Source organism: Anabrus simplex, chromosome X (assembly GCF_040414725.1).
Source record: "Anabrus simplex isolate iqAnaSimp1 chromosome X, ASM4041472v1, whole genome shotgun sequence".
Classification (NCBI taxonomy): Eukaryota; Metazoa; Arthropoda; class Insecta; order Orthoptera; family Tettigoniidae; genus Anabrus; species Anabrus simplex.
Window position 1 is genome coordinate 130,651,594 of NC_090279.1, and position 72,089 is coordinate 130,723,682.

The 72,089-nt window shown below is 41.2% G+C and overlaps 1 protein-coding gene across 1 annotated transcript; it reads left to right on the plus strand.

The window, feature by feature from the left end:
• The first annotated feature begins 14,209 nt into the window (after positions 1–14,209).
• Positions 14,210–47,573, plus strand: LOC137503350 (hemolymph lipopolysaccharide-binding protein-like). Its single transcript, XM_068230907.1, has 6 exons — positions 14,210–14,362; positions 18,493–18,618; positions 30,942–31,077; positions 34,243–34,353; positions 37,975–38,199; positions 47,428–47,573. The coding sequence occupies exons 1-6, from the start codon at positions 14,210–14,212 to the stop codon at positions 47,571–47,573; spliced, it is 897 nt and encodes a 298-aa protein (XP_068087008.1).
• The last annotated feature ends 24,516 nt before the right edge of the window (positions 47,574–72,089 follow it).

Genomic DNA, 72,089 nt, shown 5'->3' on the forward strand with positions numbered 1-72,089 from the left:
ATAGACCAGGAAGAGGGAAGGAAGCGGCCGTGGCCTTCAGTGAGGTGGGAATCGAACCCACCTCTACTTAGTTGACCTACCGAGGCTGAGTGGACCCCGTTCCACTTTTCAAATTTCGTGGCAGAGCCGGGAATCGAACCCTGCTCTCCGGGGGTGGCAGCTAATCACACTAACCACTACACCACAGAGGCGGACGGCCATATTCAGCCAAATAAAATTAAACAGATTATGTGATAACCACCTTACAAGAACTCCTTTGTTTACATTGCCTGCTTCCTCCAGCAAGTCAGTGCTTGTTCTGCATCAGGCATTTACTTCTTTACTTGAAGTCCTAAGTCAACTTACAGACATCATATTATGTGCAAGCAGCTCCTTTCGCACGACACAGATAGGTCTTATGGCGAAGACGGGATAGGAAAGGCCTTGGAGTTGGAAGGAAGCGGCCGTGGCCTTAACAGCCCCAGCATTTGCCTGGTGTGACTATGGGAAACCACGGAAAACCATCTTCACAACTGCCGACAGTGGGATTCGCACCCAATATCTCCCGGATGCAACCTCATAGCCGCGCGCTCCTAACCGCACGACCAACTCTCCCGGTGTGTGAGTTGTTCACATACACTTTTCCCTTCAGCATCCCCCACAGGTAATAATCATAGGGATTTAAATCATGAGATCTAGGGGGATAATTAACCACACGATCTTCAAAAACTTCCCGCATTACCTCCATAGACCGATTAGCAGCGTGTGCCGTCGCATTATCTTGCATAAAGTAACCATTACTCCTTTCATCTTGCGTCAGCTCTTGAAAGAGTGGTCTGAGAATGATGACAAGTTATCGCACCAGCAAGGAGGTATTCGCAAAGAAAAGGCATTTGAAAGGATCTCGTATCACGATCCGGGAGGACCTTACATCAGCCAGACTGACGGTGCTAAAGGCGGCTATCTTCAAGTTCGGCGTCAAAAATGTCTGGACCAGTGATGGAGTTATCCTGTTTAAGACCCCTGACGGCAGCATGCACCGCACTACGCAGATGAGTGATATTCCATAAGCTTACTCATATCTATCCTGTGTTTACTTAGAAACCCATAAGTTAGTAACCCTTTGTATTGAGTTTTGTGTCCTCTTCTAGGACACATCTCCCTCCCGCTATCTCTCTCTCTCTCTCTCACTCTCACTCTTCCCTCCACTGCTATTTCATTCCACTCTGTTCGGCTGAACGGCTGTCGCGTACCTGCGTGACCTTCACTAACTCGTTAATTACGGTACCCTACTGGACACTGACTTTGTCCCAACCCTCTGTACAAACTCCGTAGTTACAGTAACTTCCTTCATAGTAATAACTAACAGCTGACTATCACCTTTTCCTGTAAATATTCAGAATAGGTTTAGAAGATGATTATGTACCATACCAACCTCTTTCAGAGACGAGAAGGGGCATTAAAGATTGCACGAGTAGATTGCAGAAGCATGCGGAAGGGAAAAGTATATTAGAAATTTTTCATACTAATATTAGAAGCATAAGGAAAAATTAGAACATTTTAGACGTTGTTTTGAAAGCTTATGATCATAGGTTCGATGTCATAATTTTAACAGAAAGTTGGTCACTGAGTAATGTAAATATAAGTAACCATACTTTGTATAAATCTTATTACAATGAGGGGTCAGTTAACAAATGTGATGGTGTTATATTAACGATAAAAAATTGTTTGGAGCACGAAATGGAAATTATTGAGTATGATGACTTTAAATTTCTCAGAGTAGTAATTAACTATGACAACAAGAAAGTAGCTGTTACAGGAGTATATCGGTCACATGAATATCACAAACAGCGGTTTCTCAGTGCGTTAGATCATTATATCCAATATAGATGCCATGTTGAAACCGAACTGATAATAGGGGACACAAATATAGACCTTTTAAATGAACACGACTGTGACGAATATCTCAACGTGTTACAAGAAAGTATCTGGTACAAGTAAATCCTGTATTGGTTATGCTTTGATTAAAAGTAGGTTGAGAAATGACGACATTCTGTCTATCATCTCTCATAGTAAAATTTCAGATCATTATCCTATAATAGTAAGTCTCAACATTCAAAATGCCTCGATCCCTAATAATATACCAAATTTTCGACGTAACTGTTTTAAAATAGATCATTTTGAGCTTAAAAATCATTTATGTAAAATTAATTGGGGGGACATCTTAAACAGTAGTGATTTAGATATCAAACTTGATAAATTCGTGAATACGATTAAAAGATGCATGAGCCTGTCCACTGTTGAATTGAAATCAAATGAAGTTAAAAGAACAGAATGGATTTCTTACGGTTTCGTGAAATCTATTCACACAAGAGACCGACTTTATCAACAATATTTTAAAAATAAGGATAACTTGGAAATTAAAGAACAGTACAGGAAATATAGGAACAAACTAAATGATCAAATTTTGAAAACGAAAACTGAGTACTATAGGAATCTGATCAATCGCAATTCAAATAACCGGGGTAAGGTCTGGGGCATAGTCAATGAAATAACACAAAGGTCAGTTAGAAAAGAAGAGATTAAGGAAATCGGATATAAAGGAGAAATCTGTAAAGATGACATAAATATTTCTAATAAATTTAAGAATTATTTCATTAACGAAACCACTGAGAAAGAAAATCATCACAGACAGATTTCCGACTCCACGTTAAATATCGCTCGCAACCCTCATACTTGCTTCCTTGCACCGGTAACATAATAGATTCTGAAGAGATGTTTGAGTGAAGTACATGAAAACAAAGTTGTAGGAATAGACAATATTTCGGCTCGAATTATTAAAGAAAACATAGAGTCATTAAAGGAACCGTTGCGGAATATTATCAATGATTCCTTCACCTTAGGTTACTTTCCAAAGCTGCTTAAAACAACAATAGTAAAACCTCTTCACAAGTCTGGAAATATTTATGACATTATAAATGACAGAACTATTTCGATAACTACAACAATATAAAAAATATTCGAGAAATGCTTAAAGAACAATATTTACCAAATTTTAGAAAAAACACCAAATACTTTCACCCAGACAGTTTGGATTCATTAAAAATCTCGGAACGACTGATGCTATATCCACCTTAACAAAAAAATATATGAAAATCTTAATTCTTCTCTGCTCTCCACAGGGATATTTCTCGACCTTGAAAAGGCATTCGATAGTGTGTCACACCGCTTGCTCCTCCAGAAATTGGAAAAAACACGGCTTTAATGGTAATGTGCTGGATTTGCTTGACATTTACTTGACATATCGAGTACAGTATGTCAAAATTAATCAACATCTAAGCGCGCCGATGAAGGTAATAAAGGGGGTCTCACAAGGCACAGTATTAGGTCCACTATTGTTTATTCTATTTAATAATGATCTAGAGCAAACAACAGAAAATGCCGAACATACGCACATCGTAACATATGCAGATGATACAGTCATTTATGTAGAGGGTGATAGCTGGAATCTCGTTAGACAGAGAGCAACTCGAGCACTGCTTAAAGTTAAAGTGGTTGGATAATAATGAATTATTTTTAAACATTAAAAAGAAAAAATATGAATTTTTCAGTAATAGATACACGGAACGATTTTAATGAATTAACTGTACACAACATCAACTGTAAATTTATTTGTAACTGCTACAAAATTTTTAAAGTAAGTAATGTTAAGTATTTGGGATTATTAATTTATTCGAACATGAAATGGAAAAGCCACATCACCGATTTAAGAAAGAAAATCAGAATAACTGTTTATATATTTCACAATTTAAAATACATATCCAGTATGAAATTGTTTAGAGAGGTTTATTACGCATTAGTTCAGTCTATTCTTAGCTACGGAATATTAGCATGGGGAGGAGCCTACAAAAATGTAATCAATAAAATACAGGTTGTTCAAAACCTCATATTATGAATAATGTACCAGAAAGGAAGATTATACCCAAGTAGTCAATTATATGCTGAAGCAAATATATTTAATGTAAAACAGCTCTATGCCCTTGAAATATATAAATATTATTAACAAAAACAAAAATATAATTGAGATCATTAAACATGAATATACAACACACAGTAAGATGTACCACCATTGTATCTTATACAAACCCAAACTTAGCATAACAAAGCGCAATTTCTTGTACTTCATTCCAAAATTCTTTAATGTCCTGTCTGGTTCTTTACAAACTACTTCATTAAGTCAGAAAATAAGTCTGAAGTGTCTTAAATCCTTTGTCAGGGATAATAAAACTGTTATGGAAAAAATAACTAAATGAGAATATCACGTCACCATATCCAATTTCTATTCGATGCTCCACCATGAGCTGTTGATCATATCCATCATTTACTCATACACATACTCGTACTTCAGGCATCATTTAAAAATATATTTCTCTCTATGTAATTAATATTCTAAATTACCACACACAAGGTTTCACCTTACGTGGTATTTTATTGATATCTACTCGACCCTGTTGAGGTTGGTGTGATTTTGTTATAATAATAATAATAATAATAATAATAATAATAATAATAATAATAATAATAATAATAAAAATAATAATAATAATAATAATAATAATAATAACAATTTATTTAATGTGTGGAACAGATAGTTAGAAGTACAATTTATTTTAAGTATTAATATGTTAATAATAATCCTACTATTTCTGTAATATATGTGGTTTAGTTACAAGATTAATTTTTCTCAAGTAACAATGTTATTAGAAGAGTTATGTATATAAGAAACAGAGTTCTGTAAATATGTAAACAACATAATGAGTGAATAAATACTACTACTACTACTACTACACAGTTCTGTCGCCGAGATCTTACTGTTTCAGTGCCCCCTCAGCCGTTCGCCGCCGTACTGCAACTGAAGTGGGGTACGGGCCCTCTCCACTCCCGTGAAGGCTCCTTGTGAACGGCGTTCCAGAGTTCATCTCGCGGCAAAGGCTGAAGTGCGATGACACTACCGCCAACTCATCTGGGGACTGCACATATACTTTTAATCTGCGGCGAACATCACCACGACTACCCCTCTCATAGTAGCGGGAGAGGTGTATCTGAGGGTGCTTGAGGGGTCCGGGCGACCTCAACTGGGTATCGGCAGCGGCGGCAGGTCTAGCCTCAAAACTGTCAACATGTTGTTAATATTCTACAACAACAAGGACACTCTAAAACTGAAGTTAAACAAGTTTCCAACTACCTACTTCAAAAACAAAAAGACTTAGAAATTTTCTGCAACTGGAAATAATTTTTTCAAAATTATTCTGGGTCACCCCAAGGAAGGACACTTGCGGGGGGGTGTAGAGGTCTGTACCGGGAGGTACACCTCAACGGCGAGTATTCAAAACTAGCGCCTAAATGAACTCCTCTATTGGAAACCAGTGAAACTGAAACTACACCAACTTAGAACTTTACTCAGAAGATAAGAATTTTGTTATTGTGCAGTTTCCTTACCTATGTGAATTTCTACTTGTTTGGTTTGCCATTCATCAAGAAGTTCGGACATTCTCCCATAGATGACAGTACTCAAAAAACTAAGAACTTTTATTCATAAGATTTTTTTATGATTGATGGTCATTTAGTTTTGGGTTGGCAATATTTACCTTTTCTTTCCGCCAGTTTTTAGTGATTGGTTAACCACTAATTTCTGTATTTAATTTTCTATCAATCACAGTCTTCTTCTTCTTCTTCTTCTTCGATTTTGAGTGTAACTTTTAAATTGACCAATAAATTGAGAGGGTGTGGCAGGGTTCATTCGTGAAAGATCTCGAACCTTCCCTGAGGGTTTATAAACTGCGGCTTTGTACGTCTCTTGGCCAATTGATTGTCATCCTAGGAGCGTGTGTCAAAGCAGGAGGCCTCCTTCGTCAGGCAGCAGTACATCTACCAGCTAATGGCCACATAACATCTTTCTTTCTTGCTAGCTCCGCAGTGGAACCCGAGGGAAAGTTCCGAATCATTAACTATGTAAACTATGTAAACTTCTTTTCTAAAATGTAACTTTCTGCTGGCTAATGTAAAAAATTCATATAATCTTCGACTGTAAATCGGGGATAGAGAGTGATGTACCCTCTGGAGCTCCCCTTCATCTTGGTTTGAGGTGACTACGTTTTGTAACTGTTTTTCTTCCTTTACGTAAGACATTAATTTATACTCATACGAGTCACCTTAGTAGTTTGGGAGTAGCCCTTGTTTCATCGGCCTAGTGCCCTTTAGGTTTTAAGAGTTCCTATCTAGGAGTGCAAGTACACGCCTCCGTTCAATTTGTGTTTCGGGCCATTAACTTAACCTGTTCTTTTCCGCAAAGGCCCAATAGGCTGGGTACAAGATAACCCTGTTTCAAATTTGTAAGTTGTACCTTGACGGCGAGTGATTGTAATTTTCGGATATTGCCTTGAATAGGCTAGAAGAAACTGAGAGCCTGTTAGCTCTTGTTCAATTTTGTGATTATAACGAGTGCCTCTGGAAGGCTAGACATTGTATTTTGGGAGCAAGTGCTCCATGAATTTGGGGGATTTCTGCCCTTGAGTAAATCTGTGCTCTTTGTAAATTTGAGCTCGTAGCTCAAGAAATGTAAAGCTCCTCTTCCTGCCCCGAGCCACACGACGGTTGTCTTGTGATTTACACAATGACTGGGTGGTTGAAGAAAGAATTGAATTCCTGATGGCATGAAGGGTCTCAGCTGTCTTGTAGTGTCCCATGTTGAACTCTGAGACTGCCCTGAGTACACCTAGTTCAAGTTTTGACTTGGAAATGAATACTTCCTACGGACACTTAGACCAAACCATACTGTGAAGTGACTCGTTGGCATTCTGGGTCTTACCAGCACAACAACGTCGCAACATTTCATCTGAAGCCAGTCGCTGATATACTGGTGCAATCTTGGTTACAACAGATGGCCTAAGTTTGCAAGTCATTCGACTGTGACTGTCAACTGGTTTCCCCTCTGCCTGCTGTCTATTAAAGAAGCACCAAGAATCGACACCTTTGGGGCAAGTTATATGCTGAGGGTTGAGATCTGTTGACATGCAATGTCTAAGGGTAGAATAAATTACCCTCTTCATTTTAGCCACATCTGGGATGTTGTTGACTATGGCATGTCTGAAATAATGCCCAAGCTTGGTCATGGTGGTTTCCGTCAAGCTGCCCTCTTTCCGCCCACCTAGTGTTTCACCCTTTGCCTTCCAATCTCTAACAGTATTGCGAAGAGCAGTGCCAAGGCGTTTCGATACATTATTAATGCACTCTTCCTTTACTATAGTGATACCTGGTCCATATACTCGAATCTGATTTAAATGAGCATGAGTCTTAGCATCCCCATCTGACAACATGGTAGTGTAGCGGAACCCCTTGCCAAGTGATCTCCTCCACAGAATCTCTCCAATATCTCTTTCCATAGCGTTGGAGGACACACAATAATTTTTTCACACTCACTAGAATTGTTATGACCTTCATACCATATATCAAATTCTGAACTATGTTTCCCCAAGTCCCTTTCAGCTACCACACACTTCTGACAGTACTTTGACAGCACATGGTAATCTAGCACAATACCAGTCTGCATGTCAATAGCAAACCCTACTCCATAGTTGGATTTGTGACCACATTTATGCCAACTGGCATCATATGATACGCAAATATCTAATATTTCATTGTCATTAGCTCCATGAGCACTGCGTACAACTTGTGCAGCCATATCAAGTACTTCTTTCCTCATTAATTTGCCCTCATCATTCAAAAGTTTCAGAAGGGCTGAAAAAGGCCTAGGTCCTAAAGTGTTCATGCCACCAACAGAGAATTTTTCCAACCCTCGTTGACCCTTACCTAGAGTGCTAAATGTCTCAACCATAGCATTGTTCACATGGAAAGCAGGCCTCTGTGAATTATAATTTTCACTCTTGGAGAACTATATACGTTTGCAGAAACATAATCATAAGTTCTGCATTTAACAATAATTTTAGAGGAAAAACCATGGCTCTCTCTAAACTGAATTGAAATTGATTTGGTTCGACACTCACCACATAGCAGTTCTTTCAGAAGTTCACTCCACACATCACTATGTACTACGGTGTAATTTACAGGTGCAAAATTAGAACATTTAGAGGTAGGGTAAGAATCAGAAAATTAGTCGATTTTTCTTTCTGAAACAGTAATAACTGGAGGTGGTAAGGTACTAGAATCAGGAACCTCCTCACTAGGCCTAAATGGAGCTGTACCTGGCTTTACCTCCTGATATTTCCTTGCAGAATATCTCAATTTTGCAGGCAGACTTCTACTGGAAAGGCGTTTCTTTCCTGACCTATAAGAAGTTCTGGGCCCTTTATTCATCATAACACAGGATGTTTGCCTAACCAAACAATGTATAAAATTACAAATATACCGGAAACAAAGCACTATCCCGTTAAATACACTGAATTAAAAATATTCACACTATATATACACAGTAAAATGAACTTAGGGTACTGCTTTTCATGGGATAAATAATTTTATCACTCAGGAATAAGATTTTTCGTGCAAACTGTATACAAATTAAAACAGGAACATGCTTCCACAACGCGACTAGTATAAATACTAAGTAAAAAATGTAAACAAAGATAGAAGAGAAAATATGCAACCTTGAAAATGCACTTGTGTGGCTAAAATAAATCTACTCTTGTTTTGCAACACATTTTTAGTTCCTTTTGTTGGACTAGTAAATTATTTCTTATTTTAGTAATTATTTTGACTATGAAGTAAACAAATGAAAGGAGACTGCGTAGCTGAGTGTCTGTCGTCCTCGGAGGGAAATGTTTCGCACAATATTCAAAACTCCGAACAAACAACTCAACAACAACGAAGATTGTGGCGTCTCAGTAGAAAGAGGGCATGGACCGGACATTAAATCCCACGCGCTCTCCCTTTAAATAGCCACTGAGAGGTTTAAAAATGGCGCTGGAAGGAAATTTATAACATTTTCTGAAGGAGGGAAGATGGAGTTATTTTTTAAGCACAAAACTCAAAAAGTGATTTTTCGACACAAATTCCACAAATTTCAGTCATAATCCCCCTTAAAGCCTAAGGTTTCAAGGTTCTGAATCTTGAATTTTTTCACAATCTTGTTTTGTGTTTGCTAGTTGTACCTGTAAAAATTGTTAAATTTTGAGTTCTGAAAATATAATCTTCAGTTTAAGTTCTAAATTCAATTCTTGACATTGTAGTTAGACCCATTCACCCCAGCACCTTCTTTAACCTCTTTCTGCTCCACGGGTATCCCCGTATCAATAATAATAATAATAATAATAATAATAATAATAATAATAATAATAATAATAAATCGAACCCTCCTCTGTTGCTGTGGTTGTTGTCATTTAAACGCGGCAGTCGCACCTCAAAAACCTCGCCGAGAATCTCGAAAATGACATCGTCGGGTGCATGGGTGACTTTTTGTGCGAACAAAATTAATTTAAACCGCAAGACGAATACAACGATCTAACTGAAATATATGAAAATGCTGTCAAGATTTACACACGTACAGGACGCTTAAGAAAGTATTCACGTCTGTCGTAGCAACTGATATCAAGATTACAACCCTAGGTCTTCCCGTTTGATGCGACTGACCATCGTAATCACAGGCCCTTCCGTTTTACTTGTAATATTAGCTACTAAACTCCTCTTGTACCTCTTCCAGTTGATGTTCCATAAACAGGAAATCAAGTCTCCAACTTCTCGTGGAACATCGACTTGGTCGCCCTCGTACCTGAACAAAGACGCTGCTGGTTTAGGGTACCAATATTGTTGTGAGTCGCACTCTAGAAGTCATTAACAAGGCCACAAAATTGTAAATTTGGGAAAGAATGTCGATATTGTATAATTTTCTATCTCCTTTTCAGCTCACTGGAGGCCCAGACAGTCATGGAACCAAACATAAAGTTAAACTAATTGTTACCTTATTATTGAATAAATGTAAGATTTGTGGTCACAAAATGCAAGAGATTTGTTAAAATCTGGTATTTATTCATAGTTTTTTGTTACAGGCTCGCACAGATAGTTTTTTGCGTGATAAATCTCCGCTCGGTTATCGGAATATAACGTCGAAGGTTGGAGAGGTCATCCAGTCGGCCAACGAGCTGGCTGTATTCAGCATGCGGGACTTTCTTAACACTCAAGTCAATGAAATAAATAGCAAGCCAGAGCTAAATATACCACTGTCAGAACTCGTAAGGATGTCGCTTCTCTTGGTGAGTGTTTGTTTATTTCTCTCTAGCTGATAACAAGGGGTCAAGGGTGAGTTGTTGTCAGGCTTGGAGTGGACATTTTATAATAATAATAATAATAATAATAATAATAATAATAATAATAATAATAATAATAATAATAATAAGAGGACGCATCGGGGCCATGATCGTTAAGGCGTTGAAATCTAAATGGCCCTGACAACGTGGTTACCCGGTTCGAGTCCCGTTGGTCGAAAGAACGTTCACCATCAGAATGTTGGCCGGCAGGGTAGGGGAATTGCTGGTATCCTACTTGTATCACTAGACAAGCCTTGATTAAATTCTAAACGTCTCTGCAGTGCTCATACGGAGTGAGAGCATATGACGCTGCTGCTGGTGATTCGACCGCCGGATGGAGACGTTAAGCCACGAGCAGTCCCCTTGCTGCTATTCGACAAGAAGAAGCGTAGGCTATGTGCCGGCACTGGTTCTCACCCTCTCCTCTCTAACTATCATATTTAATCCCATTAACTTTTCTGATAAGAAAGGGCATTCGGTCATAACAAAACCGCCTCGACAGATTCATCTCACCTCATACACGACCCCGTAGAGAAAACGGTACAGGGGTTGGACAAATAATAATAATAATAATAATAATAATAATAATAATAATAATAATAATAATAATAATAATAATAATAATAATAATAATAATAATAATAGCGAATGTCCTCCGAGCAGGCCTGGGGTAGGTCTTATAGGTGACCTGCATGTCTCTGTGGATGCGGCTCCTACTTAAGAAGACATCACAAACACACGGCCCCCGATTAACCAATTAACGTTAAAATCCCGACACGGCAGCTAATCGAACCCAGTACCTATTGTACCAAACCATTTCACCACTTAAGGAAGAAATATCTCAATAGAGTAGTGGAATTTTCACAGAATTTGAGTGGAATATTTGTGATTGATGAATGTTTAAACAAGGGAACGTGATGTAACACAAAGGTGTGCTGTCAGTGGTGGAGACAAGTCGACGGAGAGAAAAGAGAGACTTTCAGGAGCTCATTTGCAGCAGGCACCAAGCTATACAGTTAAGTGCGGTCAGTAGGCACCAAGCTATACAGTTAAGTGCGGTCAGTAGGCACCAAGCTATACAGTTAAGTGCGGTCTCTCCACACGAGCTATAGAGAGGCTTTCAGGAGCTCACTTGCAGCAGGCACCAAGCTATACAGTTAAGTGCGGTCTCTCCACACGAGCTATAGAGAGACTTTCAGGAGCTCATTTGCAGCAGGCACCAAGCTATACAGTTAAGTGCGGTCTCTCCACACGAGCTATAGAGAGACTTTCAGGAGCTCATTTGCAGCAGGCACCAAGCTATACAGTTAAGTGCGGTCTCTCCACACGAGCTATAGAGAGGCTTTCAGGAGCTCACTTGCAGCAGGCACCAAGCTATACAGTTAAGTGCGGTCTCTCCACACGAGCTATAGAGAGGCTTTCAGGAGCTCACTTGCAGCAGGCACCAAGCTATACAGTTAAGTGCGGTCTCTCCACACGAGCTATAGAGAGGCTTTCAGGAGCTCATTTGCAGCAGGCACCAGTTAAGTGCGGTCAGTAGGCACCAAGCTATACAGTTAAGTGCGGACAGTAGGCACCAAGCTATACAGTTAAGTGCGGTCTCTCCACGCGAGCTATAGAGGAACAATCCGTTATTAATAGTACATTATTCTATGCAAGTAGTTCCACTTTTATCCTCTCGTCACTTTGGCCGCACTGTGTGCCGAAATATTTAAATCACACTGGATAGAAGTGCCGTACCCGTCATTGGACTCTGGATCTTAGTTTTGATGTTGGCTGAACTACAGTCGAAGGTTCCCCTTAGCCAACACGTGCGGGGTCTCGCAGATCCCCTCTTTTCTCGATCTTCCCTTGTATAAACATTTGGAGGCGGGAGCCTAATGATATGACCGGAGTAGGAGAGCTGCACATTTCTATTCATCCTGGTTAATAGGCCTAGAGTAGACCCGCATTTCAAACGCTCCTAATCTTCTGACGATGGCTTTCCTCACACCAAGATATACTGCACTTCGGCAGTCTATTTGTATAGCATTCTTTCCTCAAAGAATATGCGTGTAAAGTGTACTAAGAGGCCACAGAATCAGAACTGTGATGGTGCTTAGGTCATGCGGGCATGAAACTTGAAAGTATATCCCTGATAATGTCCATGTATAGAGTATTGTGTGTGTAGTATGAGTGTCCGTGAGGTGACGCATTACAGCTCAGCTGTTTGTCTCCTTACTCCCAAGTCTTCCCAGACCGAAGTTTCCAATATTTTCATTACACTATTCCTTGACAGAAGCCACCCAGAGCAAATCACGCTGCTCTCCTGTGGATCTTTTCATGTCGTTCTTGAGTCAAGTAATCTTGGTGAGACCGAGCTCGATAGATGTTGTCGCTTAAGTGCGGCCTGTATCCAGTAATCGGGAAATAGTGGGTTCGAACCCCACTGTCGGCAGCCCTGAAGATGGTTTTCCGTGGTTTCCCATTTTCACTCCAGGAAAATGCTGGGGCTGTACGTTAATTAAGGCCACGGCCGCTTCCTTCCCATTCCCAGGCCCTTCATCTCCCATCGTCGCCATAAGACATATCTGTGTCGGTGCGACGTAAAGCAAATAGCAAAAAAAAAAAAAAAAAAAAAAATCCTGGTGAGTCTCTCACACGCTGAAAGGGTCTTACCAATAACTTATACGGCTCTGGTTTACATCCTTACTGCGACCCCTAAATACACCCATAACCATATGAAGAGATCTGTAAAGCTCACCTGGGTACTTGCAGTTATCCACATGTACTACTTTCACAGCGTCGACAGAGTAATTAATATACAAGGACAGTCTTGCCTAAGCCACGGACGAAGGAGGTCGCAGTGAGCTGTGGGTCCCGGGAGGGGGAGTGGAGTTCGAGAGTGTGGAGTGCTGGAAGGTCGCTGAGAAGTGGGCCGATAATGATTGGCATAGAGCAGTACAGAGTGACGATAGGAAGATGGCAGAGGAGAATGAAGAAAGAAGAAAAGAAGCCAGGTGGGTGTAAAATGGATATGGAGAGGAAAGGAGAACTATTGTTATCGGCAGCAGTGATTATAATTTTATTATGTATTGGGGGGGTCGAGTTGAACCCAGGCCCGTCATCTGGTAGAAATGAGGATAGGGAAAATATGGATGCAATCAAAAGAGCTGTAAGAGAGGTGTTGACAGAAGTCCGCCCTTTTGGGCAAATAAAAGAGATGATTGAAGAACAAACCAGTAAGATTGAAAAAATGGAAGTATGGATGAGAGAAAAAAACGGACGACATAGTTGCACAGGCGAGAAATAACACCGAGGAAGTGGTAGCATTAAGGGAAAAAGTAGGAAGACTTGAAGAGGAGAATTGCAAGTTGAAAGCAGAAGTGGAAGCAAATACTTTATACAGAAGGAAGAAGTGCTTGTTTATTTATGGAATGCCTGAGGAGTCGAGAGAAGGCAAAGTACTTACTACTTATAAAGTAGTGGACCTTATACAGGGGAAAATGAAAATAAATTTTAGTGAAGTAGATATTGACGATGTGCAGAGAGTGGGGAGAACTAGAGGCAACAGGCCTATAAAGCTACAATTGTTTTCAACGTTGATGGCGGATGTTGTGTTAACAAATGCGGGAAACGTCCAGAGGGAGGAGATATGGATAAAGAGAGACGTTGGAAGTGACGCGATCAGAAATGAGAGGATACTCAGAAAACACAAGATACTGGCTGTAAAACAGGGGCTGAGGGCAACTATTAGAGGTCAAAATCTAGTGGTGTCAGACAGAAGCTGGAAGAGGATCTGGTCTGCGGATAGATTGATGGAGTTAGAGAAGTCAAGACAGGCCGAAGAAAAAGAGTGTAGTGCAGCGATTAGTGGAGATGATAGGCAAAATACCAGAAGTAACAGTGTACCGTGTGAAGAGAGGCAAGGAGAAATGCCAAGTGTTAACGGCAAGGAAAGAGCAGTGGACGGACAGTGCAGTCGAGAGGCTGAAGAACAAATGGGTGATGGGGGCAAGAAGAGTGAGCAGCAAGAAGCTGAGAGAGCCGAGTGTAGTGGTGTAGTAAGGCAAGATCAGGGTACAAAAGTAAGGTCAGTGTTAACCCGGGAGATTTTCGAGCAGAATCAGAGTTTTAGCGGAGGGAGGAATAGAAGCTTAAGGGACATGTGGAGAGTTGCGAAAAGTAATGAGGGTATTGTAACAAGAAGCAAAAAATAATAATATAGCGAGTAAGTAAATAATGTAGTGTTGAGGAATGAGTGTTTGGTATTTGTAGGTGAAGATGAAGTGATATTTTGAAGGTTGTGATGATGTATGAGTGTATGGTATTTGTAGATGGAGATTTATTTGATGGTAGACGAGTGTGTGCTAGGGCTGAAATGTGGTGTTGGAAGTAGAGGTGGTATATGTTGAAATGTGGTGTTGGAAAGGTATGGAGAAGTGTGGGTGTGCTCATGAGTAAGTTGTATCTAATGTGATGGTATATGAGTGGGTGGTATTTGTAGATGTTGAAATGTGGTGTTGGAAAAGTATGAAGATGTAGTGATGTAATTTGGCTATTTGTATGTGGAGTTGGTGTTGTATGAGGTGTTATGTGGTGTGGGAGAAGTGGTGATATAAGATGGTGGAAGGCAGAAGGTGAGTGTAATTGTCGGAGAAGTAGAAGTGGTATATATAGAAATGAGGTGTTGGAAATGTGGTTATGAGGTGATGTATGGCTTGGTATTGAGATGGTTTATTTACGGCTGAATTCGTAGGAGTTGGGAGGTGGTATTATTGTATTGGTGTCTGGTATGAGTATTGAATTTTTGGAGTTGGAGAGAGATGATTTTATTATCATTTTGTAAATTTTGGTTTGTTTGTGTGGAAGGGACGAAGAAATATGATGTTGGAGAGGTGTTGGTATATGATTGCCGAAATTTTTTGGAGATGGAGAGGTAATTTCATTATGGAGTGTTATGACGGAATGAAATGAAATGAAGCAATGTTACCGAGGATTTGTAAAAGTTGTGGTATGGTGGATTGGAATGTAATGACGGAATATTGTTGTTATTATGGCTGGTTTGGTATGCAATCGTGTAATGTTGCTGTGGTAGTTTATTTTGGAGTAGGTCTGGGAACAATAAAGGTGATGAAAATGCTGAAGGTAAACATAGGCATGGTTGGCCTGAGCACACCAAAGCAGAGTAGGTCAAACAGAAAAACAATGGCGGTGTGGGAATGTGCTGAGTAAGAAAGGACAGTTGGTGGAAGGTGTAGTCTTGCTCCGGGATCGCATATGTGATATTTTAAGTTTATTATTTACTGCAAGTAAGGCAAACGGTTCATAGAGGGAATCTACCGTTGGCCAGTTGATTATTAATATTATTATTACTTTATTATTATGATTATTATCATTATTTTATTATATTATTATTATTGTTATTATTATTATTATGATTGACATCACTATTATTATTTTATATGTGGGTAGGGGGTATTTTATATTTAGTTATTTATTTATTTATTCAAATAATTATTTATATGACGTGATAGTGTAGAGTGGCTTAGGAATTGAGTATTTTTTAGAAGGGAAGCATGGACGTGCCATGGGGAAAAAAGGATGGCTGCCGTGGTGACCTATATTTGAAGGCACGTTTCCGGAGCATCTGATGGACTCCATGACGCGCCCAAAGGAGTGCAGGATGGCATGTGGTTTTCTCTCCCTAGTCATGTATAAAGACGGAGTGGGGGTGGGCCCATTCCAAATGAAGAAGGGGGTGGGAGGGGCCCACGCAGATTAGAGTTAAGAAGATAAGATGGGAATAGAGGAATAGGAGAAGGGAGCGGCGCCAGTTAAGTGGATGGGCCGCATTGGATTGGTGAGAGGGAATCACATTGTCACCTGTGAGGATTATGGGGGTCCATAGTTAGACCCCAGGGAGAGGGCCGGCCATGTCATCGACGGGAGGGTGGCCTTTCTCTCACCAAGGGTGATGACATGGCCGGACAGTAGTAGTAGTAGTTAGTTAATATTATGCTCTATTGTGAACATGTATTGGGGCTAATCGCCTGTGTTGTTCATTAATAAACACGTTAATATACAAGGAAACACCGCCGTCCAGTAACACTGCCTTGCAGAATTCGCTCTTAATCATACTATGACGAGACAATGCTTCACCTGTTCCATTGCAATGGTCTTGCTTTCTTGAAATGTAGCCACCTATTCTAGTCCAATAGTCCTCTCTTACCTGTACCGCCCTGTTGATACGCCCTGCAATGGTAAATAGCGATGAAGTCCATTTGGCCTCCTGAATATAAAATATCTGCTCTATCTTGCTTGGGTCCTGCTAGTTGATCCTCACGGAAATGAATTTTCCTAAACAAAAATGTTCTTCTATCAGAACAGTTTGACATTTTGAAGATGTGTCCAATATAGCCATAAAGAATACTTTCCTCAGCTTCCGCTTATCACATTTCATGCCGGGGATACTATAGACTCTGAATTAATTTGGTATAGCTCCTTCATGCAAACTGCCAAGTAACTGGGGAGGTGCTCAGAGATAAATAGGTAGTTATGTCCAACTTTGTCACATTTAGAGAATATGTATGGTAGAATACTAGAGAAAAGTCGTAGGTATTTTATGTTCACTGTATCGTGGCCTCGTAAAGTTGTATATGCTGTCACCTGTGTGAAATACCTTGAAATGTCAGGTATTCTAGTAGTTTGTCTTTCTGGGACAAATGTCCCTATTGCTCCCTGTTGTTGAAAGGACATTATCAACCTGAAGGAAAATTGGTATTTGGAGCTTGGGTGAGCTATCGCCAGTCAGTTTTCATTCAATCATTCAGTAGTTCAACAATTTAATCAGCCTATCAATTTATATAACATCAAATAGATTGTCGAATCGAAATGTATAAAAATAAATCCTTCCAGAAAGAGCAGCTGTTTCTCTATTTAAAGAGTGAATTTTTGAGCCAAGTTTTCTTGTACTGATTGACTTTCGTGTGTTTCATCTGATGGCGGATTAAGGGAGAGGAAGCGACTCAGTACCCTGAACATGAGCTAATTAACAACGTATGGCAGAACTTTAACTATGTGAATCTCGGGAGAGATTTCGATGTTTTTAGTAAGCACGCGACAGTTAGGGTGTCCGCATTTCTGTGAAATGTATGTAGGGCTTTCTCTGGTGTTTGGTTTCCTTAATATAGAGAGGGTAACCAGGTAATACTAAACTCGTGGGTAAAATACCCCTTCTGCGTTAAGGGTCTGTGATGTCAGGCAATCGTAAATAATGTATTATACTGCCCCGAAAACAGGCGTATTCTAAAATCATTGTGAACTACAATCGAGGGTTCGAGCCCAGTCTGGTGTAAAACTAGAAACCACGGTTCCTTCCGATTCGGTTTACCTTTTGCAAAACCATTTACGAATTCGATATCAGAGTTCGAGCCCCGACCAATGTAATGTGTTCTGGAAGCTGCGGCTTCTCTACGTGAATTATGAGTTTTCCATCTGTAAAGACTAGCACGGGTCATCAGACTGTGACAGACGCGAGTCCTCTCCCCAGATATGTTGTTAAATATCAGAGCTTTCGAGATCTTAATTGTACATTTCTCGAGCGTTGAAATTCCATTTCTTGGTTCACGTTCAAAGAGTTAGAAAGGAAAGAAAAAACAATTCCGAATATATTGTATTGGTAAATATTACCTCTGCACCTTACGCTCTCTGCCCCGTGGAAGTCACTGCAATCAGTGTTCAGTGAGAAACTACCACAGGATGAGTTCCCCGCATAATAGTTACTTGGACTAGATGGGGCTGTAGTCTTACTCCAGTATATAAATGTAGGCCACGACAGGGAGAAAATGTAACAAGGGACGTGGAACTGTCAGATAATTGAACATACGTATATTCCTTTAACAAAGTTCATTAAGCTCTCATGATTATAATTAAAAAGTAGTTTGGATCAAGTTCATAAATCTTTCCAGAATACATAAAACTGCACGGGGAAACAAACGATTACATTACATAGGTGAATACTGCGCGCTGTTTTGTTAACTGACCATCAAAGTTGTCAAACTGGGCTGACAACTAAGGTAATGTGTTTGTTTGACTGACGTTGGATAGATGAAACCGAAATCAGTGTTCTGCATTGAAGTACCAACTTTTCTGTCACAACCTCCTTTCGAATGTCACTTCAGTCATAGTTAACTGTTGAACTCTGTACATTTTCCAGGTTCTCTTGCTCCTGACGCTAGCAGTTTCACAGGCGAGCGCAGATCACTGTGCATCGTCCGTGGGCTCTAAGTTGGACGTGTCTGTGCATGGCCACAAGAACGCCAGTGGACATTGGATGATAACGGTACCGTGTGTTCTCAATTGCAGAGTTGTGCTTCTGTGTTGGATGGATAATATTTTATGTTTATGTTATAAATAAACGTTTTTTATTGCTTTATATTCAAAATGTTTGCATGCGCCATTCGAATTTAACACAACTTTTAAAGTACAGTAATACAGTTTGTGGAATTAATCTGATAGGTACTTGGTATCGAACCGCTGCCTTCGTGATGTACAGGTTGTTCTGTTGCTCTTATGACGTCACGCAAAGTGGCGAACTCTTTACTCCGTCCGACCCGTGCAATGCAAGGACGTAATATTATGTCTCTACTTCTTAATCATGAAATATTCACAAATGTTGATTTAATATAACAGGCAAGATCATTACCAACTGTAATCGCATCACAATTCGTAAGTCAGGTCTATATAATTTTATCTAAGTGGGTTTTAAGTGTGATTTACACGTTCGAAGCTTGAGAGTTTTTCTCTTCAGTTTACCCAACAAAGAATTATTATACATTAATACAAATATGGAGACAATAAACGCACAAATGGTTCAGGGAGGACACGAAATGAGGAGTGAGGTAGTTTGATTATCTGATTATTTTTTATTCTACCATTAATCAGAGATATCAGGGTTCGAATCCATGTGTTGCATGTACTCGAGATATTTTATTCTAGAACTGAACAGAGAGAACAGGGAACGAATTCAAGACTACATTTTTTCTGTTAAGGTGACTGTTGTGTTTGCGTCATAAAGTTGATGTTATATTCGAGAAATAAGGAAAGAGAGGTAGATTCCCGTTCAGTTTTATTCCGTGCAATCACCGTCTGAATGCGTGTCAATTGCTATCTTTTTTACCAACAAGTTATCGCACTCCTAACATATATTTAAAACCAAGCCAAGTTTCCCTGTTCAGAACACGGGCGAATGTATGCTGACTATTCAAATCGCTACAAACATACATTTATATCTGGAATGTATGAGTAATATAAGGTAGCAACAGACTGTACATGTTGCTCTTGGTAGAGGGCACAGCACAATGCATTGCCGGTCCTCTGTAACGGGGGAGGTCACGCGTCGGATGGAGACGTTAAGACTTGCACAAGATGGCGACTGGAAGGGGGCGCATATCACAAGATATGTAAGGATAGACCCCTCCAGGGGTCACATCGGGAAGGGGATCTCAAATATGGATTTGGGAAGGGGCATCTCTCCAACCTGTGATGTTAGATCTCTGTAAGGTGATGTCAGGAAAGGGCATGTCAAGAAGGGCAGCTAGACTTAAAACTTGGGTCCTTTGAATTTAGGTCTCTCTAAAAAGGTGTCGGGAAAGGCGTATGTTAAGAAGGGCAGTTAGCTTTAAAACTAGGATCCTCTGAGGTTAGGCCCTTCTAAGGTGGTGTCGAGAAGAGTTACTTGGCTGTAAAACTAGTTTCTGTGTAGTTACGCCCCCAGTCGTTCTCTCTTCCTAAAATTCTGCGCCAGCACGTGGCTAAGTCCCGTCATGATAGCAGCTGTGAGGTTAGGGTCGTTCAATATTCCGCGCCCAACACGAGCACGTGGTTAGGACTTGTCAAGCTGACAGCAGTGAGGTAGCCATGCACACTTATTCAAACTCCGCGCCAAACCAGTGCACATGGTTATGACCTGTTACGATGACAGCAGTGAGGTTGGAATCGCCGACTTATTCAAAGTCCCCGCTATAACAAGTGCACGAGGTTAGGACCAGTTAAGATGTCAGTAGTGAGTTTAGCCATGAGCACTTATTCAAAAATCTGCGTAAGAAAACAAAAGTGAAGTTAGTGTCTGTCAAGATGCACGAGCACGTGGCCGTGACGTCATGGTCACATGACCGTGACATCATGGGTCCAATGACCTTGCCAGGGGTAAATGACCTCGTGGGACATTGCTGACGCAGCACCCATTGTTTTTGAATCCGCGTTGTCCTACTACTACCAATAATAATGGTCATACGTACAGTAGCTTTCTTGTTTCGTTTTTTCCTTGACACTTGTGGCACTACCCTTCAGTCCCTTTCTTCTACACAAATTTGTATCAGTTTTTGATTAGGAATAGCCATGTTTTCCCAAATATTAATACGCCGACTTGTAAGATCTGTTAGTTACTTCCCACATTCACGGAAATTGCCGAGGAATAACTTCTTAATTATTACTTAAGTGTTAACTATTAAGTTACATTGCTTCAAACATCTAAACATTATCTACCAGCAATGATTTAAAGATGTTAAAAAGTATGCATAAAATGTTGCTGGGCTGAGTGACTCAGGCGGTTGAGCGCTGGCCTTGCGACCCTCATATTAGTGTGTACTTACTTGTATAGTTGTGTGGCAACTGCGAAACTCCATACACTTTTTTAAAATTTGCAACACATTATACTTACGCCTAAAAGTGATGTAAGATAACAATTAAATAAGAAATTCCACGGGAAGTGTTACGTCCCTTGAGTTGATATTACTCAGCACGAGAAGATACCATACCTAACCTAAACTATGCGGTCTCAAGTAGAGGAGCAAGGACAGTTCAACACTCGGAAATGAGTCAGCACCCGAGGTCTAGTAGTGTAGCAATGCAGGTTCCAATGCAAGGTCATTGAACCCCAGTATAGTAGATAAGCAATGTCGATTTGCGCATTTTGCATAAGAGAGCGAATCTAACCTTACAGTCGCTATGTTGAGGGGCCTAACCATACTTTAACGCCTAGCTGCCCTTCCCGACACCCAAGAGAGAGAGCCTAAACTTACATCCACCAACTGGAAGTGACTACCCTTAGTTTCACGTCAAGAGCCCTTCCCGACGCCAACTGAACAAGATGGCGCCCATACACATCATCTAATGAGACGGCCTAGGGGCGCTTGCGCAAGGTGGCACATGTTCTTATGAGACGGCCTAGGGTTACGTGCGAAAGATGGCGGCTATACATAGCCTCTTATCAGACGGCTTAGGGGCACTTGCGCAAGATGGTGCCTACACATAGATGGCTTAAGCGCTCTTGCGCAAGATGACGGCTATACAGAAGCTCTTTTAGAGAAAGCTAGCTGACAGGCCTACTGTTCAAGATTGCGAATGTACAGAAGGTCTTATGAGACGGCCTAGCGGCGATTGCAAACGATGGCGGGTATACACCGGCTCTTAGGTCGAAAGATGATTGCCATGGGTGAATGCACAAGATGGGGGCTATACAGGGGCTATTATGGAGAAAGATTACGGCTATGGACCATTGCACAAGATGGCACACATGGACTGCTATAAGAACGCCTAGTGCCATAGGAAATATATTGGTTACATTTAAACCCCTAGCAGTCGATCAAATTATCGAATAAACAATGTAACTTGAAATTATGTTTGGGAATATACTAATTGAATCTGTTGGCATTGCTTATAAAAGCTTGTAGCTAATGCAGGAGCGATAAAGCCGAATAAATCGTGCTACACACATGATAGGGAATGGAACTCAGGGGCCACATCTTAATAGAAGGACGGTAAAATGACTCTTCCTCCTCCTCCTCCTCCCCTTTCCTAGAGATAAAGGCCTAAATGGCTAATGGTCTAAACGGCTAATGGGCTAAAGCGCTAATGATATCTTATTAGAAGTGCAAAAATGTAAAAGAACACCTTCTCCTCGTAGGCATAAAGGTCTCAATTTCTAAACGGCTAAGGGGCTAAAGGGCTAATGGCCTAAAGGGCTAATGGGATAAAGGGCAAACCGGCAAAAGTTCTAAAGGGCAAAATTGCTTACATTTTTATAGTATTTAGGGAGCCTCTCCTCTCTTTATTAGGGCTTGAGTCCAGCTTTACAGCTAGAGCGGAGTTAACACCCTGAGGAGGGGAGAATGATGGAAAAGAGTCTGTACCAATATAGGTAATCGTTCTACTATATGCTACAGAAGGATGACGTAGATGAGAGTGAAGGTGAGGGATGGGAATGTAGGAAGGTGTTTAGGCTGTTGTGCTGTCGGGAGAGAGCTTGCAGGAAAGTTCTTCACTTTGAAGAGCTATTAGTCAATAATACCTGCACAACGTAATTCTTGTTGTATTTCAAAAATATTTTTATACTCTGAGTAACCAGCATCTTGACTGGCTCTTAGAAGTTGCAAACGTTTTACAACTACGTTGGGGTCCTTACAGTATCTTACGTCAACGTGGGGTAAGATAGGATTGTTGTTAATTTTGAGCCTATATGCAGACATTTGATGTGTAGGGACTTGCTTTAATGTAATACGTGCTTCATCAGTAGCGCTTCCAGGTACAAAATTAACTTGTTTCCATAGCATGAAAAGTTGAAATTTTCTTCCACTCTATGTTGCATCTCCTGCACTGCGACAGAACCTGAAGTAGACTTAGAAAATGAAGTAAAATCATAAAGCTCTAATGGCAATGAAATACTGAGATCTTCTCTTTCTTCTTCTCCTTTTCTTTTATTATCACTATTATTACCCTTATTTTCATAACTATGACATTGCCTCTCTTTATCTCGAAATGTGTGCTTAGTAACAGAACTTGAAGCAGGCCAAGACAGCAACGGAGAATTAAAAATCTCACGCAGAGGTGTACTTTTTAAAAATTAATCAAAGTTTTCTGGACTACGGTTGAACTCTTTATATTTTCTTCTCGCTGAATCTACATTACACGCGGCTTCGTGACGTTGAACGTTCTATGCGTTCTTGAACTCTCTTCTACAATATTTACATTGGAAAATTGTCCTACGTGATATCTCCTGACGTTTCTTGTGTTAATCTCTGGAAATATTTTTCCACACACTTTGCAAATATAGCTAGAAATAGGTTTTTCAACGAAGGACTTTAATTTTTTGCCAACAGATTCTTCATTGAAAGATACAAGTTAAATCTACTAGACACTTGTTACTCTATAGTTCGATGATGCGAAGAGCTTAACGATTAGCAGTAACCTAACACAAAAGCGTATAAGCAAGGTAGTAACAGTGAGGTTTAGCCCCGTCAAGATGGCAGCAGTGGGGTTAGCGATGTTCTGTTGTTTAAAGTTCGGTGCCCACGTGGTTAAATATGGCAGCTGTTGTCTTGACAGGTGTCAAAAAAGCACGTGGATTTTATATTCCGCTCCACGACGTGCATAAGGTGGCAGCAATTAGGTTTAGCGCTATAAGGATGGCAGCAGTGAGGTTTGCGATGCTATATTGTCCTTAAGAGTGAGGTTTGGGTCCGTTAATATGACAGCTCTTACCCTGGCAGTTGTTACAAAAGCACGCGGCCAACACGTGAGTTTGTTTACACACAGGAGCACGTCGTCGCGACGTCACGGTCACGTGGTATGCTGCGCCTGCACCCGTAGTTCATAATCCGCGCGGATGTGGTTAGAACTTGTCAGAAAGCAGGTAGATTTTATATTTCGTACGCCTTCGACGTTAAGATGTCGGCTGTTATCTTAGCATGTCCGATCTATGAGCACTACAAGCGCTACAAGTTCTGTTACTAAGCACACATTTCGAGATAAAGAGAGGCAAGTTCATGATTATGATAATAAGGATAATGATGCTGATAATAATGGAAAAGGAGAAGAAGAACTCAGTGTTTCATTACCATCAGACCGTATGGTTTTACTTCATTTTATAAGTGTATTACACGTTCTGTCGCCGTGCAAACATCCCAAAAAGATGTCTGTGTGTTGGGTCACCAGCCCAGAGGCTGGTTGGATACTCAAATAGCACTACGAAAGGTTATGCATTTATAAAGAAACCCCAAAAGCCAATGGCAGCACCAAAATGAGGCGTACTAGGCAAGATGAGGAGTGAGGTAGTTTGCTATTGCTTTCCTCACTGGGTCAGAAAGTACTACTATTGCAGCACGACTGGCCCTGTGAGCAGCACCTTTCATAACACTCAGATGCACCCTAGCAGCTTCCATATTATCACAGCCATGGATGTTGACTGGGACTTCGTAGGAAGCTACATTTTACTCTGGCCTGTGCCAAGAGATGGATGCAAAAGTACTGTATCCGTAAAGAAATGACAGAAGGCTACCCAGAAAGATATACAAAATAAAGTAGAAGAAAATTTCAACGCTTCATTGTTATCGAAAGATGTTAAGTTTGTACCTGGAAACGCTGCTGCTGAAGCACGTATTACATTAAAACAAGTCCCTACCCATCAAATGTGTGCATATAGGCTCAAAGTTAACAACAATCCTACGTTAGCCCATGTAAGGATCCCAACCAACTCGTAAAATATTTGCAACTTCTAAGAGCCTATAAAGATGCTGACCTTGCATTGGAACCTGCATTGGTACACTACTAGACCTCGGGTGCTGACACATTTCTGGGAGGTGAACTGTCGTTGCTCCCCTACTGTCTCATTATCTACATCAATTCTGATGTGATAAGTTTGAAGAAGGAACATTCAATATACTTAAATTAATGTTAAGTTATGCCTTTCAACAGTCACAATTATCCATGGAATGAATTTCAATCGCAACTTGTAGCATTCACTTAGCTCATTAAATTGATCAGCTGATGGGTTTGGCGCGCTTTCTACAGTACGGCCTGTTTATTACGAAGGCAGTGATCAAACCAAAACCTCATTTACATGTGCTAACCACTAACGGCTTTAGGAAGAGACAATAAATATCAGTGAGGTATCCCATAGCAGAAGTAATTACATACATGTGTAGTGTTATCGCTGGGACTTGGGCAAGCGATTTAAATTATATCTGCCTTCTTCCTAATCGGCTTGCCCCAAGACAAGCAGTCTGCTTGTTCACGACATGGTCACCGGATGCGCTAGGAGTAGTTAGCAGAATTAATACTCACAGACTCTACTCTAAGGAGGCTGTGGATTTGGCCATTGATTTCAGTTAAGCAATCTCCGTATTGATTGTGCTTCTTTTGGGTTCGCCGACTGTTTGCGAAGTTTGTTAGTGTGTTTTACATATGTGATTGTGTTGTCCTCCGTTGCTCAGGTTTTATGACAATGTTTCCCATAAATTCTTAAGTTTAGCTGTGAAGAAGACGACAGCCACCTTGTTATAGTTAATTGTTTGTCGTTGATTGTAAAATTTCGCCTTGAAAGGTATATTGTGTTAGTTAACACCACCTATGTGTCCTTTACACCAACTAAGGAACGGTAGCCATGTTTTGTTAGTATTCAAGCATCGTATATTTCCAGTTTGATTTTCAACGTTTAAGTTACTTGTTCTTTGTTATTGTGTGTGTCAGACAGAATATAACGAACAATTGTCTGTCGTCTATGTAGGAAACCAGGTGACGCTAGATCCAATGTATTACTTTTTCTGTGAGATACGTCATTCGAGGATTCACGGATTATGTGCTGGCATCTCTGATGTGGAAGTTCAGGATCTTACTTGCACTACTGACTCAAGGTGTGGGCTGCGGGTTAGAATTCACCCACGGTAACCTCAGTCTGTCGTAAAAGGCGACTAAAAGGGGACCGAGTGGCCGTCGATGTAAGTGACCCGCCTGAATGTCAACAGCCTCCTCCGCGGGTGGATGAACGAATTGAGGTTACGGCACTCTCTTGTCCTTGGAGTGAGAAATTGCCCCTAAAGGCGGATGACCTATACATATTGGTCAACGGCATGGAATGGAGAAGGCAACGGGAAACCTCTCCATTAAGGATCCTAAGGATATCCCAAGTAGAATGCAAACAATGGGAGCTGACATTAATGAGGAAACGTTGACTACTGATCATGGATTTCGGAACCCTAGATATAGCAGGAGAGGTAAGAGCGCTTCTCAGGTCATTAGCAAGCGAAATCGCACTAAAACCGCCATGAAGATGGGAACATGGAATGTACGAACGCTATTGAAAGCTTGAAAACTGGTTGAATTGAGAGGCCAGATGAGGAAGTATGAGGTAGATATATTAGATATACGTGAAGCAAGATGGAAAGGAAATGGAGACTTCTACAGTGATGAGATTACAGTAATTTAAGTTGCGCAGAGAAAAGAGGAAAGCATGGAGTGGCACTTATAATAAGAAGAAAATGGTCAAATAATATTTTTAGTACCTACCATGGCCGCTACCGATTAAAGATGGCGAAAATTAATAGTGCACCTGAGGACTTGGTAATAATTCAGACATATTTCCCACCATCGGCTCATAATTTGGAAGAAGTGGAGACTATGTATGAGGTTACAGAAGTAATATTAAAACAAACTAAAGAAAAAGATAATGTCGCTATAATGGGCAATTTTAATGCAATAGTGGGATTCCGTACAAGCAACAAGACAGTAGGAAATTTTGGTCTTGGGGAAAGAAATGCAAGAGGTCAAACTTCGGTAGATTCCTGCAGTAAAAATGATATGGTTATTACAAACACATTATTTGAAGTTCCTCTTAGAAGAGGTACACGTGGAAGTCGCCTGACAAAAGACGATTTCAGTTAAGGGCTTAAAGTCAGATTAGAACAAAATACGGAAGAGGAAAAGAGAAATGGACCAAAAGCTTTGCTGAAGAGATAGAAGAAAGTACGGAAAAGGGAAAACAGGATCAAATTTATAAGAAAATCGGTACCCTTCACTACAAAATTGGAACTAAATCTCCAGTAGTAAAAAATAAAGAAGGAATATTACTGGTAGACAACGATAAGATATGTGCTCGCTGGAAACAATACATGGAAGAACTGTACGGTGATTACGACTTCAAGAATGAAAATAATCAAATTGAAGACATCAATGAGTGTGGAAGAGAAATGCAATGTCCTCCAATCATGAGACATGAATTTTAACATGCCATTCGGGGCTTGAATGTAGGAAAACAATCGGTGTTGATGATATCCCTGGAGAATTACGGAAAAATTTAGGTATCAACATAAAGACCAATTATTCAGAGTAATAACTGAATGCTACGAAAGATGAATCGTGGCAGAAGATTTCACACAATGCAGAGCCATTACTATACAGAAAATAGGAAGGGCAGGTGACCGCACCGGTTATAGGACACCTTCAATATTAACACATGGCTCCAAGATACACATTCATATGGTCAAGAGAAGAATAAACAGGAGGTAAGTATGTTGGAGAAGACCAATTTGGATTTAGATAAGGCAGAGGAGCAAGAGAATCAATTCTGGCCTTACGCATGTTAGTGGAGAGAAGGATTGAAATGAATAGAACAACTTGTCTTACCTTCATTGACTTAGAAAATGCCTTTGACAATGTGAACTGGGAACTACTGTCTAGAACTATGAGCAAAATAGGACTGGACTGAAAGGATATAAGGGTGTTTAATCAACTGTATCTGAACCAAAGCACAAAAATAATCATCAAGCAGGCAGAAGAAAAGCCAGTATTATAAAAGGAGTTAGACTACACTGGCCGCAGAAAAATCTAACTGACTTGGAGGAAAATTTCTCCTCCAAGCCAGAGGACGAACCCTTTTCACTGCTAAGTTGGAATAAAATGAATGTGGAATCTAATAAAAGTTAAGAGGGAGAAGCTTTTCTTAAGAAACGGCTCTTTTCAGCGTTGAAGTTTGAGTTATTTAGTGAATTGTGGTGTTATAATTTGGAATAGGCCTAGTTATCATTCTAGTCCAGGTCATACTACTACTACTGCTACTACTACTACTAATAAATAAGCCTCTGCCTTAGGCCTAAGTGTGCAACTGCTCAATCAAAACAGCGCGTCATAGTAGAAATCGAACAGGTGGAATACTATGTTGAACCAGTGTGTTACGTATCAGCAGTATCAGAAAATGGATGAACCAAAGGAATAGCATGCTAAAGGAGAAAGATTTCAAACTACCCAGCTATTTCCAGCCGATATTCAGTCAGTCTGTTATACTCGGTTCACAGTAGTAATCCCATCTATCGGATATGAGTGGCAGCATAAGGGACAAAGAATATCACAAAAAACAATGGTCAATGAAATGATATTGCTGATCAATGTTATGCGCTTTCGACATTTAAGGCTTTCACATTTAGTTTTCTTCCGACTCTGAAATACCACTGTTATCACGGTCGGTACGGTAAAACTGAATGAAACATAAAAGATCGGAAATTGTACTCTCTATAATATTTGTTACGTAGTACTTTTCGACAGCACCAATAACACAGGTATTTAAAAATTAAATTTTAGGCACCTCCCCGTAGAATACCTTTTCATCCAGCTTAGCCTCTAGTTTTTTTATTCCCAACTCTAAATACCGATTTTCATTAAATTCTGCTATCCCAATTTCTCGTGGCTCGGCGTTGATATGGATTCAGTGACAAAAATACAAATTCATGAATATTTCTGTTATCACAGCGGGTACGGTAAAAATGTATGACAGAAATGATCGGAAATTTAATTCTATGAAACTTTAGTTATGTAGTATTTATCGATAGGACCAATAATAATATAAATATTTGAGAATTAAGTTTTGGGCCAACCCCTAAACTATCATTACTTTCACTCAGCGTGAATAAAATTATTTATAGCCTAGATTGTAGTGACTCATCCACGGACTTCTCGTGATGCGTGTACATACATACATGCATACATACGTACATACATACATACATACATACATACATACATACATACATACATGCATTCCTACCTTCACGAACGTCAACAATGTGTGAAAGCTAATAATGTAATCGTTCCCTCGTGGCGTCACGTGAATAGACGAGTCCCTCAAAGCTCTGTACTCGGACCTTCTCTTATCGCACTCTTTGTGAATGGCGTATCATCGATTTTAAGACATTGCAAATACTGCATGTACGCTGACAACCTTCAACTCTACACAGACTGTACAACGCAAGACCTTCAGGAAAATATAGACTTACTAAACATTGACTTACAGACTGTTAGTGAATGGTCTGCTGCCAACGGCCTTCAAGTGAATCCTACAAAGTCACAAGTGATCCTTCTAGGCTATCAACATCAAATGGCAAATATTAATAAACTTCCATTGCCGAGAGTAATCCTTCAGAATGTTGCAATTCCTTTTGTACCACAAGTGAAGAACCTCAGCGTTATCATGGACGAACGCATGATTTGGTCTGGACATATCTTACATATCTGCCAAGAGGTTTTATCTGCTCTTCATTCTTTATATAAATATTTATTTCCAATAAAACTGCCTGGATCTATAAGAAGTAGTCCAGCCAAGTCTTATCTATTACTACATAGCCTGGAGCCTTAAGAAGTAGTCCAGCCAGGTCATATCTACTGCTACAAAGCCTGGATCCATAAGAAGCAGTCCAGCCAAGTCTTATCTATTACTACACACCATGGAGCCGTACCGGTATCAAGTAGTCCATCCAGACGTTATCTACTGCTAAACTGCCTGGAGCCTTAAGAAGTATTCCAGCCAGATCATATCTACAGCTAAAAAGCCTGGAGCCATGTTAAGTATTCCAGCCAGGTCATATCTACAGCTAAAAAGCCTGGAGCCATGTTAAGTATTCCAGCCAGGTCATATCTACAGCTAAAATTCCTGGAGCCATGTTAAGTATTCCAGCCAGATCATATCTACAGCTAAAAAGCCTGGAGCCATGTTAAGTATTCCAGCCAGATCATATCTACTTCTACACTGGCTGGAACCGTAAGAAGTAGTCCAGCCAGGTCATATCTACATCTACGCTGCTTCGAGCCATAAGCCAGGTGATATATACCGCTACACTGCCTAGAACTGTAAGAAGTAGTCCAGCCAGGCTATATCTACTGCTAAACTGCCTGGAATGATAACAAGTACTCCCTGTATCTGTAATTTGCTGTTGATTTCCTCCATTCCTAACTTCTAAAATTGGTATTTCCTGTGTTAAGGAGATATTATCGAGGACTTAGAGTACGTCATCAGTCTTCTTGGTGAGCTTAAATATTTCACAGCTACGCAGAGCAACCGAACACCAAATGCTATTTAATGTTTAAAAGTTAATTCTCGACACAGTTACGAGTTACCTCGCAACATTGGTCATGAGACTTCAGAAGCGTCGTTTGATAAAGTTGGACATGTTGTCAAATTTTACAGCAGGAGGATGATGCCCAGAAAACCCGAAAACTCGTGCTTTATAAAATCAATTTTGAACATACGAACAATACACTGAATAAAATGACTCTGCGATTTTCAGAGTAATGTCTCAGAATAAGGAACAAACAACACGTCTCCAATTACCACTCTATGCTACGGCGAAACGTCGAATAAAACACCAATCATCGTTGTGTGATGTCGTAGATGGGCATAATGGCATTTCTTGTGACATGCGAAAAAATAAAAAATAATCACGAGTGTGATGAGGCAGGATTGTTCCAAATGCGTGCTCCATATCGACCTTGGAATTACAGTGGATTGTCAACTAAATGTAGGCTATAATTTTCTATGTCTAAGGTTTGCAATCTTCGTTACAGGTTGATACGCGGCGATTCACATCGACGGAGAACCAATGGGAATTAGCCGTGAATGTCCACCAAGAAAGAAGGTCATGTGATAGCAGTGAAATTGAGCAGCTTGTTTCGGTGACTACTGTACATCGACCAGTTCACGGTAATGAAACTCTCATACACACTCGGTATCCCTTAACTCAAAGCAGTAGGAGCCCAGTGTTTGTGGGCGGTTATCAGCTAGGGAGCGTGCTCGTGTTAGTCTCCTACCTGTTCGATATAGGAGACTGGACAACGCGTTCTGATATTCCGGAGAGGATTGGAATTAATTACAGGGAGCGAAGAATAACAGAAACTGTAGTGGTCAGAATAATGGAAGCAACAATCCGCCAGCGAGCGGGTAGGCGTGTAGTCTGCCTCTCTTACATCTTAATGTGTATATAGCGCAGGCAATAGTAGTCATTGTTCTGGAGGAAATCAAAGAAATACTAAATAAGAGCAGTGGAATGTAGTAGATAAAGTAAGGTGAAGCAGGTGATATTGGACTAGGAATTGTAGTGATTAAGGAGGTGGAGGAATTTGGGGAACTAGGAAGTAGAATAATCAATGACAGGAGAAGCTAGCAGGACGAAACCTTCTACTCACCATGAATATACCATTCAGGCAGTCGTTTATGGAAGTATTTGTCTGAAACGAGAGACTGCATGGGATAGCAACATGCTAAGCAGAGAAAGTGAGTAGAGGCCTTTAAAATGTGGGGTTACAGAAGAATGCTTAAGGTAAGTAATGGAAACTCGTGTCCTTGCCTTGAGGGCGTGCAGATTTTTCCAGCCGCACTCTCAATGGAGGTGAGCGTATTTAACTATATACCTGTCGTCCTGCAAACATTAAGTTTCTCAAAGCGGTGGTTATAAAAGTGTGGGCACACTTGAATTGCAAGTAATTGCGCTAACCGTTACACTATGGAGCTTAAGACGAGATTGGACGATCATAGCAAAAACGAAGAGCAGGTGACTGGACAGCGATATGGGATAAGCTTAGGGTTTCGACGGAGAACGGGAACAATGTACAGGGTGCGATGAGAGGGGAAGTTCCGAAAGACAGGTACGCTAACATTTTCAGGGGAAGGAAACTGAGGGAAAAGGGATCAAGACAAGTGGAATTTTCACTAGAGTATCCGTGAGGCACCGCTGGTAAAACACAGAGGGAAAGAGGGGGATTTGAAAATGTTACAGGTAGTAGGGAGATCAGAGAAAAGGGAAACGTAGAGTAGAGGGCGTGAAAGAGGATCAAGAGAAGGAGAAAATGGAGGATGAAGTAGGATCTGCGAACATCAAAGAAGATTAGGGAGAGTAGTAGGGGAGGGAATCTAATGAGGTGGATGGGGTCGACGCTCTGATCATTGAGGGCTCTATAGTTAGGCTCAGGAGAAGTGCGTGGAGGAAAGGGAACCGAGGTAGGGGAGTTAGGTTATGTCAGAAGTTGACGAAAGACTAGTGTAATGATTGTGTGGTAGTTTCAATGCTGGTACGAACAACGTACGACAAGCAGGAATAACTACCGACATAGAGTGGGATCTTGTTATGAAGCTGAAGGGAGATAGGATTATGATTATTTGGATACTTTCTAGGAGGGATATTGAGTGAAGGGGTACTTATGATGAAACTAAGGAGTAGGTATGTGTGAGACTGGGAGTGAGATTTGTAGTTCATGTGTGTGTGTAAGTGATGCGGAAATTTCTTTCGGAATTGGAGTGTTTATTGTTCAGATCGGATGCAACGGATACGAGAGGGAGTATTTATACGGATGAAAGAAGAATGTGTTATCTATTAAAAAGTTAAACTTGAAAAACGTGTTCAGAAAGCGATATATTCAGGGTGTAGGCCTACTGACATGGTTGGCTTGATGCAGACGAGGAAATATTTAATGAGATGTGGATAACGACAGAGAGTATAATGTGATTGTAGCAAAAATGTTAGTATGTACATTAATTGCAATTCACAGACAGAGGTGGACCTCCATTGGTCTCTTGGTGTAGCGTGTCCTTCAGTTTCCTGTCTGTTGTGGCTCTTGCCTTTCTTTTGGCGACAGTTTCGTTCGTTTTTTTTTCCTTTGTGGTTAAAAATGAGCGAGGAGTGTTGCTCTGAAGGAGAGCTGGAAGGAACAAACTGGCATATTGTTATCCCTTCGTCCCTGAACTTCTCTACCAGAAGTTTGAAATGAGCAGAGACCTTCTTCTCATCTCCTGTAAGACCACTCTACCGGAATTAAACCTGTTGAGTAAGATTTATGATTTCCTTTCACTTTAAGCTGTCCCTGACTTTCAAACAACGAGGAAGGTTTTAATATGGTACTCGGACTGTATCAAACATTTTAAATTCCTTTGAAGGTTGAAAATCTAAGAATGTTTCCTGTTTTTAGCATTTTGAGTATCCGTAAGTTGTGGGAGATCCTTACATCTCACTGCTCGGTGAATGCTGGGATGGTACCTATTTGTCAGGGTTCCCTCACCAAGTGTCAGATCATACCGTGATCGTCTCACTGCTGCAGGACAGCAAGAGCAGGCCACATGTTGTTAGCTGTGTTCCAAACAGAATGGTTCACACGTAACTCTCCTACGGGAGTTTCCAGTGAAGACTTCCAATACACGCCACCACCAGCGAACCATGTCCTATAGTTACAGACATTTCCTCAGCTCAGAACTCGGAAATTTATGTTCACATTTTCTTTCAGGTCAGACCGAATATTAAATTTTTGATTTTATACTCATAACTTATTTACGTGGCATCAGTTATAACTGAGACGATTTAGAGCTTGCTGTAAAACCAAGGTTACTGTCGGTAAAACTGACAGCTGGAATGAATGCCCTGAGTGAAGGAGACCTAAGATGTAATATTCCCGTTGCTTTATAGCCAAGCTTTGAAAATACAGCAATATGTAGTGATATCAACTGAAATTACCTTCATTAGTAATCAAAATAAACCTTATAGGTTTTAAGCTTGTCATTCTGTGTAGAAGGATCTAAGTTAAAATGTAACCTTCTTTCACCTTCAAGAATGATAAAACAAACCAAATACACCGATCTGGAGCAGCATTATCATAAAGAGTAATGTTCCACACGATAACAACAAACATCTAAAAGACGGGAGAAGCACATACTTTTACCAAAACTTGGTACAGAGCTGTTTTTATACATAACTGTATTTTGAAGCAGACATTGCTGTGACCGTGAAATAATTATGTCCGGATTTTACTTACAGAGACTATGATAGATTTTCGGGATTTTTGTTTACCAGAAATTAATTATTTCGTGCGCTTTTTGTTCCAGGTACTTCTACGAATACTACACCAGCTATAGATACTACATCCAAACCTACTACTACTACACCCACTAAAACTACAACAACTACTACTAAACCAAAGTCATGCCCTCATTCAGGTGAGTTAAGCAGATTATCCGTGAATGGTGTAAGAGGGACCTACGCTGTCCTTGTAGTAAAGAGAATATGATAAACTTGTTGTAGGAAGAGAAATGAGAGTGAAGGCGAGATCCGGTGAGTGTTCCATAGCTGAGCGACGTATCGTAGCCCCACACGCGAACCGTTGTTACTATCACGTGGAAACAACTGTAGGATTGTATTATACAGGTCATGGGTTCGAAATCCCCCAAGGTGATTCCGTGGCTCCTTAGTTTTGCACGACACAAATATCTGGGTGTGTACATTTAGTACCTTTACACGTTTATGGCACTTTCCTAGGGTGACGTTATCTGAGTTTGTGTAATGTTGTGTGGGAGGAAAGCAAACAAGAAACTACCCCATAGGAACCACCAGGGATCCACACTTCCTTACTTCTAGTTTCCAAGTGAAATGCAATACGTCCACAACCTAGCAAACAGCCCCATGATCTTCTGAACTCTGGATGTAGGCTCGTCTCCCTCCTCAGCTTCTAGATGATGTGAGGGAGCTGCTAACTTCACGTATTTATTTACTAGCACTCGAACAGCAGATTGCAATGGAATACTCCAAGACTCAGTTCACATAACGGTGCTGAATGTGGTAAGTAATGGGAACTCGTGTCCTTGCTTTTCTTTCCAGCAGCACTCCCAATGGAGGTGAGCATATTTAACTAGATATCGGCAGTCCTGCCAACATTATATTTCTCAAAGCAGTGGGAAGAAAGCATGGGCACACTTGAACCGCTACACTACGGAGTTAACCCGGACAGAAAGTGAACTGCGGTACAGTTCAACACTCTGACTGAAAAATCATGAAACCCGTTGTTAATGATGTCTCCCTTTTTGCTGCGCTATCAAAAAAGTAAAATGACTGCTTTGTTCCTTCTGTAACGTCTCCGCGATGTGATATGGACGCAGCATCTCACAGGACTGCAACTAAGTATCACCTCTGCTATTATCCGTTGTAAGATGAATTTGTATGTAAACGAATCGATCAAAACTTCTAATTCCTACAACTTCCCTTACATCACATTTTAGTGAATATAACGTTAACGGAGATAACTGCTTAGATCTCGCTAAGAAGAGTTACTCTATGTAAAAATATGCACCCTACCACAGAACCCTGAATGGTTACACACCAGTGACGTATGTCCCTCCATCTTCCAATCTGAAGGACACAAACATAAAGATGATCAATATTACGTATGAAAGGAATAATTATCAAGACATTTTTCTGAAATATTAAATCAAGAGAAACGTGAATCTTGTAAAGTTTTTTTTATATAGAAAACTTGCTGAAGTTTGAATTATAGGTCATCTCTCTGTCAGTTATTCCATTCTTCCCTCGCGCTTCCTTGGGCACGTGGAGAACATGTGGAAGCTCTTTATAGACCTTGAGTTAGACAGTGGTCAAGCAGAAGTTCTCCATTTATCTCTTGCGCTCGGTAACTCTTATTACTTTACTTGGTACAACTGCAGATGCCTTTCCGATGAGTGGCGCACAATATGTGCGGGTTCAGGACGTTCTAAGACAGTATGACTTGGCCTTTGTTTTCTTTCACAGTATTATTATAATTCGTCCTGAGAACGGCGGTTCTTCCAAAGTGTGGATGCCGTTGATCAGTGCTGATGTTCTCAGTTTTACTGACTGTCGTATGTGCTCCTGTTTTGTGTAAGTGCTCGTTTATTCTACACTAATGTATAACATGGGCCTCGCAGGCCAACACAAAACAGCTGCATTTTGTGACTTATCAGGGCGTAATGAGGTAGAAATACTCATAAATGGAGTGTTGCCAACCGCTGAGATTTAACTTTTAAAATATTGCAAAATAATGTCTCGTGTCATTTAACCAAAGTTGTACAAATGATGAAGTTAGTAATATGTCGTTCACTTTTAAGAAATCCAATGTGGACCACATTCTAGTGGTTCTATTGCTCGCAACTATTGGAAATACAGTACATAGTAGAAACTTTTCAGTTGGAGAAAAGCCCCCTCTAGTGAATGATTAATGTAGATTTAGGCGGCTCCAGAGTTATTAATAGTGAGCAAATTGAGGTCTTACTGCGCTTGAAGACACTGCCGCATGTTTCGTACACATAACCGACCATCTTCAGGTAGCCATTTAGAGCAGTGGGAGAAGGCTGTCCGAGGAAAGGACATATATCCGACTCATAATTTGTTTTTATGTGTAATATCAATTTTTAGCATTACTTCTTGGTAAAAGTAAAGTAATTTACGGAGATCGATGAAATTTCTCCCAAGGACAGTTCGGAAACGTAACTCTCCAGAGAAGGAGCAATCCACGCGGACAGATGTCACTATAAAAATCCCGAATCTGAACATAAGTCAACAAGAATAGGAAATAATTATATTCTATACAATGTTAAAGAAATATCAACTGAAAGTTAAGAATGGAATGCATTGCCTTGGATTCTCAAAACAAAATCTCCCAGTGGTTTTCGGCACCGCTTAATCATCACGACTTACCGCCACTTTGCCTACCGAAGCTCATTTGAGTGAAGGGCCTTAAATGATCGTGCTACTGCTGCCATAGTGCAATGTTTGAGTGGAAGAAGGAGCATGGACGTTGATATTACACGAGCTAAAGCTTACAGAAGGAAGTATGTTTAGCTGTGAATCGTTACAAGTGAAGGTTTTCTTACTAGGAAGCATTTATCTCAGAAAAATGAAGATCAGTTGGCATATCATGGTCTGGCTTCATGTTTGTTCCCTGTGTGTTCAGCTGGATCCAGCCCAAAGCAATGCGTGCTGGAATGAACGTCACCCCTGGTGATATAATTGCAAACATTCTAATTCATATCATCATACAATTAGAGCAGGCGGGTGTAGGAATCATTGGTTTCAAGTCACATGGTAGCCAGTAGAATAAAATGTTATGGAAATCGTTAGCAATATCCGGCAACATAAAGAATCTAATATGCCCAATTTCCAATCCAAGTTACTCAGCAGAAAACTGGGCACTTTCAGGCGCGCCACACATATTTAAGTATCCATGACCAAGTACAGGAAATACGACGGTGATTTCCTTGATTATTAATTTTTCACACCTCCAGAATACGAAGAGAGACGGCTGTTTCCAAGTCAGCTAAATCATCTCGAAAATACTCCGAACGATCCAGCTCCGGAAATGAGCTGCACAAATCAGTTTATCACGTAGATAGAAGCACTGGTCCGCCTGCTGGGCAAGATGCTTAAGGCGTCCCGTTGGTCGAAACAATTTGCACCATCACAATGTTGGCCAGCCGGGTGGGAGAGGTGCTGGTGGATTGCGTACAAAAGCCTGGATTCATTACAAACCTCACCACATTGCTCATTTAGAGTGAGGGCGAAGTTGAGCCATGAGCAAATCGCTTGCTGCTTTATGAGCGAAGTAGGCTGCATGTCGGCACCGCGTTTCATCCTCTCCTTTTCCGCTATCGTACCTCACGTCCTTCACTTCATCTCATTATCTCCTCTTCTGTACGCTACGGTGTCTCCTGATCATGTCATGCATCAAAAAGAAGGACAAATAATGAAGGATCGTCATTTTCACTCGTAGGATGGTCTAAAATATGAACGTGTGATGTTCTATCTGCCCACAGGTTACCAACTGTTTGAAGGTTTCAACTGTTATAAGGGATACGAGGAATGGAAGAGCTGGAGTGACGCCAGGGAGCAGTGCAAGAGCGACAGAGGCGATCTGATGGTGTCGGAGAGTGAACGGGAGAGAAGCGAGGTGTTCCCTACAATGTACGAGAGTGCGTTCTGGGGCCCCTGGATGGGAGTTTACAAGCCCGAAGGTGAAGATCGTTGGGTGTCTGTGAAAGGTGAGTTCTCTCTAGCTCTCTTCTCCTCATGAATTACCGAATGTCGGACGGAAGACATTTGTCATATTAAACAACAGAAGCCGACATTTAGCTGTAGTTAGCGATGTCACTGGCTGATGACCACACCGTATTGCCTATAATCAGGGGAGGAATGAAGAAGTCCTGCCCTCAGTAGCCCAGGCTTTCTGAGCCCAACTTGGCAACTTCGATCCTCGCTCAGTCAGGTGGTATGTCAGTCTCATGTCCGTAGATTTACTGGCTCATGAAATAAACCCTGATGGATAAAATTCCGGCACGTTGGCGTCTCCCAAACCATACGAATGTAGTTACTGGAACATAAAGTGAATAATATTACTTATGTCTAAATGAAGAGAAAGAGTCGTAAAGTGAGGGTATGAGGATATTCATCTGTCGGATGGGGACGTTAATCCTTGAGCAGACCTCTCGGTGTTCTTTGACAGGAGTAGGCTATGTGCCGCATCAAGGCGAGCAGGTTTATCTCGGACGCCAAGTAGAGAGTAGGACACACTGGGGTCGTGGTAGGTACATCATCATTATAGACTGCTGTACCCTCGTTTGGTTCCACACCTCTTGTCTTTAAATAGTTAGAAACTGAGTCCTCATCTCCCTACTGCTCTTACCCTCGATGGCTGACTCCGTTATTCTCGCAGGTAACCCATCATCCTCCATTCACCTCACGCGACCCCAACTCCGGAGTACCGCTTCATCAATGGAGCTTATGCATCACTTAGCATTTATATTCTCATTCTGGGTACCTTCCTGTCATTGTTCCCACCCGGTGTTTCTAGACTTCATTCTAGTTATTGCAATGTATATTACAACTAATGTATGGACGAGATATCCAGAGTCCACCCAGCTTGCACTCCCACACAGCGACGTTTTCCTGAAAACAGACCGTTCCATCCCAGAGCTCACTGCATTAATTTTGCTGCACCTTGCTTCCTGGCAGAAGTTCCAGTTTTGTATCTCCGACCTGACATTCAGTTCTCGGAACTTTCTTCCCCACTGACATGACTTTATTCTTGGCAATAAAGAAAAAGCAAAGACATCTCCGTACAGGCCACGAAGGCCCTGGGAGTGGTGGAAGGTAAAGGCTTCCACTATTCGTAACCTCGGCACTTGAAGGGGTAGAGTTGTTAGCTCTACGCCCGGCCGCCTTTGCCCCCAAGAATTAACCTGGTACTCATTTTTGGTGTAGGATGAGTGAACCTCAGGGCCATATGCACCTCCGGAAGTGTAAATCTAATTTCCTAAATTTTACTACTTTCTGGCGGGGATTCGAACCCACGTCCTTCAGGGCGAACCGAGTACGCCTTTACCGCCTCGGCCAGGGATCCCCTTTATTCTTGGTAATGCCAATATTAATGTCGGACTCACTGCACCTATTTTATTTTCCAACAAATTAGACTGCAGGCTTTCAGCTCTGTCTGCCATTAACACCAAAATGCTTACGACATTTCAGCATCCCTGGCGCTTTATACCTTCCAGTAGATGATCCTTGTAAACTATGAACAACAACATTGAAGATTGCAGCCATATCCCACCCCTGTAAGTACCTTGAATCAAGAACTCGTTCTACCATCACCTTTCAATGTCAACATAAGTGAGTTTTATTGCTCCATATAATCTAGGCATAATCCCACATTCTCCCAGTGTGGCTGACATCCTTCAATGAAGTACTCTGTCATATGCCTTCTCTAGATCTACGAAACATAAACACTACTTGCTATTCATATCATAGCACTTTTTACTTATGTGACGAATACTGAAGACCTGACCATGAAAAAACCCTCTGAGGTCTGAAACCACACTAGTCTCATCCAACACAGTATAAGACATTTATTGGTTTCTCCCTCCAAAAATACTAGTGAATACCTTTCCCGGTGCACGAAGGAATCACCATCATCAGTGTCGTTGAAGTACCTTGATGGTTCAAACAGTCCTCTTGCTTACAAATTTCTTTTTTTTTGCTAGGGGCTTTACGTCGCACCGACACAGATAGGTCTTATGGCGACGATGGGATAGGAAAGGCCTAGGAGTTGGAAGTAAGCGGCCGTGGCCTTAATTAAGGTACAGCCCCAGCATTTGCCTGGTGTAAAAAAAATGGGAAACCACGGAAAACCATCTTCACGGCTGCCGATAGTGGGATTCGAACCTATTATCTCCCGGATGCAAGCTCACAGCCGCGCGCCTCTACGCGCACGGCCAACTCGCCCGGTTTGCTTACAAATAGGTGCAATTACTGTTTTCGTCAAATCAGAAGGACCTTTACTAACTTTCCAGGCTCATTTTATTACTCTGTCAGCTTGGTGGTTCGCGACGTCAAGATGAATATTTCCTCTTATATTCCATCCACCTGTACCATTATCTGTTCGGAAGTACTATGAGTTTACCAGATTAATCCAAAATATTATTTTTTTCCTTTTTCCCTCCGTACACCACAAACTGTCCATCCTTTTTCAACACTTGTAAAAGCATTTGATTTCCTCCTATCCCTTCCTCGTTATCACCGCTTGCCGAAATATCATTATTTCCTAACTCTTCCTAACTCGCCCATTTTTACTTTATTTGTTATGTTTTCCCCATTACTGTGGGTCGATAGATTAATATCGAATACCATTTCCTTCACCTCTTTGCTTCCAAAGAATCCTGCACTGTCAAAACTAATTGGAAATCATTTACTCACGGAGGCTTGCTTAAAATATTCTCAGCTCGGTAAATTATGTGAAGCAGGCTGCTAATCTACTTACACATAGTCCAAGTGAGAATCTCTCCTCTGACAAGTTAGCCAACTACGGTTGATTGTATAGTCCTCGCCTCTTGAGCACAAGGAGGGCATGACTCAGAATATGTCCGAGGTGCTCAATACTACTCCCGACTCAAGGAGGGCCATGACTCAGAATATGTCCGAGATGCTCAATACTACTCCCAACTCAAGGAGGGCCATGACTCAGAATATGTCCGAGGTGCTCAATACTACTCCCGACTCAAGGAGGGACATGACTCAGAATATGTCCGAGGTGCTCAATACTACTCCCGACTCAAGGAGGACCACGACTCAGAATATGTCCGAGGTGCCCAATACTACTCCCGACTCAAGGAGAGCCATGACTCAGAATATGTCCGAGGTGCTCAATACCACTCCCGACTCTCAGTACAACTTACTCGTCCCCTCAGTCGTTGCCCATAGTTCAAGTACTAGGACGTGACTGCAGTCACTCACACGACAACAGTACCCTGGGGTCATGGTTGGACACGAAAGAGGTTCAACAACGAAGCAGCCGTCAAAAACGCCTTGGAAATATTTCTCACCATCAGACGGTCGATCACCTGGGAAACGGGTGCGAATGCTCCTGCATCGCGTAGGGGAAGTGAATTGCATTTAGTGATGCACATTCTATTTAATAAAAATTCCTCGTCGTGGAGTTCTCCTTGTGAGAAATGTTACTACCAACTAGCAGGTACAGGGTGTTTCTTGATCACCAACATATTCATGTGCGACGATAAGTATTACAGGTAAAGCTCGTAGAAAAACAGCCCGAGTGAATAAGAATGTGTCGCTTCCTGTTTAAATGTACCGCCTGTCGTCATATTTTGTTATTCTCTTTTTCACACACACTACCAATCACCAGCAGCTGTCAGTTACTCCGATCTCTATTTATAGTTGACGTTGTGTTTTACCGATTTCTTACTAAACATTTCCTTATTTTCTCTGAATCACTTGAAGTAATTCGTGAGGCAGGGCCCAGAAACTTGCTTAGTATATCCATATTTCCATTTTCACGGTTAGAATGTACTTTTCGGTACTCGCTCAGATGATCTCGAAAACAATATTTTTATATAAGTATAACGAACGGTTTTGAATGATGACGACCGTATGTAAATGCTGTCTCTGTTTCAGGATATATATCGCCGTGAATTACCTAGAAGGATACGCGTATCACCGTTATCAGCGTCATTGATATTACTGAGCATGAGCCAGAGCAGGAATGTCATTACTTTGACACGTGAAAAAGTTTGAGGAGCCCTCGCAGACTTTAACAGTTCTCACAAGCAGCAAGCTACAACTTCTAGATTGCCAGATTACCAGGTCTCATTTACGTCATAGCCAGAACTTTATATTCCTCCAAGATGCTGATTTATCTCAGTCTCAAATGCAGAAATGCAGTTCCGTGTTTTGTCGCAGATTTTCTCACTTCTGATTGGTAGAATGTGTGGCCTTGTCTTTACCGTTTGCGCTCAGAGACGATGAACAATTCCGGTGGGGATAAAACAGCACTTGTTTGGTCATCACACCCTCCTGAGACACATAGGAGGTCATATCTACTCTCTGGTGGGGCCACACAATTTTACAGCCGGATGGCCTCCCTGATGTGGGAGAGCTGTTCTCTATTGTGTGCGGTGAAGACTTTCTTGTGAGGACAAAACGGAAACCAGATTTTGAGAAGTACCGAATGCATCCCACAGTGGACAAAGACCAAGTGTTCGTAAACCTCCGCTGAGAAACTCCTGGGTGTGTTTTTACTTGAGTTTTTTAAATTACTGTTTTAAATAAGGTATTCATATCTTCAGACCATCGGTATTAGGGTTCCTCGGTCTCAAGAAGTGCACAACATGGATCTTTTTGTTCAGCAAATGTCTACAAAGCGGAAAAATCTCCGAGGACTGGAGGAAATTTAGAATAAAGACATGATATAAAGGAAAGGACAAGCCGACAAACGAATCTCATAACGAGGGATTGCTCTGGAGTATAATATCAGAAGGACAAACGAACTTCACTGACCATCAAATATAGGAGTATCAATTCAGATTAAGAAGGAAACGATCACCTTCACAGGCTAGAAAATGTCTACAAGAAGACATCTGGGCGGCTTAAGACTCCCCAAAGGCAAATACTTTACAGTCTTCACAGACTTTACAAAGGCATTCGACATGTTGGACAGGAACAGTATGGACCCCATGACAGAAGACAAGGCAATTGTAAAACTCATAGGAAAACCCCTGTCACAAAACAATGTAGAGATAAACGACGGGATAAGTATATCAAAAGAAATCCTTCAAACAAATTGAGTAATTCAAGGTGACCCAGTTAGTCCCCTCCTGTTTAACATTGCCACATCTGACGCAGAAAATCCATTGAAAATATGAAATCGGTGTCGCTCTATATGTATCCTCATGACATGGTCCTAGGTTCGTAGACCGAAAATGACCTTAAAGAAGCCTTAAACAAACTGAACATTTGAGCTGAAAACAACAAATTCGTCATAAACCTGGAAAAAGTATACATATGGTTTTTCGAAGAGGGGCAGGTTACCGACCGAAGACAAGATGTTACTAGGAACAAGTACTTAGGACTAACTCTAGAGACAACAGGAACGTCATACAGGATCCACATCAGGGAAAGAGCGATCTGAAGAACACAGCTATGACTCTGTTCAGCGCTAAAATAGTACCAATTATCACGTACGACTTGGAACTGATCTAGGAATTTCTAGAGACAATAGAAAAAGTAAAAGTCCGCTTCCTAAAATGAGCCATCGGAATTGCAAAAAAGCGCCCTCAAGGCTTGCGTATGAACCTCCTTCAATGAGGACTTGAGATGTCACTTAATGCTGCCATCAACCAGCCAAGAAAATAATTATTGACCCTCCGACGAGACAAGCCATGATTGATAGAGGATGGACAAAAGGAAACCACGACGTGCGTTCTGCACTGACAAGCCTGGCGATACGTGGATACCACCACAGAATATGCAAGAATACAAAATACCATGAACCCAACAAGGACTCTTCGTGTAGTTTGTGTGACAAATAATACTTCACCTGTTGCAAGAATCGCAAGAGAACACTACTATATTATACCAGAGAATAAACACCCACAATTCTCTATGTTCATTTGTATGCTCTTATTAATTAATTAATTAAAAGTGCCCACATGTCTCGTCGTGAAAGTATAATAGATACGTAGTGTTCCTAACTTCGTCGTAATCGCCAAGAACTCAATGGTGTCTCTCTCTACTCGCACGTGAACAGTAATTTACAAATTGAGATGCTAACACTTCAGAGACGTAGAATGAAAGTTGTGTGGCAATGTCATCCATATCCTTGCTAACGACTACGGAACCTGCTGAACCTCAGACCAAGTAGTGACATCGTCGATAGTAAGATGACCAAAGCCAACTTCGCTGTTCTAATAGTCTCTGCGATTTGATCCCGGAATGTTTTCTTCTGAACAGATGACGTCTAGCCGTGAACCGCGGTGTCTTCACTTGACCTCAGGTTAACTAATCGATACATATGTACTTGCTCTCTTCACCTTCACATCATCGACTCCTGAAGCAGTTTCTACTTCCTGGTGCGCTTGAATTTTCATATCTTTGTGATATTTGAAGCCATCTCCTTCCCGTTTCTTCTCAGTTATAATAAAAGGAAGTGCTCGAATTTGTTGTGAATGTCACTGTGCTCCCTTTTCAGCTTCCTTATTGCAGCTACTACAATTTCCGTTTCTCTTTGAGTCTGCGACTTGCACGTTTCGCATCACTGTATTCCCTGCAGCCACTAACAAGTACGGTCTAACACTATCACTCCACTGGGGTGATATTGGCACTCTGCCTTTTTGTATTTCGTTCATCGCAATTATGATTCTCATCGCTTCACTTTGGCTGGCTTTTGGGTGGTTCACTGGTTTGTATTGACTTTAGATATGTTTGTGTCTGTTATAAAATGTGCACTGCGGGTGACAGATCGGGATGGGCATAGTTTCGTCAGTGGGCGTGCTCAATGAAAGTAGAAAAATTACAGATGGGAAGGAACCTCCTAGAAAACCATCGCATGAAGGAGTATTGTTTATCTCTGATGTTACTCAGTGGAACACAGCATGGCACGTTACGATATCCAGGTGCTACCAGCACGCCAAGTGCTAGAGATCGGTGGCTGTGAGGATACCTTGGCCAGATCTTTCATGTATTAAATCCCCATTTTGTTTGTCATGCACAAGGATATTGAAATCATGAGAATGTTTCAACAGTTATAGACAGACGCTCATTTCTACGAAGTGATTGCGTCGTGTGATGATGTACATAGCTACAACGGCACTTCTGTTGCCTTACACAAAGTTTCTGAGGAAACGGGAATCATTGGCACCAGTTACACATTACAAGATCTCGAACTGTTAAGTGTTAAATACTATCTCTCAGTGAATGGATCATTTGCACTATGCAAACCATGTTATCTCCATAGTATGTATTAAAGGCTATTAACATACATACAAAATCATTATAGACTGTTATGCCTTTCAGCGTTCAGTACTTCCAGGGGTAACGACTATCTGTCTTTTGTTTCATAAATACATTAACATGTGTGGTTCTCATTTCCAATTACTTGTCGTACAGCACTAGTCGTTTATAATGTTGTGAGTTTCTGACAGCACGGCGCGATTCTTACTAAGTAGACATTTTAGGTCAACTGATGTATAACAAGGCAGTGCCACAACTTCTTCAGACGACAGTGCTCCAGGCATAGTGGATTTGATCTTGGTTTGAGGAGCATCAGCATGTACTTCAACTTCTTCTCTGGCCTATTCAATCACTCGAACCACTGTGGTACGTTATGGCGACAAGACTTCATCGCCTCTGAGGCAGATCGGTCAATATTTTATGACGTTTGTTACTTATTACTATTTTCAATGTTTGTTGGTGGTATGGTGGTATTTGTATTTCATGAGGAACTAAAATTGGGCAGCCATCCACTAATGGAGCAAAAGAATGAAAAGGGTCGACACTTCGAGAGATGAAGGTGTCGGCTAAAGAAAGGGAAGGGGGAGATGAAAGTCTCCTCAGGTATCGAAAATGTAATATCGCCGTGGTCGGACAAGAACGAGAGTTAACCAAGGATAGATGAAAGTGAGGAGCCTGACAAAATTATGTGGAAGTAATGCCAGGACTCAGCTAACTTCCCCACGGTCACTACGTCGCGCTCCAAAATGAAGAGCTCCTTGGGCGCATTTTGTTATCCTCTTACGATTGGCAGGGAATACCATAGATGTATTCTATGGTCCCTAGCCACGGGGTCGTACTTATCGGGAAAATAAAACAACAATGTTGTCGCAACCTCAAAACACACGGATAAGAATTACGAAACTTGAAAATGTTGAAAATATACCGAAAGCGATGACTGTGTCTTATAAGGGACGGACTATTTATTAATAGAATTGTAAGAATAAGTACATAAAATCAGAATAGAAATACCGCGGTGCGTAATGATAGGGAATACAATTCAATACAGAAGAGCGGAACAGAATGTGGAAATGCACGTAATAGAGTACAGGTGCAGGAAGCACACGGCGTATCGACATGAAGTACCAGCTTCGTACCATCAGAGTTATCGGATTGAAAACTGGAGCACGAGATGACATCCAAGACTTCTTTATAAATTTCCACAAAGTGCTTCAGCTGCCTGTTAAAGGCGTAGATAAAATTGACATCGCTCCAATTCGTGGATCTGTGAACATATTCCGATCTCATTTACACGAACCTGGTTGACTTCATGATAGCAATATGTAATACCAGTCTGACGAACCGCTCACGTGGTAAGTTGTTGCCATCAATAGAAGTTATTTTTAGAATAAGATTACTGGTGGCTTAACAGTGCAGTCAAGTAGAACATCAGTGAATATTGTTTTAATAGGAATACCACTGGGAGACCATTGAAGGTACCGGAAAGATAGAGAAGCCCCACGACGGTCGTGATTATGAAAGACTCCCAAGGCCGTCAGTGTCGGACTAGAACAAGTGTTGACCCAGAGAGGTCGCACAAGGAAGATAAGAGAGAGGAGCCTGACAAGAATTTAGTGGGGAAAATGCCAGGCTCAACAAGAGGAACCGTGGTCGTCAAACCACGGTCTCAAGTGAGATCCAGTGGTTGACCTTTTAGTGTCCTCTTACGAGAAACAGGGGATAACGTGGATGCTCTTCTAACTCCCAAATCCATTGGGGGTTATGAAGGCTGAGGTTCGAATCCCGCTGTATACTGCGTTGATGGTTTCATCCAGAAATGCGCGTGTTGTCAGGAAGTCCATCTGGCGGTAAATCTGAGGCGAAAACCAAAATGAGCCTGGGGTGTTCCAGTGACCTCGGAAATAACTGGGATAATCTGAAGAAAGATAAAGTGTTATGGATCGAGTGTACGACACTTGTGTCCTGTGTTTCAGGTGAGCCTGCACTCAGCAGTTGGTGGAGGCCTCGTTACCCGAATAACAACGCTGGTAAAAAGTGCGCCCTTGCTGTCAGGACAGGTCTGCTGATGAACTACAATTGCGCAGAACGCCGGTCCTTCATCTGCGAGATCCCGCTGTGAACAGATCTCATGTACAGAGTTGATATATAATAAAGATACTTGTAAATAAGATGTGACGTTCTTTCTCCTGTTTCAACACTAACTACAGGGAAACTATTCAGAACAGCGAGGTCATCAGTCGTGTATGTTCTACCTTCCCTAAAAACAACAAGGTAATCAGACATATAACATTCTACCTTTCTTTAAAACATCAAGGTCATCGGACATGTAATGTTCTACATTCCCTCAAAAGTAACAAGGTCACCAGATATATAATGTTCTACCTTCCTTTAAAAACAATAAGGTCAGCAGACATGTAATTTTCTACCCTCCCTCAGAAACAACAAGGTCACCAGACATGTCATGTTCTATATTCCGTTAGAAATAACAAGGTCATGAGACATGTAATGTTCTACCTTCCCTTAAAACAACAAGGTCATCAGAAAAGTAGTGCTCTACCAACCTTTAAAACCAACATGGTCACCAGACACATGATGTTCTACCTTCCCTGAAAATCAGCAAGGTCATCAGACCAGTTATGTTCAGCTTTCCCTTAAAAACAACAAAGCTATGAGACATGCAATGAGTTACCTTCTTTTATAAAATACAAGGCCATCTGGCATATGTAGTGGGCATTGAGGTTTCACGCCATTGTTGATAGAAGTGTGCAACTGTGGTTTTCTCTACTGTCTCTCGACTCGTTTGACACTTTACTCAGGGACCGTCATCATTCTGGAGCTCAAATGTAGAGCTGATAGTCTACGCACAGCGATGGAACGACTGCGAACAGAGCGGCATTCAGTAAAGATCTCCATGATTTTGAACGTGATACACGAACCGGAAAACGCTTGAGGGACATGAAGTCGCCGCAATCGCCTCTGTTTTATGGTGAAAATACCACCAGGTACCGTTCTAAGACATTCCCAGGTAAAAATAAAACACGGCGACTAAGTGCTACTGCCGAGGAGCAGCCTCCTGAATTGTGATCCACGGCAGACCGTCACACACGTCAAGAAACCTCGCTCATCGAAGGCCCGCAAAAGTCTTCCATTATCCATCCCTACAGGCAGCTTTCAGAGGCATAATCTTTACCTGGCTTGGGAACTGGAATCCCAGTGCCCTTACGCCATATGCTGTTGATCAGTCACTCAAATGGTTTTGGATTTTGTACGGCCCAGGAGACGCTTTGCTGCACTCCCCAAGTCCATCTCCATGAGGGGCGCCTGAGATGGTGTGCCACAACCTCGCGCTTTATGGCCAAAACTGAACATACCTGCCAAAAGTGACGGGAGATAGAGATGAGTAGGTGAATTGTGTACTCCGACGATACGCGGGAGTTCTGCCCACACTTGCGATGATGGAGTATGTGCCGTCACGGAAGACACATACTATACCTGCCATCTCGAATCCTTTACGCCGTAGGTGTTTAATTACTATATGTTTGGTCATCTGACTAATTGCGAGAGATGCTGGAGGAGGAAACACTTGTTTGTTCTGCCGCAGTCGCAATTCCCAGCGTGGTTTTCAACAGACCCGCAATCACTTGGCGTTTGGAAAATTACGGCCAGTTTTCCCATGAGGTAGGCAGTGTTTCGGCACTTCGGACTGTCTTTGTTATCGCCATCCATTTGCTATGGTGATGTTATCTGACTTTGCGTTACATTGAAGAGCTAGGGAAGGAACGCAACTGGAAAGTACTCCAGTGTAACTACGGGGGATCCAAGAAGACTTACGTACTTCAGGTTTCAAGTCAAAAGTAGCACAACCTAAATTCAGCAAATTGCTTGCATCACTGAAATCTGCAGGACTCCCAAAGTGAGGGCTGGTGCTGTTCAATGATGAAAGAGATGAAATAATTCTACTTTTCTACTTAAAACGAAGTTAGAACTGTTGGTCTTGTCGTTCCGTTTTCCTGCCACTTACTGACTCAGTTGGTTCCATGGAGCCTTGAGGAACCTGAGGAAGCCTTTCCTTGACCTTCAGGTAGACAGTGGTCAGGCGGGAGAATTATATTTCCTCTTTGGGTTGATGTGGTTAGGCTTGAGTAAACAGGTGCTGAGATGCACAGTTCCACTGACCGAACTCTCGCAATGTTCTCGTTAGAGGAATTTTGGACCGTCTTTGTGACATTGAACATTGCTAGGTTTAGGATGGTTCTCTATCAGTAAGCTAACAGACTTCCACTCTGCAGCTTTCGTACAGCCTCTTGAGCTTCTGTGAGGCAATGTACGTCTGACACTAAAAGGACACTCTTCAATTTTTATTGGCATAGCAATAGTCAAATTGCAGAATTAACGGCCTGGTTGGTTCACACCCCCTGTGGCTGGAAGCGATTGATAACAACCAAGTTAATCCTACCTTTCGTAAGAGACGACTAAAAGGAGCCCTAGAGGTTCTTGATTTGGGATCGCTGGTTGACGACCATTGCACACTTAGCTAAGTTCTAGCACTGCTTCAACTTACTATAGGAAGTCTCCTCACTTTCGTCTGTCTTACCCGACCTTCCTTGGCCAACACTAGTTCTTTTCTGACCCCTTAGGTATTTGGTATCGGGGCCTGCGGTGTCTTTCATTTTCAAGGCTTCGTGGCCCGTGTCTTTCTTTCGCTGATACCTTCATTTTTCCACATTATCAATTTAACTTCTGTTTAGTGTTAATAGAGGGTGGTTAAATTAAAACCACCACCACCACCACCACCACCACGACAACCACCACCACCACCACCACCACCACCACCACCACCACCACCACCACCACCACCACCACCACCACCACCACCACCACCACCACCACCACCACCACCCCATGAAGCACAGTTTCCACGCTTAGTACAGATGGAGGACTGTTGTGTGTCGTTATTGCAACAAAAGTAAAACCAACGTCTTCTACTTCAGCACTGACTTTCTGTCGGATTGTCACTGAAGAATTAGTGAACCTGAACGGACAGCCAAATGTTACTTTGCTCTTCTTAAAATGGTTCATCTTGAGCAGATGCCGAAGTAGACCTTTACGGTGGTTTTTGGGGAACTGTGATCAGAGACACATTTCGGACAGAGGTTTAACCAGCCCGAAAACTCGGTTCTGACGGATATTTCACTTTAACTTCTGCTTAACGTGTCCGAAGGCAGTGACTTCTATCTGAAGCATCATTGTTTTCGGAAGCAGTTTCTAATGTATTTACAGTCACGTCGTGGCTTTTCAGTTTCTGGAATGTCCGATTTTGTCCGAGTCTGCAGTTTTCAGCATTCCCAGCAAAGACGACACATCACATGACACAGTGGGTAATATTAGCGCTCCGCCGTGAACCATTAGTCTCTTGGAAACCGAGGATTTTATTACTCTCAGTGGAACACAGCTGTTTTCTAGCGGGATCGTCTATAATATTGTAGGTCTAGACCCACCTCCTAGTTGAAGACAAGCAGATGATCTTGCTTTGCCGAGCAACAGGATCATCTTCCGGCCAAGAGCAAACAGCGACCCCAGAAACAACTGCGATATTCTGAAGAGAGAAGAATTGCATGGATCTACTGTGCGACTCTTGGTGGCGGTCTGATGAGCCGGATAACAGAGCAGCTCCTCAGGGCTGCGGTCTCGATCTTTAGCCTTCATTTTCGTTTTTCACAAGATAATCTCTGACATCTGGGGTCTTTGTGTCGCTGTGATGAATTGTTACATATTTCTGTTTAAAGGGAAACAATTAATTTTTATGAATCCAACCTTGTCCGCCGCAGTAACAGAGAATGTATAAACAGCAGACAGGTCCTAAATACTTTCAAAGTTGCTTTTTCGCTAAATAGCAAACGGTATTTTCTGCGAGATTCCTCTGCAAGCAACACATCTCCTCAGAACTAATAACAGCTCAGTTTTTAATGAAGTACACATGTCTTGAGCTTTCCGCCTATAATTTTTTTAAAACTGGTGTCACGTTTCTATGTAGGAAAATCAAAGTTTCGCTCTGTACGTCTCTCAATCACGGCCGCCCATCATCGGTCTCGTGACTGACTGAGATCAATGTTCTAGCGGTGAGGCGTTGAAAACTTGCTCGTAGACCTGAGAGGAAGGCTGTTATGCTACCGTATTGAGGTATGGTGTGTAAGGTGTCCGTGTGTTGTGCGACGTGTGGGCGGTAGAGTGGTCCTTAAAACCCATACTTACCAGTATTGACACTGACACCTGCACTGTGGATAGGTAACAGTCCGACCATCCATTCTAATCTTACATCGCAGACTGCACGGTTGTATGTAAACATTGTCTGGCGATCCATCTTATCTCCACATCACAGCCTGTACAGTTTCTTGGTAAGAATGTCTGGCCGTCCATACATATATCACAATACAGTCTGCACGGCATCTTTGTAACATTGTCTGACTATCCACCCACTATTCACATCACAGCCTGTACAATTTCTTTGTAACATTAACTGACTATCCCCCCATTATTCACATCACAGCCTTCATGTTGGCCGGGTAACATCGCCTGGCCATCCATCCATATCTTACATCACAGCCTGTACAATTACTATGTAAAGTTGGCTGGCATCCACCCATACTTCACATCACAACCTGCACGGTTACTACGTGGCATTTTCTGGCCATCCATCCGAACTTCATGTCACTGCCGGCACATTTGCTAGGTGAGAATTTTTGGTCATCCACCATACTCTACATCACAGGCGATAAAGTTTCTTTGTAACACTCTCTGGCCATCCATTCATACTTCACATCACATCCTGAAAGATTAATAGATGGCACTTTGTGGCATCCATCCGCACATTGCAACAGAGCGTTCAAAGTAACCAGATAACTATTTATAGCCATCCACCAATACTTCTCGTCACAGCCTCATGTTTACTAGGTAACATTTTCTGGTCATCCATCCATACTGAACATAAGAGCCGGCATGGTTACTACGTAACATTTTCCGGCCATCAATCCAATACGAATATCAAAGCCTGTACACTTAGTAGGTAACATTGACTGACCATCCACCATACTCGTAATCGTAATCTTTATTTTTCTACCAGATCTACAGCAATGAAGCCTTATTGATCCTTTACGGAAGAAAAATAATAATGCCTAGCCTAGTCTGCTTAAGTTGCTGTACACATATCAAAGCTCGTATAGTAAAAATAACTAACACCAAAAAAGGTTACTGGAAATGATAATAATCAATTGTCAATAAGTCACTGTTGTCTTTTCATATATAAACCAAACCTCAAAAAAAAAATCTCAATATTGCTGTTAAGAACAGGGATAAAACGAAAACTGATAGTATTGAAAATAATAAAAATCAAATGTCAATGCTTCACTGATGTCTTTTCAGATATCAACGATCTCAATATTGCTATTGATAAAAAGGGATAAAACGAAAACTAATATAACTACTGCTATAAGGTAATTCCATCTATTTTACAATATGGCAATACTAGTAATGGGAAACTAAAACTGGCAACATATAACTGGGCAGAGTACAATGCTGTGTCGGGCTGAATCAGCACTTAGGCCGCAGAGTATATCGCTTCCGGCCGGGATCTCATTCAGCGCATTCTCTCTTGAACACTGACCTTTCTTATATTCTACTTATGTTGCACACCTGACTACGTGTTACCTCCACTGTAATGCCTGAGTGCCATTTACTACACCTTAAGATTCTCTACTGGTAATCACACTTCAGCATCTAGTATTTCACTATATTAGTTACCTTTAAAGCCCAAGCAATTCGTCAACTAAGATGAAACCATATTAACTCACATATCACTAGGCTACTAGAGCCCCAGCTCATATTCCAACCATCTCCATATATTCACTTTCTCCTTAGCACCTGTCCTAGTTACACACACTCTCTTCCTCATTCACTACACACTTCACCATCTGGTATCATGCCTCTTCAGACCCACTTGTCATTTAACCGCTCTTGTCATGGCTATGTATAACATGCACACACTCCACTATTCTCCAGAACGCAGCAATTTACTTCCAACTACAGATTACCTTTTTTACTTCTTGTCACTATGCCTTCGTCTTCTCTGTTCTTTTTGCCCCATATCTCTCTTAGGCTCAAACTCCTCCCTTTCACTAGGGCACCTCTTGCTTCTTCTTCCTGACTCCCAGTCGTATTTTCGCTTCATTTGCGTGCTCTTGTTACATCCTGCGTTTCTACTCCCACAATCGCTCCCTGTTTTCTTCTTTTCTTCTTTCCCACTGGCCTCCGTTCTGGACTCCTTCAATATTGCCCTTGTCTCCCTTATTTCCCTCCTCATCTCTGCTAATACCTCCCTGTTCGCTACTTCGAATACTTCAGCTATCGCTCCATCCCTTTCTTTCTTTCTTTCTTTCTTTCTTGCTGCGAGCTTGGATCCGGTGCTTTATTGTCCTTGGTTCTTTCTTTACCTCCATGTCCGTCTTCGCCCACTTTACTGTCTCTGGTCTGTCTTACTTCCCCACTTTTTCCCACTACCATTTCGTCTTTGCTGTCATTTTCCATCTCTCGTAATTTCTTCGCAGTCCACACTCTGGTCCATATACCGTTAGTCACAACTAATTTTTGACCCTTAATATAGGCTCTCAACCCTTGTAATTTAGCCCTGGCCAAATGTTTCTTCAGTGTGTTAATGTTCTTTACCCCTTCTCTGCCAATGTCTTCTTTGATCCAAATTTTTGTGCTACGTATGTTGTCTGCACCTTTTAACACTGCTTCCGCCATCAAGGTGGAAAACAGCTTCAGTTTTATCGGTCTGTCACCCCTTTTTTGCCTATCCTTTCCACATCATCAATGCCAACTTCGCTAAAGTTAATTCTCATCATTTTCTGGATAATCTCCACTACTTTGTATGTTGTCAGTACTTTATCTTCTGCTTTATCTTCCGGTACTCCGTATATAAATAGGTGTTTCTTCCTCCGTTCTCGGTTACAGTCTTCAATTTCCGGTCGCAGCTTCACCACCTCTCCTTCCATCTCCCTTATTCTTGTCTTGAGTGTTATAATCTCTCTCTCGTTGGATTCCACTTTGCTCATTATCTCGTCTGTTTTTCCCTGCATCCACCGTCGTATATGCTCAAATTCCTTCATTTGCTCCTTCATCATATTCTTAATCTGCTCAAACGGGCATACTTCTTCCACCACTTCCTTCACCACTTTTATGACCTCCACGTCTTCCCAGTTCATGTTGCCACTAGTAGTCGGGCCAGGGTTTACCTCTACACCTCCTATAGTTAGTAGTACCAATATCACCGCTGCCGCTAATATCATCTCGTCCATCATTCTTGCTTCCATTATACCTCCTTTATTTCTAGCTATCTCCTTTCCCTCTTTCCTCTGCCATCTCCCAATAGCTGCACGATATTGCTCCACTCCAATCATCTTCCTCTTCCCACTCGAATTACTATACCAGGGTTCACCGTTCACATTCCACGCTGACTCTCCTGGCACCTCCACACAATACGTCCGTCCCCGAACGCTGACTAGGTTAGACTGACCATACTCCATATCAGAGCTTGTACAGTTCCTCTGTAAAACTTTCTGGCCATTCAAACATACTTCACATTTATGAGTCCGTACAGTTTCTAGGTAATATTGTCTGGCCGTCCATCCACATCTTACATCAGAGCCTGCGCGATTGCGAGGTAACAATGTCTGGCCGTCCATTTAAACTTCATATCAGAGCTTGTACATTTCCTTGGTAGCATATTCCTGCCACCAAACCATACTTCACATCACAGCCTGTACGGTGGCTAGGTAACATTTTGTGACCATCCATCCATACCTTATATCACAGACTGCACTGTTGCCAGGTAACATTTTCAGGCCATCCATCCATACTCCATATCACAGCCTGTACTGTTCCTTGGTAATGTTTTCTGGCCATCAACACATATCCCACATCACAGGCTGTACAATTTCTTGGTAACATTATCTGGCCATGCATCCATACTTCACATCAAATCCTGCATGGTTGCTAGGTGACATTGTCTGGCCATCCATCCATACTCCACATGACGGCCTACACAGTTACTAGGCAACATTCTCTGGCCATCCACCCATATTCCACATCACAGCCCATGCAGTTTCTTGATAACATTGTGTGGCCATCAACCAATACTTCACATCACAGCTTTCATGTTTAGTATTTAATATTTTCTGGTCATCCATCGATACCTTACACCAGAGCCTGCACGGATGCCAGGTAACCTTGTCCGGCCATCCACCCATACTTCACATCAGAGGCTGCACAGTTACGGGCGATCAACCCATACTTCGTATCACAGATTTAATGCTTGGTAGGTAACATCTTCTGCTCATCAATTCTCAGCCTGCACGTTTGTTAGGCAACGTTGTCTAGCCATCCGTCCATACTTCATAACACAGCCTGTATTACACTAGGTAACATTTTCTGGCCGTCTATCCGTAGTTTACCTCACAGCCTGTACTGTTACTATGTAACATTTCCTGACCATCTATCCATAGTTCACATCGCAGCCTAAAAGGTACTATGTAACATTGTCTGGCAAACCAACCATAATTCACATTATTGCCTTCGAGTTTGGTAGGTAATATTTTCTGGCCATCCATCGATACTCCACATCACAGCCTTCACGTTTGGTAGGTAATATTTTCTGGCCATACTTCCATAACTAACATCACAGCCTGTACCGTTAGTAGACAACATTGTCTGGCCATCCATCCATACTTCACATCACTGCCTGTAGAGATTCTTGGTAACCTTTTCTGGCCAACCACCCATACTTCACATCACATCGAGCATGGTGGCTAGGTATTATTGTCTGGCTATCCCCTATACTTCACATCACGGCCTTAATATTTGCTACGTAACATTTTCTGGCCATCCATTCATCGTAATACCACAGCGTGCACGGTTGTTTGGAAACATTGTCCGGTCATCCACCATACTCCACATCACAGCCTGCACAGTTTCTCTGTAACATTGTCTGGCCATGCATTCATACTTCACAACACAGCCTGAACAATTTGTAGGTAACCTTGTCTGTCCATTCATTCATATTTCACAACACAGCCTGTACAGTTTCTGGGTAACATTGTCTGGTCATGCATTCATACTTCACAACGCAGCCTGCACAGTTACTACTGCATATTGTCTGGCCATCCATCCATACCTTGCATCACAGCCTGCAAGTTTGCCATATAATATTGGATGGTCATCCATCCACACTTCACATTACAGTCTGCGCTGTTCCTAGGTAAAATTGTCTGAGCATCCATCCATACTTCATATCACAGCTTTCATGTCTTGTAGATAACAATTTCTGGCCATTCGTCCATCCTTCATACCATAGCTTCCACGATTACCACGTTACATTCTCGGGCCATCAACGCATACTTCACATCACAACCTTCAATTTTGTAGGTAATACTTCCTGGCCATGCACCCATACCTTACATCACAGCCAGAATTGTTACTGGGTAAAATTATCTGGCCATCCAACATTCTTCACATCACAGCCTGCGCAGTTACTGATAACTATGTCTGGCCATCAACCCATAGTTAAAATCACATCCTTATTGTTTGCCAGGTGATATTTTGCGGTCCTCCATCCATACCTTACATCACAGTCTGCACGGTTACTAGGTAACACTTTATGCCATCAATCCATACCCCACATCACAGCCTGCAAGGTTGCTAGGTATCATTGTCTTGCAATCCATCCGTACTTCACGTTACAGCCTGTACTGTTTCCTGGAAGCATTTCCCGGCCATCCATCAATACTTCACATCACAGCCTGTACAGTTGCTAAAGTTACGCATTTGTCGACTTATTTCTGATGATCTCCGGCCATAAGACTTTTATGTCCAAAGGAAGTACGAATATCATTTTCAAAGGTAAACAACTCCATCTTGAGCTAACAGGATACATATGTTTATTTTTATCATCTTTATTATTAATACTTGGAATTAACTCTCCGGTGGTCGCGCGGATCACAATTGCGATCCATACTTTCTATGTGATATGGGGCTGTTTTGTGCTACTTATTCAATGAATATTATTGTGCATTGTGAAAAGAACTCTATCTTCTGTACAGTGTAATATTATTATGTGTGCATTTATAAGATACACCTGAAATATTACTGGGATTGTGATTTGTCTCACTCAGTCCCTCCACTACCTTCCTCAATGTCTGGTTCATAGATTTATTTTCTCACAGTCATCCAATTTGCTCCCATATACCAATAAACTCATGACACGGTGCTTATATAAGCACAGGAACTGAGATTAGACACTGTAATAAGAAACGAACAAAGTCAAAAGAAGCCACGCTAGTGGCCGCACTGATCACAGTTGTGATCCACAAGAATAAATTGTTTTATAACGCAACGGCCATCAGTCAAGGGTTAGCAGACTCCTGCGTGTCAGAGAGGGGTCGAGGCGTGAGGAAGGTTCAGGGATGCTCAGGGTCAACAGTGATACCAACAAACAGTAGCGAAGAAACTAAACGGCTGGATCACTATTGTGATTCACGCGACCACTGGAATGTTAAGTTTTGCAGCATTAATGAAATAATCATCAAATGGACACTATCAAGTCACTGCTACCCATAACCTTCGAACATTCATCTGAAATGAAATATGTTATTTGAATGATATAGCAAAATGCCTACATTCACGCTTAATAGTTAATAAGTAATATTTTCTGGCCATCGATCCATACCTTACGTCAGTGCATGCTCGTTTACGTACTAACTTTGTCTGGCATTCAATACATACTTCACATCACAGCCTGTACAGTTGCTTGAGTTACACAACAGGTTAACGTTATGAGCCCAAAATCAAAGTGAAGTGTAGGCGAACAATCGAACTCCTTGAAAACACTAGCTGGGCTCGTGGCCCGACGATACAGAGGCTAACTACTGAAGTGACTAGCTGGAGAAAATCTTTACGTCACAGAATTTAAAGATTGAAAAGGTTACATAATTCTAGTCACCTCAAAATCAACATGAGAGGGAAGTCGAGAGAGTAACTCATTCTCCATTCCCTAATGAAGTTTAAGTTATATACAGCTGTTAGAAGTTTCCTTTAGAAGTAGAACTTAACAATTTATGTTACATGGTTCAATTCGGAAACCTTCCCCTCAAGTAAGCCTTCACTTAATACGGATCGACTGTCATTACCTGTAGATGCTCGACGACTCGATGATGGGCGAGGCCCCGCCTCCTTTGTACACACACACAAACTAGACCAGAGCGATTAGCAAGACAAAGTGGCTCGAAAAGTGGGAAGATTATACACTCAAGAAGAAGGTTCCCGATAACACTGGGGTAAAGCCCGACACCCCCACCCCCCAAATTCTTATTGGATAATTTTCATAGGTACATGAAAATCCCTACTGGTTGAAATAAATATATAAATTTCCTATTGGTCAATATTGGAAGTCGGCGGTCAGAGACAGAAGTGTAGTAAACCATTGAACATAACAACACAAAACATAATCAACTCAGTTTAGGAAACCTAGGAAAAACAAATATCTTCAGAATTTTAGTAGTTCCTTTTTAATAGAGATATCCAAATTTGTTGCGCTAATTGTTGCCATCTTCAATTTCAGATGTCGTTCTACAATGCGCATGATTTAAATGAGTGGGGCAGGTGTACCCACCGGTACTCATATTTCATGACTTTTTGTATAAAATATTGTAAATTGAACATTATTACACTTTGTGAACAAGGCGATATTATTCTTAAAGTTCAATCATCGGCGAATCACCTAGAATTATACTTCAATGCTACCTTCAGAGCATTAATACACAGAGTGAATGTTGCAGCGTGAGGCCAATATCATTATCAGATCATCGGGGATTCGAAATAGGTTCTGAGGGGATATATGGTTAATTGTCAAACAGTGGCATTCGGAAAGGTCATGAATTCGAAACATGGGAGGTACTTATTTAGCTGCTCTGGTTAAGCGTAAATTACAATGAAAACCGTGGATATAAATGGATATTTACAGCGGAAATCCTTCCTGAAGGTGACCTACCATAGATTACAATCTCATTATAATCGTATTTTTGTAAGTATTTGTTGTTTAACGTCAATTATTTATTAGAATATATAAGACATTTATTTTTTGCAATTACCGCATCATATTATTCGGATTAATGGTTGAGGGTAACATTTGAAAGTTCTTCATAAGGAAATGTAGCCTAATTTTAAATATTAATGAGAATGACATCTAAAATAAACACTTCATAACTTTCACAAACAGGTGTAAAAACTGTATTTACCATTCTTGGTGTACTGAAATATATCTACACCAAGCAATGCGCAAACACAGCTACACGAGTAGCGTACAGCGCCAACAGATGAACTCTCAGGAGCAAAAGATAAACAGGTTCACTTATCATCAGTCGGAAAATACACATTACACTAGGGTCAACAGCAGCTCAATTGGCACTGGTTGTATATGAGTCTTTTATAATATGCTGCTTCAACAATAATGATCATAATAATAAAGGGATACATAAAAAGCAACACAGGTGAAATTTCACTCCACCTAATAATTTCGGCTTGGTAAAGCACATTATAACTAATGCGCATGCCACATCTGAAATAGGCCTATAAATAGGAACCGCTGAAGAAAAGAAACATCTTGCTGGTAAAGTGTGGTGTGGGAAATTAAGAATTGTTGGTACTGAATTTGGCTTAATTTTAATTCCCACATCAAGAGCTTCGTTATGAAAACATTCCGGTGAGAAATGCTTCGAGCATAATGTTGAATGCTTGCCAGGCAAGAAATTCTCCCTTCTTAATGCAATTACACATATTCTTCCTTGCCTCATTAGCTTGAAAACTGAAATCAATTAAAGCACAATATTCATAATTACAGCACCCGGGAAACTGAAACTGTAACTAAAAAAATAAATTACACGTGATTTTTCGTATTGTACAGACACCTGACAAAGACTTTATAAAGCATATAATCCTCTCACACCATCGTAGTTTGTCATTACATACGAAACCACAGATTAATTTAGGTAAATGTTAACCTCCTGCTCCCATCGAATTGAGCCTCATTTGATCATAATAAAACTTTATTGAATATAAAAATGTGAATTTTTTCATACAGCGAAATTCAGTGCTCTTACAGCAGTATTTTGACGAAGACCGCCAAAGAATATCCTTAAGCCACTCATGTTTCTTAAAATCACGTTCTGTTTGGGGCAATAAGACAATTATCTCGGCGAAAAACAGCTCACCAGTGCGCACTAGATAGCGTAGAAAGTAGGACAACCCACCCAGACGTGTGGGAATTTTCCGCTGGTTGCGAGACAAGGAACCACGGAGCAACGAAGAGAGAAGTTGGAAAGACCTTCCTGAAACCCCTAAAAATGAAGTGAAATCGTCCAGACAGACAATCATCAAAATACCTCAGCCAATGAAAATTCGCCATTCTAAGTATTTCAGTGTTAGCGCTCTGTTTTATTAGTCACTATAGGCTATCAATCGGAAGTTACAGATAATTTTGTGGTAATAATACTCCGATTTATAAAGCGTAAATAGTGGAGGAAGAAAACTTATCAGATGTGTGGCCGACAGTTAATAGAGTGAAACACGGGACAATCAGTATTGCCGCCATTTCTCAACCACGTCACTCAGTCCGAAATATTCCAACCCAAGCCGTCAGAATTATTTCAAATTCAGTGATCAACTTTGCAACCACGATACAATAATGGAACCGCTATATTGGAATGTTCCAAGAAAATAAAAAGTTAATAACCCATGATGTAAAATTATAATTTATTATAATGCTATAATTGGTGACACTAATTGTCAGTAATAAACATTTAAATGGTGGTTATTAAACTATTGTAATGCACTTTACATCAATGATGATCGAAATAACAATTAAGGCATTGTCAAATGTAAGATGAATTAGTAATGTGATAGTTAATTAATTAATTAATTTAAGGAAAGTTCATAATCATTTAGAATAATAGTAAACTTCTGGAAATCTTCCAAGCTGGCGTTAGAACAAGATTTCAACACGTTTCCAGCTTGATACTCTATGTTTATATTGTGTTTTATCAGTCAGTAGAAGTAGGGGAGCTGTGGGCGTCAAAATCCACCTCGTCAGCATTATTTTTGCTGAGTCAGCACCGAGGTCATTGACCCTGAGATCATTGACTCCGGTCACGAGACTATGACGTCATCACCACGTGCTATTGTTAGTAAACAAAGCCACGTTCTCTTGTTTGTGAACAAAGCCACGTGCTTTTTGACAGCCACGTGCTTTTTGATAGCTGTCTTCAACAACGCATCGCTAACCTCAGTGCTGCCATCTTAATGGGCCTAAACCTCAGTGCTGCCAACTTAACCTTACTAGCGCAAGATTTGAATCGGTAAACAAATCAACGTGCTTTTTTGACAGCTGTCATCCGCCATCTTGCATCGCTAACCTTTGAAATGTTGAACAGCTAAGTGAGATCAAGCTATATACTTCGTTGCCAGTGTCTTTAACGGAAACGTTCCTCGAGGTCACATACCTGGATGTTCTATGGTGCTGACTATCCGCACTGTCCTCAGCCTGTAGACCAGCTTCAACCACTTAATTCGACGATACTGTGCAAGTATACTGCTCTACTCAACTCCCAATTAGAGAGCGTCATATGGTCTGCAACCCTTAGTAACAAAGGAGGCAGAGAGCTGCTAATTTAGTCACAAGGAAGATGGTTCTGGGGCGAACACTAACTCATATTTAACAGTTTTATTACATTGAAAAAATTTATTTACATTGGTACAAGCCTTAGCACAGAATACCATTCGCTTCCAGGCAACGACACAACACAGAGTTCTTTGTTACCGGCAGGATCCCTCACTGTTGTAACACTGAATCTCGTGAGTGGAGGAAGGGCTCCTTCTCACCTCCAAGGCGCAGGTAAGGATCGTACTACGGATAGAGGGAGACACACTAGATTACTGTTGTGTGTCCAATTAACTTACTTATTCAATGAGCACTGCTCTAGGAAGCGTACCACTTCATGGTGCCTTCCCCCCTCCGTTTGGCAAGGGTCAGAGCTGTGCAACTATTACTCTTAGCATCGAGACTAGTGGGGTATAGTGTGGTGAGGTACTTCACTACTTCAAAGTGACCTCCACGTACAGCCCAGTGTAATGGTGTGTAACCACCACTAGTCTTAACATTGAGACTAGTGTGGTCACGTGTGGTGAGGTACATCATTACTTCAAGGTGACCTTCACATGCAATCACATGTAGTGGAGGGTAATCATCAATAGTCTTAACATTGAGACTAGTAGGTTATAGTGTGGTGAGATACCTCACTATATCGAGGTGACCCCACTGAGCAGCTTGTACAAGAGTAGTACCCAGCAACTCCCCAGTAACACCTACCTCCTCCACCAGGTACATCACCACCTCCACGTGGCCCTGTACGGCTGACAAGGAAAGTGCAGGCACTCCTTGTCTGTGGGTACCAATGTTCACATCAATGACACTCATTCCAAAGGACATTCCTCTCGACCTCGATTTTCTCCTTTCCTACCAGTGCCTCCACAACATGCAGCTGTCCCGTTCTGCAGCATGGTTCAAATCGGTACGATTCCAGTCCACACAGGGATTTCTTGCAAGAAGGAAATCCACCACATTGATATATCCCTGATCAGCGGACCAATATAGAATTTGCTGAAGGATTTCGTGACCTGGTTCGTACTGGAAGACCAGTTCCCGGCACTGTGGACCTTCCTATCTTTTCCGCCAATCCTCTCTCTCTGGAGAGGAAGTTTCTATCTCATCTCGCACGCCAGCTCTTTCTTCTCAACAACCTTCTCTCCGTCCTTACATGCTCTTTCCATTTCCTCCTCTCTATTCTTACATACTCTCTCCAACTCCTCTTCTCTCTCCTTACGCGCTTTCTCCATATCCTTTGCTTTCTTCTCAAACACCTTTTCCCTCTGTTCTATCACCATCTCCTTTACAGCACATCTTCCCATGAACTAGCGCTGTACTCTGTCTCCTTAGGGCTTCTTCCCAATTCTTCCACCGCTCTCGTGTCATCTTTCGGCTGCAACTCCCTCCTCTCCACATGTTCCGCCAGTGACCCACAGAGTGCCGCAGACAGTCGCACCGAGTCTGGAACACACAATAACACCACAAATTAACAGAGAGTCCTCCTTAGAGCCGGTTTACATGGGATCATGTTAATGAAACTGGCCATCATGAGAATTACCTGAAAGGAAATTGATTAAGTTACGAAGTGCTGCAGACATGGCAACCCTATTACAATATTCCACTGTCAGCTGAGTGGCACTGTATTCAGGTTGCCAACAAAGAAAGAAAGAAAGAAAGAAAGAATAAATTGCACGCTAAAAGATGATTTAAACATTGAATTTATTTGCAATGTAGAGCCCTCACCTGCCACACGTTTTATATTGAACTAACTGTATTTCTCAATGTTGACGGTTCAATGTTTTCTTCTAGGATTGTTACGACCTGTCAAGTATCTATGATGTGAATTTTTGGAGATTTCTTTACTGTGAGAGTAATTGATATTCTACACTTTTTTAATTTTAGTTTTAAAGTTAATATTTTAAATTAAATATTCTATTATTCTGTGTTAGGTTTTTTGCAGCTCAGTTTGTCTACGGAATAGTTCATCCTTTCAAAGCAATAGCAACCCTCGATTCCCTATTCAAAGAAAGTTTAACAACTATAATTAATGCCAGACTCAGCTTGAGGTCCTCTAGCCGCTAATACCACGCTCAGAAGCTAAGAGCTCATAACACCCCTTTCTAGTTGTTTCTTAGAGCAGCATTCGATCACCCTCCTACCTATGTGACATCACTTCACGAGAGTCGCAAGTTAGGAAGGACATCCGGTTAGGAGGATAGAACCTCGAATTGGGGTAATATGAGAAAAGAAGCCCTAGCACAGCATCCACCAGGTTAGTGCATAAGAGCCCTTGTATACACGTGCTTCTACTTACTTGTGTCAGGCCACTCACTTTCATCTATCCTATCCGACCTTCCTCGGTTAACACTTGTTCTTTTCCAACCCCCACGCTATTACGTTTACGAGGGCTAAGGAGTCTTTAAATTCCCCGCCTTTCGTAGCTCTTGTCCTTCTTTGGCTGATACCTTGCGCGGTCGCTCCACTCCCCAAGACCTAAGGTCGCTTTTCAGCGTTAAGCCTCAATGAATAAAGCACATTGTGTATTAAGACATACACCATCTCCCTAGTACCATGTCAAGTCCTAGGAGTTTAATGCGTGGCCAACGCGACGTTAGGCCTACAGGAGCATCGAACGTGAAGTGTAGGTAGGGATTTTATTCTGTATTCGGGAATTCTGATAATACGCGAAATCCTGCAGAGCTCAATTCCGGCACTACATTATTTTTACCTATTGTATTGGGTATTCAGTATAAAGATAGGTTAGGTCTTCCTGCGTGATTGTACCTAAGTTGCGAACATGTAGAAAAATGAACTTTGTATTCCATTGGTCAGCAAATACATCCAAACTAGTCAACTTGCACGAGCAGTTATTTTTTTGCTGATATGTGCATCCTAGGTTCACCGTTTCTAGAATTTCCAAGATGCTTCCCAATATTACGCCCCCTATGAGTAAAACATTTGTATTACACCATATCCCTAGTCCTGTGTGTAGCCATCAGCTCCCACAAATCTCAGGATGAAAGTCGAATCTCAAACTTGAGACTGTAACGCCCTTGTAAAGTTAAGCCTGGCGTCAAACGCATGGGTTAACCTGGCACATTTGACCATAATCACGTCAGCAATTAGGTCTCGAGATGTTAACGCGTGGGTGAGGCGGGGTGATGTACTGGTCATCCTCCTCAGTTGTATTCCCCGACCCCAGAGTCTGTAGCTCTAGGACACTGCCCTTGAGGCGGTAGAGGTAGGATCCCTCGGTAAGTCCGATGGAAAAAAAGATCCTGGAGGGTAAACAGATAAAGAAGAAGAAGAAGAAGAAGAAGAAGAAGAAGAAGAAGAAGAAGAAGAAGAAGGGTTTATGGAATTGCCTCTATAAGGCTCTGTGTATGCCTATTTACCACCGTGTCCTAGCAGCGCCCCCCTGAGTTAGCCCTCCCTTTTAGTCACCCTTACGACTGGCAATACACCATTGATTCAATTCTACCCCTCCATCTCACCTCATAAAAAATGGGGATATGGGTGGAGTGACGTCATCATAGTAGCAAGAGTTGTAGTGACGTCACCGCGAACAAGCTTTGACCTGTAGCTGAAGACTCCAAGTTCTCTCAAGTCATAACACACTGTCGCATTCCTTTACTACGCCAGATAGGAAAAATACAACTTAGCTCGCAAAGTCATTCTCTTTTTTCTGCTGACATGTACATGTCTCCACATTTACTGTATTCAGTATATCTTCATCGTACACATATTTCAATCAGGGTGAGAATATTTGAAGTGCACTTAAGCTCTTTTAGTTTTTGAGTTTATGTCAACTCCACGTTCGAATCCTGAGGAGTGGCATTTACTCTGCTCACCTAGGGTTGAAGTGCCCCCTACAAGTGTTAGCGAAGGAGGTTAAATAGACGACAGCTTAACACACAACATGCCTAGACTCATATACAGACCCCCGCGATTTCGCCAATGCAGACACAACAACAAGACAGCTTGCTCGGCTCCTACCTAAGGCAAGGGTGTCCCTGGATGAGCTTTACTCTTATAGAACCCCAACATATCAGAATGAAGTATCCTACAAGATTTGGCCCAGGAGGTTAGATAGACAACAGCTTAGCACACAACATGTCTAGACTCAACTAAATACCCCTAGTTCACAAATGCAGACACAACAACGGCACAGGTTGCTCGGCTCTTATTAAAGGCAAGGGTGCCCCTGGAGTAGCTTTACTCTTTTAGAACCCCACAGCATCAGAATAAAGTGCCCTGCAAGAGTTGGCCAAGGGGGGTTAGATACACAACAACTTAGAATACATCATGCCTAGACTCAGCTAAAGCCCCCAGTTCGCCAACTCATGCTCTCTCAAGTCACGCACCTCTTTTAGGAGCCTCTTTCGACAGTATTCCATAAGATAACGGCATCCTATTGTCTGAAGGTGTCAGAGGACGTAACGCGTGTCTAGTATCATAATCTCCAGAAATCCCTTCTACAGCTGTTGTATTGTATCCAAGGGACGAGCTAAACCTTGGTATAAAAACTCCTACTTTCAGCTGGAAATTTATCACAGGCAATGTGCTTCAATGTTGTAGCAAACACTTGTACTGAATTGTGGATTTGTGACAATTTGGCCTATATTCTACAGAGTCCTTGTTGTTACCCCGTTAAGTCTTAAACTTATTACCATATTATAAGTTCAATATTAATAGTTCATGGTGTAGGTTACTGTAGTCATGCACTTCAACAGATAAGTGGTCCTGAGTTCGGGATACAAGTTGCTACAAAATAGGTGTGGCCACGTCAAGAACATTCTGAGTTGTAGCCCTCCCTGTTAAAAGCCACTGCAGTGAGCTGAGAGTTTCATCAACGGCATTCTGTGAGAAAGAATTCCCAGACCACACTATATTTTCATCGGTCTGTTTTCACATCGATTTTGCTGTATGGGAGTGAAAGCTGGGTGAATCTGGGGGTACACTGTTTATGAGATATAAGTAACAGACCTGAAAGCAGTGAGAATGAATGCTAGTACAACCAGGTGGAAACAATGGCAGGAGGATATTCGGAATGAGGGTAGTTCAATTCCAATTCGTACATTACAGCTGCTGATTTAGTGTGGCCTTGGTGGTGGGGTCATGTTTGGCGAGTGGCGAAGAATAAAGTACACTGCCATAGAGGGTAAGAGAAGTACAGAGAGGACCAATACGATGATGGTTAGACTCAGTTCTTAACGAGATAAAGATTAAAGCTATGAAAATAAATGAACCACAGAGGGTTGCAGACTGAACGCAAAATACGTGACAGTTGGAAATTAAGAAGTATTTATAAAGATAATAATAAGACACACTTCCCGAGTCTTTGACAGTAATTTTTGTTTGTATCAACCTGTCCTTATTACGAATATTCCTCCTTCCAAGATGCGCAGGGATGAAATGACGCCAGACGCCGCTAGCTGCAGGATACACAGCTTGGTCACGTGTCACAGCTTATCGCTTCTCTCAGAATACCTGATGTATTCAGGCATGTGGAAAAAACAACTTCAGGAGAAAAGAATTAACAAGTAGATTTTGAGATAAAACAAACAACACTGAAATTACAAACAAGTTATAAACTTCAAAACTTGGCATCATAACATGAAATGTGATCGCAGCGTACCATTCCCTCAAAATACTCTCAAGATTTCACAAATTGCCTTTACTTCGCTTGCTACTACGCTACTGACTTTATACTGCCTCGCCGTACAGCTGCTACCTTCGCTCATTCTCCTCACTTCTTCAACCTGGGAACCTCTATGTCACTACAACAACAGCCGTCTGGAATCATCTTATGATCAATGTGTTTTTGAGCTTTCTACACTCGCCCTATAACAGATCAGCCCTCCGCTTCTACAAATCAGTTCAATTCTGACAGCGGTGTGGTTCTGCTTTCAGTGTATTTAAGTTGACTTAACATCTTTGCTATCTGGACTCTTGTTCAGCACGGCATGGGTGAGAAAAGGCTTGAGATTTATATTTTGTTGTGAGCATTAAGTCCTCACAGTATGGCTTATTTACATTCATTTCGTCAGCTCCGTTAGCCAATCATCTACGAGTGTTTATAATGCTATCTCGAAATTTATGAAGTTCCCAGAGAAGCACAGTGATTACAGGTGGTTAACGATCCTTTGCATTATATTGGTTACGTAACTGCGTGTGACCATGTGGACAATTTTTCTTTACTTATGCCATTTTCAACTACGCGGGACGGTTGCTTCTATTCATGTACCACCCCGAGTTCCCCTTTTCCTTTTTCCAATGATAGGGTTCTTCCTTTTTAATGTTCGCCACTTCTTGTTATTGTTTATCTGAGATTTGGTGTCAAGATTATTTTCTTAAAGTAACTTTCACTGTTGTTATCTTTGCGACCATTCAAGTAATATGCGGCTGGTACGCTGCACCTTGGTAAATGATTCGTTTTATGAATGTTATTCCGCGTTGCTCTCTTAACTTAGTCCTCTGAATTGTGTATTTAATTCTTAGCATTAATACGTGTTGTACGTTGAGTTGTTTGAAATAATTTTCTACTATCTTTTGTCAATAATGTACTTTCCTGCGAAAATCTCTGGTTGCCGAAATGCTTCCACGAACCAAGTTAATTCCTATTATCATTGCTCTTTGTCGGTTGGACATTAGTTTCTGTATTGATGTTCGTGAGTATTATTATCATTATAGCCAACTCGCTTGAGTTAAAGTCTATTAAACATTTGATACCTAATCTAACGCATAACAACCAGAACACATATCTGCGTGCTCTGGTACAGCACATGTTCACTTCACAACGGTCCTTTGGAGATTGTTCAGTTCCCCGGATGTCACACCTGTAGATGACCACATATGGGCATACTGAAAGAATTTGTTTTCCAGTCAAGACGACTCTATCTAGAAATGTACATGAATTACAAGATAAAACTCTCTGCTGCAACCAGTATTCACAAATATGTTCGACGATCTACAGGAATCTTATGATCTATGCATGACGCATTAGGCCACACTTTTGACAGACTTGCACAGCAAAGTGCATACCAGTTCGTGCCAGTGCTTCAAAATTACCACACTGCGCACGGCCTACGCAAACATATGGGGAAACGGAATAAGCGAAGGAGACATCGGCCATTTATCCAACGAACATTTACGGGCGTTTTTACAATTCTCTACATGTCTTTAGTGGGAAGTTCCCATAGCCAGGATCTCAACTCCATTTTGCTAATTATCGTGCTTTTCGGTGTTCCTGTCAATCTTCATACAGCAACAGCGTTTGCACTCAGACCGGCTACTTCACGCCAGGGAAAGGCTGAGCATTGTATGCTTCAATTTTTACCAATGAAATCATGTGATTCCTACGGGAGAATTTGAGGCATGCAGAGACAATTGCTCATGGATATCTGTGATCCAAAGTGCTTCCTCTGTTTTCCCATGTAAGCTGTCTTGTATATGGCAACTATTTCCAGGTATTGGGGACTCTCACTTCACTTCACTTCACTTCACTTCACAATAAGCCTAATTTCTTATTAAAATATCTACAATTATCATTATGAAGGATGCACACTGGTACCAGTCATGCTTAAGGGAGAGTGTTTGCATATAAACCTGAACTTAAGGGTACATGTCTGTGAAGGACCATAATTTTAACTACAAATCACACACAAGATAACGCCAATAATTTGCTTCATATAACCCGAAATTCACTGTACAAGTGGAATTAACCTTTTAGAACCACAAAACAACAAAGAAAAATTAGTTAGTCAAGTATTTTAATAATTATCCTACTTTATCCTTTGTATTTAATTTTCTTTTTGGGAGTGTAGACAGTTTTTAGGTAAGTTTATCTCTGAAACTTATCAATAAAATCCACCATTTTAACTGTATACAGAGAATATGTGTGTGTGCATAAAGTAGACTACTACGGAGAACACACAGAAAGAAATGAATTAGCAGCATTAATTAAAACTTCACAAACTTCACTTGGTACATAAAAATAGAGCAATTGTTTGTTGGGTGTAGCTGAAGTCAAGTCCTAACATTATAAGATAGGTTCATGATTGTAGTCCACTTTTCTTCAATTATCGTACTGATTCTATGTACGAAGTTTCAGCCTTCTAGCTTGAGTAGTTTTTGGTCTATTAAATTAAATATGTCAGAAAACTAAACTTTTGGGAAATTGGACTTAAAGTTTAACTTTGCTTTTAATGAAAGTTGTGGCGTAACCTGGAGTGTTTAATGCATTCCAGTCCCATAATCATCTTGTTTCAGAAGTTCTTCATCCTCTTTCTTCCTCCTTATATTCCTTTTTCTGGTTCTTGCCTCCTTGGAAGTCACCTTCAACATTCTCTCTGCCTCAGCAACTATTCTGTCAATAGCAGTGAGGACGTAGAGGAAGATCCATAATTGCACAGAAAGTTTGTGTTGCTTTATACCCTTTGCCTATACACCGCATACCACAGGCTAGTCTTGTGTTCATATTATAAAGCCTCTTGTTATTTACCCCTGAGGTATACACAGATTCCTCATGACCACAGACACTGCACATAATTATAAGTTTTGAGACTAAACTCTTTCTACTACAGTATTTAAATCTTCAAGCAGTTCAATACTACTTTCATTTTCACAATATTTACACTTTAAATATTTGTTCAGTAAACTGCACACAAAACACAGTTCAATTATCACAGACCCAGGATTTATGTTTGGAATCTTTTCTTCACTAAAGTTACTGCTGTATGAATCGTCCAAATATTTCAGTTTATTTTTTGAAGCGCTTGATTGCATCTTAACCTCACTCTCACCAGAACCATTACTGGTATTGATTTGTGTTTCTTGCTTCTTAGATGTAAATCTATTTCCGTAGAACTTGCGCCTGCCAGCACCAAATTTCCTTGTGCTCGGCTTATCTATGGAAATATTTGCTACTTATATTTTAAGAAAAACTGTTGTAATCAACACTATAGTTTATTTATTACTGATGTGGAGAAAGATGAACATCGTGCAGGTTAGCCAACTTTTGGAAGTAAAATTTACTATTTTTGCACAGAAATTACCTTTAGTCCACCAAAGTGACTTGTTCGGGAAATATTACGAAGTTTAAATACATTTGAAATCTAAAGGGGCGTGGCAGATTTCTGCAGATATTTAAGATTAGGGCTTTAAAAGGTCCTAAAACATTAATAACATGTACTTATTGTATATGGTTGGATTCAGGAAAGACTGGGAAATAGTATAAGAGCATTTTTTTATTTTTAAAAAATTCGCGTACATGTTCCCTTAAAATGCTAACTATCATTACAAGTAAATAATACATAACATTAGTACAATATGGACAAGGAGAATATTTGAGTGATATATGTAACATAAACATTACATAATTTCGTGATTAGTCTTGGTTGTGACAGTGAGTTTACTGACGAGGAGGTGACAAGAGTAAATTAATAAACATAATGAATTATTTTATATTTTATACGAGTTTATTGAGTTGAGTTCAAAAAACTGACCATGTACGTCACAAAAATTTACTGTAAATTTATTTATACCTATTTCCTTATTTTAATTACATTTGTGGTACTTCAGGAAATGTGATATTTAGTAGTTACATTAAATTAAGTGAAAACTATAATCAATTCATTACATGAATTAGAACAAGAGGTAAGTCATACTTCCTGCAGTGTTGTACCTTAATTACTGTATCTTAATCTCCCTCATTGAGGCAACTGACAATTGGCCCACAATAACCCTTTGACGCCGACATCCATACGGGGTATAGACACCTGCAGCACCAACATCATTTTGTTGTTGCTCTTAAAGTAATAAATGTTGTAGAGATGGAAGTGGTATACCTTTGACGGTAAAGACCTCTACCTTCCTTGTATGTATGAA

Excerpts from the sequence above, each read along its gene's own strand:
- LOC137503350 (XM_068230907.1), top strand. The coding sequence starts at position 14,210 with ATGCCAAGTGTTAACGGCAAGGAAAGAGCAGTGGACGGACAGTGCAGT. Across the intron at positions 31,078-34,242 it reads TGTACATCGACCAGTTCACG|GTACTTCTACGAATACTACA; the intron begins GTAATGAAACTC and ends TTTTTGTTCCAG. Across the intron at positions 34,354-37,974 it reads AAAGTCATGCCCTCATTCAG|GTTACCAACTGTTTGAAGGT; the intron begins GTGAGTTAAGCA and ends ATCTGCCCACAG.